Genomic DNA, 72089 nt, shown 5'->3' with positions numbered 1-72089 from the left:
TTTTGACTTTGGTACCTCTGGTACCCTTCTTTTAACTTTTGATTTATCTGATAAAAAAAATAAAAAATAAGTAGTAATTATCCGCGTGAATTTTACATTTCAATACGTTCTTTTCTTTTTTTGGCAATTTGCAATTAATGCAAAGTCATATACTTGTTTATTAGAAAAAATAATAATGCTGTATAATAACAATAAACTATAGTACTACCTAAAAGGAGTGTCCAAAGTAATCCCTTAAGGTGTTTATTTTAAGTATCAATATTGATAGATAAAAAATAATTTTATATATATATATATATATATATATATATTGATGGATTGAAATTTTTGGATATCCTAAAATTCTTGATAAGTTCTATTGTTAGACCTAATTTTATTTGATTCATATTCAAAGGTGGAATTGAAGTTGAGGATAAAAATACTTAATTTTAAGTATTTGATCAATAATGCAAAATAAACGTCTCCTAAGTGGTTCGTTTTCTAGAGATAATTAATTAGGAAATGTAATATGCTTGTGATATTTTAATATTTTACTTGTTTCAAAATACAAGGTCCTTTCCTAGAGAGTATTATACATATAGTAGATAATTTAATACATCTAAACAAATATAATATTGATAACTTATACAATACAGACTCATTTTCTTGAGAATATGAAATAAAGTTTGATTCATTTTCTTGAGAATATGAAATAAAGTTTGATATGTTTGATTGAGATGTCTTATATTATGTAAGACATCAATATTATGTATGATTACATATAAGAAATTATTTGCTTCATTAGATAAATCATGGTAAGATAATAAATTTTCGATAATTTAATATTTTAATTTATGGTAGGAGGATGTTATAAAAATTTAATCTATTAATTAATTAATAAATGATATAGTTTGAATTTTTATTATGTGTCTCACATGAGAGGTGGTATGTTGAATTCCAAATTTTTTTATAATAGTACTCCCTCCGTTCACAAAGATTGCGTGCCTTTTACTATTTTCGTTCGTTCATAAAGATTGCGTGTTTTCCTTTTTTAGAAGCTTTCATTAAAATTTAAATCTCATTCACACTTAATATTTACAAAGTACTCACCTTTTTACATTTACAATTTGGTGGGCCCAATATTACCATTTAACACTAAAATCAAATCTTTCATTTTTTTTTTTTAATTTGTGTCATCCACTCCACCACACACTCTTTATAGACGGAGGTAGTAATATATTGGAGTTTATTTTATAAAGGATCTCATATTTGTAATAAATAAAGTAAGTATAATATTAAAATGTTATAGGTTTACTATAGATAGATGTATTTATTTTCTTAAACATGGAAAGTTTCCATTTGATCCTTCTACGTGAATCTCTAATGTACTTTCTTCATTCCAGCTAGTTTTGATCATATTTTTTTTATACGAATTTTAAAAAGTTAGTGTTTAGTATGTTAAATACGACAGGTAAAAAAGATGAAAAAATGAATAAAATGAACAATTTTTGTCATATTAAAAAAATGATCAATTTAACTGAAACAATCTAAAAAAAATACTAATGAAATTAATTAGGACCGAGTGAGTACTATATTACAACTTTGTAAAGTATAAGAAATACTTCCTCCGTCTCAACGAAAGTGGTGCGTTTCTTTTCGACACGAGATTTAAGGAGAATAAGATTGTAGTGTAAAAGTGTGTAAAGATGTATAAGGCCACATTGTTTGTAATATAAAATTATTATCAAAAAAGAAAATGCACTATTTTCGTTCAAACGATTACAAAAGAAATACCATTTTCGTTGAGACGGATGAGGCAAGAATATCTCTCAAAATACAAAAAAGCAAGGTGTTGTGATAAGCGAATTATTTGGTTGTAGTTAGGTTGGGGAATGAGACAGAGAGAGTGGCGCCGCAAAATAAAGATAGTGTCCCCACACGTGCCACCCACGTGTTCCGCGCATTTTCTCACGCTATACTTCGCCGTAGTTTCCGCTCTAAACCAAACCAAACCATTGTTTCAACCAACAACTACCTTTAACCATAGTTACCTCTCTCTCTCTTTTTCTTGTATTCATGGGAATTACGAGAATTACTATCGCTATCTTCCTTGCACAACGGGTAATTTATTAAAAATTAATAATATTAAATAATTTTTTAAAAATACACATGATGATTTACTCGAACTTAAAAGCTTTAATCTTAAGCATTAATCACTCTACTGCTTGATCAAAATATATTATAATGAATAATTTTATATTGTTGTATAATAATCTACAAACCACTCTACCTCTTAATCTGTAGAAGTGTTTTGATTACTCTTAGATAATTTTAAAACTTCAATAACTTATAAGATGTGACGATGAAGCGCAGTAGGTTAGTAAGACGTTTTTCCTTCAACCAATAGGTTGGGGTTTCGAATCACCTAAAAGGCCAGAGTGTGAATGTGTTTTTTCATTTTTTGAGTGCAACAAATTTAAAATAATAATAATAACTTATAAGATGTTTCTAAAATTTATAAGATGTAATGCCTCAAAAGTTTATAAGTTATCAAAATATTTGAATAATTTAATTTATAAGCCAAAAATATAATTGTAAATTAGAAAGGAAAAATTGAAAATAAATAACATCGAAATAGCATGCATATGATGAAATTAATAAATCATATTAAGATTACTTTTGTAAAATGATAGCTTATAAGATTATGCAAAAAAATAAATTGAGGTTGAATTATAGGTGATGAGGTCTCAGCCAATTTATAAAATATTCTAAAAGAATTGTAGGCTCAACCATCTCATGCGTTCCAAGAGAGACATGGTCACATTCCTCGTAGCTGACAATGTTTTACATAATATGCCCTTCTTTCTCTTTCTTCTTGTTTAGGGGGAGATGGAGGGGTTATGGCTCAAGTTTTGGAGTATTTTTAAAAAGTGACTTCAAACTTTCTTCACTGATTGAGGTTTCCAAAAAATTCTGATTATTTTTAGAAAAAGCTCCAAAGTTTGGACCATAAATTCTAATAAATGATTTGTTTAGTTGAAAAGAGAGATTGTAATTTGCACCGTATTTTGCAACGTATTTTTATCACTACGAATATCATCTTACTATAAAGCTTATCGTCGTGCTTTTATGAATATGTGAAAAAATAATGAGAGGTTTCAGTTTATCAGAATCGATCACCTACCCACCGTGAGCGAGCATAACGTGTCCACCATTGATGTGGCAATTTTAATTAGGAAAGATAACTAATAAATCTTACTCTAATTAACATTATCTTACTATAATTACAATTGCCACATCATGGTGGGCACGTTATGCATGCCCACGGTGGGTAGGTGATCGGTTCTGTTCAGTTTATATTAGTATATTACTAGAACTTCAATATACTTCCTCCGTACCACTGTATCTGAGACTCTTTCTATTTAAGGCGTCTCTAAGTGAGACTCTTTCTTTTTTTGGTAAAGATTTTACCTTTTAAACACATTTTCACTTTGTCATCTACAAATAAAATACACTTTTCTTAATTTCCGTATAAAAAAAAATCTCACATACAATGGGACGGAGGGAGTACTACATTTCATTTGACTTCAAGAAAAGAAAGAGAGAAAGAATAGAGAACTTTAATAAATTATTTGACTTCATTTTATCATTTAATTTAATGATTAAATAACTGGGTGGGCCCAGCTGCTGGGACTCTCGATTAAGTACAAATTTATATAAATATAAATATAAATATAAATATGGAGCTGCACAAAATTGTTTTTGAACATAAGTTATCGCCGGTAAAGTTTGAATTAGTTGCTATAAATTGAAACAACCAGATAGGTTCATGTTTTTGAATTTTGATTCAAGCTTTAAATTTTACAAAATAAGGGCATGTATTCTTTAAAAGAATTCGAACAGATTTTATAGTTTATTTGTCAAAAGCTTGAAAAATATTAAGTTTTTTTTTTTTTTTTTTTGTGAGAGAGAATTACAAGAGATATCTGCAGACAAGATTGAACTCAAGATCTATCACAAAGGAGAGTCTTTGGATGTCTCAGCTTTACCACTTGAGCTAGGTCTTAAAAGCAAAAAAAATATTATGATTTTTAATGGTATTAAATAAAATTTATTTCTCAACTTTTTCTTTATTTTTCAATGCTGCTAAGGGTGTATTTGCTTTTTATTTCACTAAATAGATGGATACCATATAAAATTATCATTTAAAGTGGATATCATATTTTTATAATTTCTTTTTTTAAATAATATATTTATCTCATTCTTTATAAGTAAAAGTAATATAAAACTATAACACCCTTCTTAAGTATAAAATTATACTTACCCAAAAGAAAAGATGTTACTTTAAATTCTATACGGATTATCCCGAAATTTTTTATTACTTTAAAGCAAACCAAATATAAAGTGATAAATGGAATTTATCATTTTTTTAGAAAAAAATGGAGTTTATCTTCTTTTTGTTATCTATATATATATATATATACCTTAAAACTTAAAGAAAATCCACCCTAGAAGTTTTATCAATATAGAGGGCAGATCCAATATATAGTTACCTTAAGCATCAAATAATTTAATGCAGTTTCTGCACCAAACCTACTTTTTAATGTGCTCCAATCCAGGTACCATTTACAAATGAATTGTCCAACACCAAATTTTGTTTCCTACTGCAATAATCACAATCTTATCGCATGCACCAAACTTGTTGCAGGTGAATCCTATATAATTTTTAAAATTTTATAACTTTTATTTTAAACCTATAGCTAAAATAATTGTTAATTCAAATTTTATTTTAGTTTTAAGCTTGAATTTAACAAAACTTCCTATATTATGGTTACAAACATTTATAAAAAAATTACTCCTTTCATCCCACGAAATTAATTCTTTTTTCTTTTTTGAGATGCCTGATAACTTAGTCCAATTTCTTATTTAAAATTATATTAAAGTATTTTTAAAAATTATCTTATTTAATGTTTGTAAACAAAATAGAATAATTATACATAAATTTTTGTTTTCAAATAATATTAAATACTTATTTTTTAAAAAAATTATAAAAATGAAAGGAGACTATAGTAATTTTGTGGTAGGAAGGAAGTAATTTATTTTGGGCAGCCAAACGCATAAAGACACTATCGACATTAAATAACAGCAACCAATTACAAATTACATGATGACCCAACTAATTAGGATAGGTCACGATCGTGACATAAAATTGCAATACTTTATAATATTGCACGATAACAAAACGGCAGTTCAGAAAATGACTCTTCCCTAAACCGTAATCATCATTATCTACAAAATTAAATACATAGTTAATTACTTGAACTTAATCCCCTTAATTTTTTACTTGAACTTAATCCCTTAATTTTACTTTATAATAAATATTTCTTTTAAATATTTTTTAATTATGTCACCAACAACTGTAGATATCCTATTATATGATTTGACTTAATTGAAATATGAGCATTTTGTGGTCGTAATCTTTCCCTTGTAGTTGCAATTTCATATCTCACACATCATAGATGTGCACAGATGCCTGCAATAGATAATATATTTTTCTCCTAATCATGCTACTAATTAATTATTTTGTCAAAGCTTGAGACTGAATAATAAGAGTTAATTAATTTTGGAAGCTAACTAAATCATGATTATTGGAAGTAATAATTCAATTATTGAAAGATTTAAGTTTATGTGTTTTTTAGTGCATGATGCGATTGGTAATATTAGGTTATCTTAATCCAGCTAAATGCCTAATTAAACAACGAAATAACACAGGGATAGCATCTGACGGGTTCAAAGTTCAAACTCAAAACCGCTCTTTTAAGACTATCTAATACAGAGTCCACCCCTAATCAATTCCATAAAAAAATTGAAATGGTTATTTAAAGAAAAGAATAAAAGAATGTGTAGGAATTTAATTTCATATAACTTATAGATTTGATGATTTTGGTTACAATTTTTGAGGTTTGAAATAAATACGAAAAATATTGACATGTACTAAATGTCCCCGTGCTCACAAATACGTATATAGGAAATGGTTCACATAGATTATAGAACCCTTAATTATTGTGAAGATGAGAACCATTCTCAGTTATTCGATCATAAAGATCTACGGTGAAAATATCATCTTGTTGTTGGATGAATACAACAAACACCTGAATTCGAATATCACAACATGCACAAATTTCATTTTTCTCAAGTGAAGTAATTTTCTTTGCGAATGCAATAACTTTATATGTCTAGTATAAAGTTATCACGTTCTCACAAAACTCCTATATATATTGAGATCCAATGAGAATGACAATCTTTCATGAGAAATGAGAATAATGAATAAATCAATATAACAATCTTTTATGAAATTCACCTTTATTGATTAAAAAAAAAGATGTTTAATTATGAATTTTACCATATTTATCTACTTGTGGATTCACCACATTAAATAACGCAATTATTCATGTGTTACATTGATTTATTCATAAATTTTATTATTTTATTTGTTATTTTCAATTTTCATGAAAGATAATCATTCTCATCGGATCATTTATCTGTTCAGAAGGATCATTTATCTGTTCAGAAGTATATATGGGGTAATTGTATACAATAACACCATTTCTAGTCATTTTATGATCTACAACACAACTTTTTAAATCTTGGTTAAAAACATACGACTTTTACAATTTATATGGTTTACAATACTGATCAAAATTAGGCAAAAATAATGCGGACATACTTGCCAAAAAGTCATTCTTGGACTAGCTGACCGTTCATCTTTTAACAGATATATGGTTGCAAATTTCTCATATCTATAACTAATTTACGTTACTTTTCCGACAACTTTTATCTTTATCTTTCATTGTAGAGTTGAAAATCATGCAAACATAATGTCAATATAAATGAAAACTAGTATAAGATTATCTTACTACTCGAAATTTATCTGACGAACCACGATCTAACAAATTAACATTATAAACACTACTAGCGTCTAATCCGTCGAAATTCGATGGAAATTATTTTATGTCATCATTTATAATTATTTTATATTATTTTTATTTCTATAGCATATGAAATAGTTTATATAAATTATTTCTTTAATTAATTTGATATGATCAAATTAAATTAGTAGTACAATATTTGAAATAATATTAATCTTAATCACTTTCGCCAATTAAATGTAGGTTGTGATAATAGAAATACATTTTTATATACATATTCATTTGATGAAATTTATAAAAAGTTGATGTGGGATTGAATATTTTAGAAGAAAAAAATATGTAAATTTGAAGTATGATATGATGTACGATTAATGTGTCGCATCTGCTATTAATAGTATATCGATAATATTTATTCTCTCCGTCCCTCAAACATTTTTTTTTCTATTTTGGTTCGTCCCTAAAACATCTTCCTAACCTATTTTTGGAAACAATTTCACTAATTATTATTATTACAATTTCACTTTTTGTGGGACTCGTTCTCCACTTTTACTAACTAGCACTCTTACAATTTCACTTTTTGTGGGACCCATTCTCCACTTATCAAATACATAACTAATTTTTATTAAAACCCGTGTCATCCTCTCTTAGGAAGATGTTTGGGGGACAGAGGGAGTATTAAGTTTATTCAAATTCTTTAAATTTGACGAATAAGAAATAATTTAATTAAACATATGTCATCTGAGTATCATCTCATATGTACCTAATAAGACCAGATAGTCATATGAAGCTCTAAAGACCGCATATGACATTTGAACGTCAAAATTTTGAAAACCATGAGCATCATCTTGTATGGAGCTTGAAGATTATAACTTACTTGTGAGTATTATTTTGTCTAAAGTTTATGAAACTATAATTAAGATATGAGAATAATCTCGTTTGGAGCTTGACATGCCATCTCTGACTTTTGAGCACCCTCTCGTGTGGAACTTGAAAAATCATAACTTAGTTTTGAGCATCATCTTGTCTGAAACTTAAAATGCCATAACTGAGTTTTGAGCATTATCTTGTCTGAAGTTTGAAAGACCATAACTGACTTGTGAGCATCATCCCGTCTCAAACTTTATACAACATCGTCAGATTTGAAATCATAATTCAATCATATATATATATATATATATAGTTAATTATTTAAGTGAATACATCTATATATAAACGTATTATATATATACATATTAATTTGTGAGTATGATGTGATAAACTTAAATTAATATTATATAATAAAATAAAATAAAATACAAATATAAATCTTTTTTTTAGATATGAAAATTGATTAAAAATTTATAATAAAAAAAATAAGAATGAAAATTGAGAAAAATTAAAATAGAGTGATTATACGGCGTCACGTAGGATAGGATTTATTTTGCTATTATATATATATATATATATATATATATATATATATTAGGATTTAATAATTTCATAAATTTATATTTTAATGGACCCTCGAAGTGCTAATTTAGTTTAATTTGGCTGGAAAAATAGAAGGTCGTGAGTTATATAATGGTTATGATAATCAAATGGATATGTAGGATTTATAATTAAATGAATATGTTGGATTTATCTAATAGTTTTATACGATTATTTAATAGTATAGAATTTATCTATAAATTTATATGATTATTTCATAGTTTTTAAATGTAAAAATTGATTAGAAATGAAGTGATTGTACAACGCCACGTAGTATAGAATTTATTTTGTTGGAATATGTATATAATGATTGGCGATTGGTTGGAAAAATTGAAGGCCGTGAGTTATATAATGGTTCCGATAATCAAATGGATATGTAGGATTTATAATTAAATGAATATGTTGGATTTATCTAATAATTTTATACGATTATTTAATAGCACAAACTTTATCTAATAATTTTATACGATTATTTAATAGTATAGAATTTATCTATAAATTTATATGATTATTTCATAGTTTTTAAATGTAAAAATTGATTAGAAATGTATAAATAAATAAGAATGAATGAGAATTGAGGAAAAATTAGAATGGAGTGATTGTACGATGCCACGCACTAATGTAGTTATATAATGGTTCTGATAATCAAATGGATATGTTGGATTTATCTAATAGTTTTATACGATTATTTAATAGTACAGACTTTATCTAATAGTTTTATACGATTATTTAATAATTTTTAAATGTAAAAATTGATTAGAAATGTATAAATAAATAAAAATGAATGAGAATTGAGGAAAATTAGAATGGAGTGATTATACGATGCCACGTAGGATATGATTATTTTGCTATAATGTAAAAATTGATTAGAAATGTATAAATAAATAAGAATGAATGAGAATTGAGGAAAATTAGAATAGAGTGATTATAGAATGTCACCTAGGATATGATTTATTTTGCTATAATATATAGATTATCAGTCCTTGGCTCACATAAAAGATAAAAATAAAATAAAAAATGAATATATTATTATTAAAGAAAAGATTAACTACTCATAAATACATGAAGTATACTCGAGTTTTGGTCTTCAATCAACAATATTTTTGATTAACTAATACATAAACATTGATTTTTTTGAACTTTAGTCATAATTAAAATTTCAAACACATTTAATCCTACATAATCGCAATTTTTATTGCGTGACATTTTTTATATGAACTAGTTATGATGAAAAAAAGAAAAATGTAATGTTTTGGAATCCTACATAATCGCCAATTTTTATTGCGTGACATTTTTTAATACATTTTTTATGTATTAATTTAACAAAAAGATAACATTAATTATAAACGAAATTTAGGTATCCTTTATTTATTTATTAGCAATTAATCTTTAAAGAAATAGGTAAACAATTCCACGGGAAATCTAATTTCTGACTTTCTTTGTACGTGGAGGCTGTTGGTCATCGTCATCGGCACTCAACAGTCGAGCAAAGAGAAAAGGCACGACTATTGATAGGGCTGTAAGCCTGTAAATGAACAGAGCTACTCGCGAGCTATTCGAGATTCGGCTCGAAAAAAGCTCGTTCGGAGCTCGATTCGATAATAAACGAGTCGAGCTCGAGCCTGATTTCGAGCTCGAAATTTTTATCGAGCCGAGCTCGAGCCTGGCAGTGCTCGGCTCGTTGAGCTCGCGAACATGTTCGAATTCGATTGTTCGCGAACATGTTCACGAGCCTGTTCACGAACCTTCAATCGAGTTAGTACACGAGCCTTAAACGAGTCGAACTCGAACTCGAATAACATATTAATTAAGAAGATTTTCTTAAATTTATAACAAATTCGAGCTTGAACATCATATATACGAACATCTAACGAGCCGAGCTCGAGCTCAAGCTCGAATTCGACATTATCGAGCATCATCCGAGCCGAACTCGAACCGAGCTCGAGCTTAGTATGTGGGTGACGAGCCGAGCTCGATCATCAAGATAAAAGCTCGAATCGAGCTCGAGTCGAGCTCGAACACCCGAATATTTAAACGAGCCGAGCTCGAGCCTGCTTGTATTCGGCTCGGCTCGGCTCGTTTACAGCCCTAACTATTGATAGGTTGAACAAACCGACAGCTGGCGGTTCTGACGCAGGTGCAATGGCCAAGCGACAAACAAATGTGGAAATGCTTGCACAAGATGAGACTTGAGTAAACTGACTGCATTAATTAACGAGTGATTTATCACCAATTACGATATATTCATTTCATCAAGAGAGAGAGAGAGAGAGAGGGATTTTTCAAACAATAAATCCATGCAGTTACATCGTGGCCACCCACAAACTAGTTCAATAGAGAAAATTTTGGATTATTTAATTTATTTTTTCAAATAAAAATAGAATTTAGTTATTTTATTGTATTCTCTACATTGTACTTATTTTTTTTTTATTTTTTTTGCATTTTTTATTTTTAATATAAATAAAAAAGTTACAAAAAAAATAATTACAATGTAGATAATACAATAAAATAACTAAATTTTATTTTTATTTAAAAAAATAAGTTAAATAAATTAATTTTATTTCTATTTAAGTAACTTGTGGGTGGCCACAATGTGGCTGTTTAGCATCACTCTTTTTCAAAAATGAGAAAAAATAATAATAAATAATACTCCCTTCATCCCATTAGTAGTGCCTCGTTTCTTTTGGACACAGAGATTAAGGAATGTGTAAAAAGTAGATAAAGTGGGTTGATGGAAATTATTTAAATATTAGGTATATAGAGAGAGAATATTGTCATAAAGGGAATGAGACAACCCAAAAAGGAAAGTGGGACACTACTAATGGGACGCAGGGAGTAATAGAAAGAGAAAATCAATAATATTATCCCTTTTCTTTTTTAATATTTGACCGTAAATACTCGATTTTTTTTTTCATTTTATAGTTTAACACCCCAATTTTAAAATCTGCGTATAAATACCTGAACTTTGTATTCTCTTTGATTTTGCACCCGACAAATTTTTACCCCCAAATTCTTGCTGACATGGCAAAGTCAAATCGACATCTCAAACTCTACAATTACATGTGCTAGATCCCACATCGACAACATACTTATCTGTTCCATTATGCAAATTAAACTCACCTCTCAATTCGATTGTCATGTCAGCAACTATTTGTGGGTAAAAATTTGCCCCGTGCAAAAAAAAAAAAAAAATAAATACAAAGTTCATGTATTAATAGGTAAGTATATTTTAAAGTTATGGTGCAAAATTAGAAATTAAAAATAATTCGAGTATTTACATGTCAATACTTTTTTTTAAATTGTTTTGGTATTTATGGTGATGTATTTTCAAATTTAGTATGTATATTTGCCCCTAATTTGTAGAGAGTTTATTATTTAACTATATTTTCACAATTATTTTTATTTAATAAAGTTTGATATTTATGATCATTTATTATTTTTCTTGTTCCAATTATATAAGTTGATTGAAATTTTCACAAGCATTAAGAAAGTTGTTGAGAAAGAAATTATACAAGTAACAATTTAATATGCTTATATTTATTCTTTGACAATTTATTCATGCTAAAGTTAATCAAATAATAAATGGAGGTATGTTACTAAATGTGTTAAAAACGTACCATCTTTCATTGAAATCCATGTAACTAGGGGTGAGCATTCGGGCGGGTTGGGTTGAAACCGAACCGTTTCGACCAACCCGAACCCAAACCGCCAACTAAAATTTCAAACCGAACCAAACCGTTTTACTTGAAAAAATCGAACCAAACCGAACCATAAATTTTCGATTCGGTTTGGCCTAAAACCGTTCCAATATTTTGGCAGCCCTTAAACCTGGTAACGATGGGCCAACGTCGAGGCAGGCTTGGGCCACGGCGTGGGGCGGCGAGGCTCGGTCGGGCCTAGGCGACGGCGAGGCAGGCTTGGGCGACGGTGTGGGGCGGCGAGGCTCGGTCAGGCCTAGGCGACGGCGTCGCGGGATGGCTGGGCGACGTCGTGAGTCTCGCGACTGCTGGGACCTGGGCGGGCGTAGCGGCGGGGAACTCTACTGGACGAAGAGGCGGCGCTGGCAGGGATCTTGGGTCGGCGATTGTTGGTGGGGATGGCAGTCGGCTTCTGCCAGAATGGGGTGGGGTGGCGGTGGCGCTGCGGCGGCCCGGCGGGAAGTGGTGGGAGGGAGCCCTAGAAATTGAAACTTGAATTGCAATGGGGGGAAAGGTAAGAGGCAGCTACTGCTAGGGCTGGATTAGAATTTAGAAATGAGATTGAGAATAGGGTTTGAAAATTCTAATATTATTAATATTAATTATTTATAAAATATATAATATATTATAATAATATATTAAAAATTTCGGTTCGGTTCGGTTTATAAACCGCACCGTTTTTTCCAAACCGAACCCGAACCGAAAACTGGCGGTTTGAAAATTTTCAAACCAAACCGCACCGTTTTCACTAAAAAAACCGAACCAAACCGCCCGGTTCGGTTTGGTTCGGTTTGGCGGTTCCGATTTGGTTTTGCTCAGCCCTACATGTAACATTGGATGAGCCAAGAATTTTCATTGGAAGAGGCTGAACTTGTTCGAGGCTTTGAGGTGGTAGCCCATAAACCAAATTTTTTTGGACATTTCCTATATTTTTGACATTTTTCTTTAAAAATAAACAAAATAGTAATAATAACGAACAACATTCATAGATCATATAGTCTTAATGCATTATAAATAACTTAAGAATACAATGATAATTGATTTCGATGTGTTCGATTGAAAGCATTACAGTATCTTCTCGTTATTAATTGGTACCAAGCTATCATTCATACAATTTCGCAAATCACTCTTAACAACTTTATTGCAGAAAATGTTTCTCAACGGAAGTTACAAGAGTAAAATTATGAAATTTATGTGTAAAGTAATTTTCAAAAATAATATTTGCATAAATTTGAACGATGTACCAAAAAGAAAATGTATGCATAAATACGGGGGACAGAAAAATTATTATTTTTGTCCTAATTTTTTTTAGCCCGAAAATTCAAAATAAGATGTAAATTGATTAAAATTAAGAGGACATATATTTTGAAAAATTAATTATTATTTTTATTTAAACAAAAATAATAATGAGACAATTCAAAATGATAAGTGAAACTGATGACTTGAACAAGAAAATTAAACATTGGGAAGGTCGGAAATAGTTTTAAACAAGAATATCTATCTATTTATTACTCCCTCCGTCCCATTAAGCGTGACCCATTTCTTTTCGTCACGGGAATTAAGAAATTGGTATTTTGTGTGCTAAGTGTGGTAGGTGAAAAAGTGAAAAGGTGAATAAAAGGTAAATTTTTTGCCATTTTTAGAATCAGGTCAAGCTTCGTGGGACAACCCAAAAAGGAAAGTGGGTCACGCTTTGCGGGACGGAGGGAGTATATGAAAACACAGTTTGTGGCAAAATTGTAATTAAAGAATCAATCAAAGAGTATTTATAAAACTCAACAAATCTCATATCTCATATATTTTTTCTCTCCTCTCTCCTCTCTCGTCTCTTTTCATCATACACATTCTTCAATTTTCTATTCTCTCTTTCTCTCTCTCTGTCTCTCTTTCTTTCATATTCTCTTTTTCATATTTTGATGATTTTTTTTAAAAATCAAATTTTATTTATAAAAAATATTCTATATATCTTAAATTAAAGATGAATGCAAGATCTTTGATTTGGTATCAAATAATTATTCAACTCTTTTATTAGTATTCTAATAAATTCTAATAATATAATTTATTTTCCTACTTATCAATTGAAGCTTTTCAAATAAGATGACATAGGTAATGAGCTAACTTAGATAAAGTTAATTTTATGCATGATTAGCTTATGTTTTAAAACTATATATTGTGATGTGAAAACTCTTTTTTTATTGTTTCTTCGTTTCTTTTAATTTGAATGATGTGTTTATTCTATAATTTTAAGGAAGAAAATAAAGTTTTCCATCAAATAGATGGAAAATTAAAAATGATACTTTTCAAAATTATAATATAAAATTAAGGATCTTTACTGAGTAATTGATGTAGATTATTTTATTTTTTTAAGAAAAAATAATTTACATTTATTTATATTCTAACTATATTTAATATATATATTTTTTTGATACATCATTTAATTAATTTATTTTTGATAAATTAACATGATTAAATAAAAAAATTTAAAGGCCACGCCATAGGAGCTCGAACCCAAGACCTTCGATTTTAAACATTAACCCCTAATTGCTTAATCGATACACACGCTACATCGTTTAATTTTGGTGCAAAACTATATTCGTCATGCATCGCACGGGCGAATGTACTAGTTCTAACCTAAGAGCATCCGCAATGGGCTTACTTGATAGCCTACTTGATAGTGGGTTGTGTTATTGAATAAGCAGTGAGGTTACTTGATAGCCTACTTGATAACATTAGTTTTGATTTTTATGTTTTTTATTTAAATTTAATTGCTCAAATTTAAATAATATATTTTTCTAATAGTTAAATACGCCATTAAACTAAAACATCATTAAAAATTACATAAAATTTAAAAACACCTAAAACACCATGAAAAATTACATAAAAATTAAAAACACCTAAAACCATCATTAAAATTACATAATTAAAATCCTAGTCTAGACCACGACGCCTGAGCACGTTGGCGACCATGGACGCGTGCAATGCCCTTTGTGCGTCCGTCATGTGCGTCGTATCCGCACTCAGGAGCTGCATATCGAGCTCCCTCTCCTTGATATCGTTCCTCCGTGTGTACTGGGCGGTGAATGCCCTCATCTGTTGGTCAAACCTGTCCTACCTCTCCACTATTTCGGGTGGAGGTTCCGAGCTCGTCTGCGACGCTGACGCCTTCCCTTTCCCCTTCGCCTCCGCCTTCGCTGCCTTGTTGCCAATGGACCGGGAAGAAGAGATCTCCTCGCCCGACGCCGAGGTGGTAAAGCCGCCCTCTTCCGTAGTCTTTGTCCTCTTAGAGGCGTGCACGTCTCCGGCGAGGTACATCGACTTGAACTTGGGATTGTTCCGGAGAACTCTCCACGCATTCCAATAGTTGAATGCGGCCTTTTGTGGGCTTCGACCCTTGAAGAGGATTTGGGCCTTGTCCCGGAGCATATCGTCGGAATGGCCGGAAGGCCAATTGTTGCACGTCTCCGTCCAAATAGCTTCCCAGAGACGCACATCCGCGCTCACTTGGGCCCAGTGGCCTTGAAGTTGCCGGATCTTAAGATCGACGCCGATGATGGGGTTGACACGTTCGCGGATTCGTCCCCAATACGCCTCCCCTTTCTGATCCGTCCCACGGATGGCGTCGTTGGTCTCCTCCGCCTAAACTTGGACGATGAGATCCGTATGCTCGGGAAGGTAAGTATGACGGATCCTTACTTCCTTGTCGTGCTTGATTTTGGTGGCCATTTCCTTCCTCCGACCGCCCTTCTTTGGTTTGGAGGCACTCTGCTCTGCACTGACCGGTTCCTTCTCGGGTGGGGTCTCCTCCAAGTTGATTCCTCCCATATCGGGGTGATAATCGGCGGAGAGATCGGGGCACCAATTAGGATCATAGAAAGGGTTGTGTGGATCCATGAAGGAAGAAAATTATACAAGAGAAATGGAGGAGAAGAAAATTGGAGAAGAAGAGATGTGAATAAAAATAGAGGAGATGGGGTTTTTTAAAGAGGAGAAGAAGAAGAAGAAGAAAAAAAAAAATGGAAACAGTCAGTCAAGGCACGCATATCGAGAAAAAGCAGTCAAAATTCGAATTTCTCTATTTTTTTTATTAAATTAAGGCGCGTGCATTGCACGCGCCTTCCCTCTCCCCCCGATCGTGCATACTCGAAAACTCGAGTATCCTTCGAGTAGGTGCCCCCGCAACGCCCTACTCGAGTGCCCCGCAATGCCCTACTCGAGTGCAACTCGAGTAGGCACTCGAGTAAGGGCGTTGCGGATGCTCTAAAGTACAGTCATTCTAGAAAAAATAAAATAAAATTGGCGTGTGAACACAAAAAGAAAAATAAAAGATATAGAAAAATATTACAGATAACGAGGTGGGCAGCGGGAGCGCAATCCAATAGGCTCACCCCTATATAAGAAAGCAGCTGAAACTCTCATCGCCACAAAAAAGAGAAAAAAAAAAGAGTGAGGGTAAGAGAGAGAGAGCACTTTCTTCTTCATCTCACTTGCACACACTTCACACATTTCTAGAGAGAGAGAGAGAGCGATAGTCTTTTGTAGATTTCTTTTTCTTCAATTCCCCCCCTTCTCTGATAATCCCCGCTTCTTAGATCCCTTTCTGCAAATCATCTGTTTTTCTATGTATTTCTGATTTTTGGGTTTGTTTTGCTGTTTTGTATTTCATCACCAATTTTCAAAAATCATGAACAAAAAACAAACTTGAATTTCAAGAAAACCAGGTGTTTTTCCAGAACGAGATCCCTTTATTTTTAGGAAAATTTAACCCATTCATTTTTCTTTTCTACTTCACCTAATCTTTGCTTCTTCAAATTTTGAGGGCTTTATTTGTCGTTCCCTCAAAAAAGGCTGGTTTTTGTTCAGCCAAACGGATTCCAAGGGTTGCCTATTTTAAACCCTAATCCAAGAAGCAATTTTTTTTCTCTTAAAAAATTCAAAAATCCAAAAAAAAGTTTCTTTTCCTTTGTCAATATTTTCTTGATTTTAGCATATCCTTGTTTCTTGAATATTACTAAGAAACAGGCACTTTTGCTATATCCCTCCCCCCTCTATCTTCAATTTCAAGAAATTTGTTTTTTTTCCTTAGTAGAATTAATTAATTATCATGGCAGCTACAATGAATTTTTGGAGTAGCTCAGCTGATGTAGATCCATTTATAGGTGGAGAATTAATGGAAGCACTTGAGCCTTTTATGAAAAGTGCTAATTCGTCACCAATTTCCCCTTGTTCCAATCTCACTTCCCCCTCTTCTTTCCCACCTTCTTCCTCCTCTTCATTCCCTTCTTACTCGAATGATCAATTCTTCTCTACCCAAACAGAGCCTTCCTCCCCCTCCAGTTTCTTCCCCTCCAATTCCTACTATTCCTCCTCCCAATTCGAGCCCAGTCTCTACCAGGACCAAGCCCAGGCCCAATATTCCTTTGGGCTGGCCCAAAACCCACACTCCACAATGGGGCTGGGGCTCAACCCAATCTCCCCCGTCCAAATCCAAGACATCCAGGCCCAGATATCGTACCCGGCGGCCCAATACCCGTACCCGCCCCCGGCCCCCCACGGCCTGGGCCCGCGGGCCGTGTGTATGAAGCAGACGGGCTCTCCCCCGAAGCCCGCGAAGCTCTACCGCGGCGTGCGGCAGCGCCACTGGGGCAAGTGGGTGGCGGAGATCCGCCTCCCGAAGAACCGCACCCGCCTCTGGCTGGGCACCTTCGACACCGCGGAGGAGGCGGCACTCGCCTACGACGAGGCGGCCTACAAGCTCCGCGGCGACTACGCCCGCCTCAACTTCCCCCACCTCCGCCACAGCATCGGCGAGTACAAGCCTCTCCACGCCGCCGTCGACGCCAAGCTCAGCGCCATATGCCAGACCCTTGCGGAGGGCAAGAGCATCGACGCCAAGAAGGGCGCCAAGGCCTCCAGGCCCAAGAAGGCGGCGGCCGCAGCGGTCAAAACGGCTGAGCCCGAGAGCGACGGATCGGGCCCCGAATCAGAGCTCGTGTTTCCGGAATTCGAGGAGGAGGAGCAGTTCGGGTTGGATTTCGGGTCGTTGGAGAAGTATCCGTCTTATGAGATAGATTGGTCAGCTTTGTGATTCGGTGGAAACTTAGTCTGTAAATTTATGGTTTTGTAGGGGTCTGCGGTGGAATTTTTGTCATTTGCAGGCGGTCTTTTGTAATTTGTTGTTAATTACCTTTATTTATGTTGTTTAGTCTTTCTCTATTAACTGGTTTAGCTGGTTTTTGCATGGCTGAATCGGATTAGGGGAACTTGTTTCTTTTTTATGTTGAATTCTTATTTTAGTGGTATTTAGTTACATCATATCCTGTTCTTGAGTTGTGTATCCAATTTGCAAAAAACAACATAATAAGTTTCACTCATCCACTACTCTAAAAAAAATTGACCTCGTTTCACAAACTTCGAATTTTGTTGTGTCATCCAAATTTAAAAACAAATTAAGTACACGAACTTCTTCAGTGAATACTCCCTCTCCCTGTGTTCAAGAAATAATTTTCTGTCTTTTTTTAGGATGTTCACAAAATAAAATACTACTCGTGTTACTTCCTCTTAGAAATTTTTTTTGTAGACATGAAGTATTATGCAAACTCTTTTACACATCTAAGCAATTGAGTGGTTAATTATCTGAAATTGGGAATTAACATAGTGATCAACTGTTTGAAATTGGAGATTGATAACGGATTTTGAGGTGCACTGAAAAGAAAGCCCTTTTAGAAGTTGAATTGAACAGCTTTAAAATGGAATAAAGAGATTGAATTGTAATCTTTGATTACACGAAAGGTATATATTTTGGCTTAAATATATATTATGTCACATTTGCTCCGTTTGGAGTAAAATGATAGTGGAAAATTCATATTTAACAAAGAATAATGTAGCAAATGAGTCGAAAAAAATGTTGTAGACCAGATTAATACAAATCAACATGTCGCACTATGTATTTATTTTAGGTAATTGATTCCATTCTCAGTCGTAGAACATGTGAGAAATGTATGAAATTTTGTGCGCAAAGAATGGACTGAAAGCCAATATTGAATAATTATTGCGACGATTTGGTGGTTATGAGAATTCAATTCTTTTTGTTTGCGGTCGCTCTCTTTGGTGTGCATTGAATAAATCCACGTTCATGCGCAATAGTATACAAATCATTCAACATAGAAGTAAACCATATTTAATGGAATTTGAATATGACATTTTTGGTCTTAATAATACTACTCTACTGTTGAGGCGTCTCAAGGAGGCTATTTTGTGATTTCAACAATCATTGTTTTCACATCAATTATTGGTGAGATGTTTAAAAACTTTGTATTGTTTTATAAGTTAGAGAAGAAAAACAAGGCATAAAATTCCACATAGTCGGCCCATTCCCATTGAGAATCGCAAGTAACCAAAAAATGGCCTTTCATGCCGACGGTCCACTTCATTGTAGCATGCGCATACTCTCTCTAGATTCATATAATCATTTCGTATCTCTTCAAAGAATTCAACTGCCCACATTTTTCTTCTTCCTTTTTATCTATATTCCTTTTGTATGCTGATAAGTTGGATTTAGAACAAAACTAGTCAGCAACACATAAACAAATTTTGTGTAGTGGTTCCACCTAGAAAGTAATTATATAGATTTAAGCTCGCGATTGCATTCAAAAAGCATATTAAATCTGTGTCGAACAAGACAATGTCTGAATTCGAATCAACGTTCATGTGTGAAGGCGTATTTATAATTTACCAGACATTTGTTTATCTGTGAATTCTAATTTTGACTTGTTTGGCGGATCTCGTCGGGAAGTATTTATATCTTTCTTGTTATCTTCATTCTATAATGTTTGAATTATATATTTAATTTAATCTTGTATAGCCGAAAGGAAAGAACAAGGAATCAATTAATCGAATGGAACCTTCATCTCACTAAAAGATTCCAATTTCTTTAATTTCATTACATTAGTATTAGTATTTCCACTTTCCTTCTTGAAGGCTTTTTGACGTTTGCACACTCTTGCTAATCACTGCAAAAGTTGATTAGTAGGTTAATTATGTTTACTTGTTGGTAGATCAAATACTATCTAAATTTGGTTTTTTGAGTGGCTAACTCTAATTGGGTTTGGGGAGAATAGATGAACTTGATCCTTTTGTAATTTGTAATCAGTTGGTCTGTCATAGACTCGGTGATATTTAGTTCACCGATTTTTCTCCATCTCTCCACCTTTGTATCGTGCAAGAAAAAAGATTTTCACAAATTACGTAGATTAAATAAAGCCCGCATCTCCTTACGAAAATTTTGTGGTATAGTTTTATCTCATTTTTGCATGATTTTTTTTCCAACCTTAGTAATTTTAAATTTACATTTCACGAACTTAGCCAAAATTACACTACACTTGTATGCAGTACGTTTACATTTTCTTTGAAGGCATATTTACGTTTGGAAATGAATCTACTAATGTCCAAAATCCAACGTCACCATTCACCAGGCAATGTGATTTTTTTTTCAATGATGGTAATTGAAATGTGCAATATGATTGATGGACCTCTTAGCGTAACGGCTAAAAAGAGGAAGCGTTTCACACTCCTTTATTGAAAGATAAGGTGATTTGAATTTTCACTAATATTGATTAACGGAGGTAATTTTGGCTTTCTGGATGCTTTCGGTTTTACTGAAATACTTTGATTTATGCTTTGCTTCGACAAAGAAGTTGAAAAACAAAAATCGAAGAAGAAAATGATTGCACGAATAAACAACCCTACAAGAAACTAATCGAGTTGTATATATAGGAATTGAATTAAATTAAAAAAATTCTTAACATACAAATTACAATCGCTTACACTTCTATAAAATAAAAACCTGAAACCAAAAAATAAAAATACAATGCTTTTACCATTTTATAGTTTATCGTTTAACACTTCTTTTCTTAAATCTATTATCTTTATCTTTCCACCTAAGCTTATATGAACCATTTAAGTATGAGACATGTCATGATTCGAATATTTAAGATTTTTAGTAGTATTTGTAATTATATATCATTGGATATCAATTTATGTCTAAATATGAACTTATCTAATGGTGAGACAGTCGCACAGAAGACTCCTGAATCCACCCTATCTTTTTATACCTGAGCTTTTCATCTTCATTTTTAACGGTGAAGGAATCTCATTTCTCACAAATTTGCTACATGTAAAAGGAAAGGGTTTACCTGGATATCCAATAATACATCACTATCACACCAAAACGGAAAAAGACCGATCAAACATACACTTCAAAATTGTTACAAGTAAATATATTATAGTAATTCAAGAACATATCTCATGAGTCACGACCAACTAGCTTGGAACAATAATTGGATGAGATAAATATCAAAACCTGCGATGAAATACGAATGCAATGATGACTCATGCTGCTAGTTTTGTGTCTATACCACAGTAAAGCCAGAAACACAAAACAGGGTCAACCTATTCATTTAACGAAGATGAGGAAGTATACCATTGTTGTGACTGTTGATTAGTCCGATAACTCAAAGCAACCAGAAAGTGTGTTCCTTCCATTTTGAAGGGCCGATTCTCGCTTGAGACCCAATTTCAACTTCAAATCACCAGGTGCTGTTGCATGACCATTAGGTGAACTTGCCTAGTTCCATTTTCTTTTTGATTGCTCTATGGCCGTGATATACGAACGAGTCAACTATCCCCGAGACTGTGAATACGCCTGGATGTTAAAAGCACACGGTAAGCATTCAAGTTATTGAGAGAGAGAGAGAGAGAGAGAGAGAGAGAGAGAGAGTGACCTCCAATAATAGCACAAACATTGGTGAGGAAGTGCAAGAAGGAAACATGCGTCTCTGTAAAAGTCACCTGTTCACAGAGGAAGTGGAATAGGAAAATGAAGATCATAATAGCACAAACATTGGTGAGGAGGTGCAAGAAGGAAACATTCTAGGTATATATAGTACTAATTTACAACAGCAGCTATCTGAGTGTGTGCACAGTGCCTGTATGGGTGTGTTAGAGAGAGAGAGAGGATCATATTGCCAGAAGCAGCCTGACATTGTACTAGGAACGATATGCCAACCTTAATTGGGGAAAGGTCGTAAAAGAAAAACACTCCCGGAAGGGCTTGAAGTCTGCCCAATTCGGCTCCTCTGACATGTTCAGTTACAGAAAACTGCGACAAGTGGGAAATTCATGAATTTAGTGTCGTCTTCCAGAATAATATTATTAGACAACAAATGCATACAAATAATAAATTGAAACTATTTAGTCTTAATAGAACCTGATTTGACTGGATGGTATGACCGTCTATATCTGTGAATACAGTTGGTACCACCTGTAACATAGAGACATTGCTGAATACATTTGGACAATTTGAATTAGAAAAATCATTCAAAACGTTATAATGCAGCGATACCCAATGAAAAGAGGGTGGAAGTGAAATGCATTTTATTTCAGCTTTTCGAGGCTCAGTGCCACTGATGCTATTTCTACCTTTCTCTTAAAAGCCATTGGAACTATAATGTATACCTAATGAGTTGACTCATACTGAATTTAATGATAATTGCAAGGTAATGCATGTTAATAGTAAATCTGAACACCAAGAAACTCAATGTCAAAGGAATAGTTATAATATCAAAGCAAAAATCCTATAAGTGGAGGTATTTAAACTATTTACTGACCTTGAGAAAATACTGATACATTGCATTAGCTGTGTGCTGTGTCCATTCTGCACTGCAGGGGTAACAAATGTAGATAGATTTCATGTTAAATTCAGAGAAGCCGCAAGAGCATAACCGTTAAATTGCAGTAGGAAATGTACAGGAAAAATACCCATCAAGAGGATTCACAACACCGGGGAAGAAATCCCCATATGCTAATCTGTTGATCTTGTGAGTAAGCTGTGGCACAAAATCAACATTTCATTAACTTCAGTCCTATATGAACTTCGCCATGAAATGGAAACTGGAAATATCTCATTTAGTCAATAACAAAGAGTGTAGCAAACTCAAAGCAGACGGATCTCTTACATTAAAACTGTCCTTCTGAAATGCTAGCAGATCATGAACATGGACATTTGACTGCTGGAAACTCTTCCCAGGTGCAAAATGAAAATTGCCAGCTACCTTATTGACATCCAAGAATCCATAAATGTTGCAACCTTCCCCCTCTTCATCCTTGATCTTTTGTAGAAAACCTTCTCTTTTGCACTGATTTGTTATGAAAAATATGAAAACCATACCGAGTGTATAGGTCTGATTCACGGCATGAAGCCATGAACTATCAAGACATGCATTAAAACAAATTGGTTTTTCGCTAAGCTAGTTAGGTATGGCAAGACAAATATTTGGTCAGGAGAAGGTGTGATGGGATACTTTACCATACAAATTCTGACTAAATCTAGAAAAGTTCGAAGAAGTCAAACAATATTCCCAAGTTTGTAACACTATCATAGAAAATTGTAGTGATATGTCACTTAAAGAGGAATAAAAAATCCTATAAATCAAAACATGAACATAAATGGCTCTCACAGGAATGGCTTGTCCAACCAAACCAAGCTTCTAGAGGAACAAAATATCTTAAAAGGATAAGTGGATCAGTCGAAAGGCCAGCAAGCAAGAGATACCAACCTGATCAATCAAATCCGGATTTGATAATGCCCAGCCTTTCTTTCTATATGCTTCACGTACTTCTTCACAGTTGTTACAACAATCATCATCCGACTGAAAAATAGAACAATATATGATGACATGAAGGAAACAACAAGACCATGATAAGGATAACTACAAATTTAACGACATAATGCTAAAACTCATGAACAGAGAAAATAACATAGGATAGTAAATCCAAGAATTATTGGATTACCGCTTCTGCACCAAAGCACGAACCACAATAAGTTTCATTGTGTTCGAGTCTTCCACCATGCTTTTGTAGAGGTCGATCAATCTATGTCAGTTGAAAATGAAACAAACAGAAAAAATGTCAGAAAAGTAAGAGTAAAACCGACTTTACATCTTCCAACAGTTTCTGCAACCAAGAAAGGCTAATTTGGCAAACTGTAGAAAGATAAACTGTTAGTTATTTGTAAGACAAAGAGTTACTAGATGTCAAATGCAAATGGGTGAAAGATGAACTAGTTCTAAGGCAATAAATGATCTCTTTAGTTTATCTACAGACTAACCTTGGGGGAACCAATGGTATCAGCTCTTGTTTCTATTACATTACCCAGAGCATCAATCCTCTTCTTGATAATGTCATGCCTCTGCAGGAAAAAAACAAAACATCTCATCAAGAGCAATATGCCAGAGATGGATCCATATTTCATTTCACACTTAGGAAAAAGTATTCATTTTGTAAACACATTTTAAGCTTGGAGAACAAATACATATGATGTAGAAATAGTTCGCAGAGGATCATCATACGATGGCAAATTGCAGGAGAATTAAATGAAATGAGGTTACAACTACTAAACTACTAGACACATTTTAAATGCCCATGATGCCACAAACTTCCAAGGAATGTGTACAATCTAAGATTGCCTAAAGAATATAAAGTAACAAAAGAGACTAGGAATTGAGTGGCGATCACTTTGAGGAACTTACGACATCCAAGTGCTGCTCTCCACTTATATCCATGGCATCAAGACTGACTATAGAACATGGTAGTGCTGGGAAAGTCACATCAAACTGCAATTTTAGGTGTAATAGGGGAGGTATCAGTGATTTTTCTAAGTTGAATACATAATGTTACAAGAGTACAAATTTGGGTAAAGGTATTCAGAAACATAACCATAACGAAAGGGTATATTACATTAATCCGGAGCCTTTCTGCTCTAGACGTATCAACCACTAACTTTGTCTCAGTAACTGCATGAAGATATAATCCTGAAAATTTAATGAAAAAGAACAAAAAAAGGTCAACAACCCCAAGAATGGTAAGAAAAAGAGAGTTTATTAATATTATCTAAACATCAAGATAGCAAAGTGGCCAATATAGCTAAGGACCGTGTTTCATTGGACAATGAAGTAGCAAAGAAACAACTTTCCACAACACATTGAAGTGCATAAAAATAATGTCGACATTTAAAATCCAAAAAGATAGTTCTAGAATACAAAATCCTACAATCACAAATGAAACCAACACATGCTGGACTGGACCTTGTGAAATCCTACAATCCATATTCTAAAATATAATTAGAGGAGAAGAAAATGACACCAACTCAACCTCACATGTCCTCTCTAGGTAGATAACGATGCTATAGTAATTTTATTCATGACATTCAATCTTTCATATTTCATAAACTACACAAATATACTTAATAGTATGATAGTGAGAGCGCAATTAAATATTTAACAACCAATGAATCTAAGAGGGATCAATTGGCAGAAAAATGTTAGAATAATTCTTAAGAAACAGAAAAATAACCACCAATCGACAATGGGAGACTAAAAGTTTGAAGTTCAAAATCCAGCACCCACACACACCTCACCAATATGTGGAGCTATATTAGTAGCATATCAGAGCTAATCTTACATCCATACTTACTATAATAACGTCCAAGCAGCATGCATCTATTATTCAAAGTTCAGTAGAGATATAAGAAAGAGGTATGCTTGGAAGGATTGCATGGGATAGTAAAACCTTTCTTGTGTTGGTTTAGTCAAATATGCACACATTGTACATCTTCAGAAAAGTAAAAAAGCACTACACTAAACTAAAACCTCATCTAGATAGAGAGGGAGATTGCTATTCCCCAATTACAAATCCTGCATATACAAATAGATAACTAATAAATTCGTACTTTTTCATACTGATCCACAACTTCCAGCCCCCAAGCACAACATAAATACTACAACACAAGCATGGGAAAAGCGTGCCGGCAATTTTTTTCACCAGCATTTCATTTGCACACTCACAAAAGTAACTCGGAAAGCACAACCAACTCCCCTCAAAGCCTCTACACAACCCAATCTCGAAAACATCTTAACACCTAACACCATAAACCCAACTTTTCTCATGCCCAGCACACAATCACCATTAAAACCCTGCCAGAATCTTGCCATGAGCATAATTGCACGCATACGAAAACACAAACACTCCCTCAATCATCACAAAGCCATGAAAAAATAAATTCACCAAACCTTAACAAGCGGCAGCACGCAATTCATACGCACGCACAAAAAACAGATACAAATCTAGACGGACAGATAAAAACCACGGGATTAGGAGCACATACTGAGCTCAGAAATGAAGAGGAGGAGCATAACAATGGACGAAGCTAGGGTTATAAAGCCGCCGGAGAGCGTTCTGCTGTAGAAATCCTCATTGATCTTAGGGTAGGCATCCAAACTCCGAATTTTCCCAAATAGGCTCTCCATCATCCAACAATCACGAAATTATAAGAAAAAAACAAAACCTACACTAGAAAAATACTGAAACGGAATGGATCAAACTCCGTATTTGATCGGAAACCCGCTGCCAGTCGCCTCTGACGAGGCGTTTTCAATTTTCAACTGGATTTTATTCAGGAATTCGCCTACGTTGCTGAATCTGGAAATGAATTTCTCCAGATATTTTATTTTGTACAGAGGAATGGGGGAAACTGGGTGAGGCGAAATAGGGGAAGACGACAAGGAAGTAAAACAGTCGCCGGAGAAGAGAAGAGCGTCAGCGCTGTTTCTTAGGCTGTATCTACGCTTTCTCGCTCTACGTTTTCTCTCTCTAAATTTGGTTAATCCTTCTTTGGGTTTTCTTATTTGAATGGGCCAAAGATTGGCCCAAATTTGTTGAGTTGTTGGGCTAATATGCAATTTCAGACAAATGTTGCAGATTTTTTTTCCTCTAAAATTATAAAGTACGTATTTCCATTTTCTAAAAACATTTTTATAATAATCAGAATAGGTTGTATCTCAAAAAAATACAATCAGAATATGTTTCTATTTAATATTCTCTAACATGGTTTTAGAAAAAATATAAAAATACAAAAAGAAATCCATTATTTAGGGAGTAAAAAGTAAAATCTTTAAAATCTTTAAAATTATTGAGGTTGATGTGAGCTTGGCTTGTTGGATGAACTGTAAGCTTTCTTGTTGGCTGTTGTAATCGTTTTTTGGTACCCCTGGTACCTTTCTTTTATGCTATAATATATTTCTTTTCCTATCAAAAAAAAAAATTTAGGGAGTAAAAAGTAAAAAGAACACCACGTTTCTTCCAAAAATGGAAGGCCAGTCCAATTCCAGCTCCTTCCCAAATAGACATATTTAGATTAAGATGGGCTTTTTGGGCTAATTTAGTGGGCTACTTAATATAGAAAACATGAAACTTTGTGAAAGTATTGAACTTTGATGCATGTGGGAAAATATTTATATCAAATTATTACAAGGACATTAATTAAAGACTTAAAGTTATGGTGATGAGGAAGGTTTATTTTTATTTTTTTTTCGCATAATGTAAAATCAGCTTATTGTAGGCATATAAAAGCACCCCTAATACCGAAAATATTGTTAAAATACATCGTATTTGTTTTTTGTGCCAGCATATGAATTGTGTGCACGGATCTTATGTTTACAATAAAATATTTGTTGGGTTGTAATTACAACCCAACAAAGTAGAAGAGATAAATTTTGAAATTGTGTGTGGTAGTTGGGTTGTAATTATTGGAGTAATTGTGATGACGTGGATAAATTATTGTGCTTTATAATGATATCTACTGTAGATAATGAATTATGTTGAAGTTTTTGTTATGTATTGAATTTCTATTTTGGTTGGTGATTTATTGAAATGATATGTTCAAATAAGACAAACTGACCTCTCAATAGATGAAAGGAGTATTTTTTTTTATAAATTAACAATATTAAATAAAAAATTTAAAGGTCGCGCCACAAGAAACTTGAATCCAAAATCTTTGGCCTTAGGCTACCTCTTACCGCTTGGCCAACACACTCACACATGGAAGGACGATTAAGGGTTCTATTATGGGCAGTTTGGTTGTGGATTGAAAAACTTAATTTTTTTTGAATGAGTATTCTGAATTTTCTCCCCCATCAGGAAGTTGGGTAAAGAAAAATTGAAAAATATTTATTAGATGATATAAGGACAAAAATACATTATTTTAGATTTTTTTTATTATTTTATTCAATTTTGGGATGAGAAAAAAGAGGTTTGCATAAAATGTTTTCATGGCAAAGTTGTTTAGACAAAAAACCAGGCCCAGCCCAACTTCTCTGATGCGCGATGCCGGGTAACGTACAGAATAAAAAAAATAAATTCATGAGAATTATTAAATTATTTTTTTGAAGTAATTATTAATTTATTTTTGAAGCCTCCAATATCATAAATTTTCATTACTTTGTATTTCATAAATCGCGTACATGAATGTATAAATAAAAACCAGTAGAAGCCAGATTTCTAACCTGGTAATTATGTCTGGATCCTACACTCCAAATTAAGGTGAGAAATATTAATGTAAATTTGAAAAATAATTAGAAGAAAATACACAAACCTGCAGAGATATAGAGACACTACTACACAAAACATTCATGAAAAAAGATAGAGGGCCATTAGGCACACTTAATAAATCACATCGATATATTTTATTATGTAAAAATCAATATCGTATTTGATGTATAAACTAAAATATCTGTAATATATAATCCATTATTTGGTAGGATGCATTAGAATAATTTATAATTAATATATATTTACAGTAATTATAATTTCTATTACCATATTATCTGAGATGTGGTATATAGAATCACACAAATCTGTATAATATTTTTACATTTTTTATTTATGAAAAATTGTGTCATGATGTACTAAACAAAATATTAAAATATATATGTCATTTCATATTTTCCTATATTATACACCATAATCACTCATATGAAACAAATCCTTCAAATTTAGTGGTAGGTCTTCCCTCTTTCCTTGTTATTGTTGCTTCATAAATTGATGATCAACATTAAATTCTCCTGATAATAAGTCTTGGATAAAAAGAATTGATATAAACCAGTTGAAGATCCTCGAAACAACATATTTTTCTCAAATTTTTTTTGTTCGAATAAACTTTCTATTCAATTATTAACTCCAAAAACCCTAAACGAATCGAGCTTTGCAAAACACCTAATCCACAACCAAAAATATATTATGTTTTACAGATTGTGAAAAAAATATATGCCAAGATTCCAACATCTCAGCTCTCTGCTCCCTCCAACAACATCACTTTTTATTTCACATGGAAATCGAACTGTCCAACGTGTTTATACACAAACCACAAATCATCGATGCCAATTAATAAATTTTCTATAATGTTTAAAAAATCATTTAATTGCGAAAAAATAATTTGTGGCTCGAGCATCGAGGTGGGGACCAGATTATAAAATCGACACGTCCATTAAATGTAGTACAAAATATGTTGAGCATCGCCGCCTCGAATAAGTGTTTAATAATGAGAAATAATTAATGGAACCCTAAATCCAAGTGTTTCACATTATTGTCGCATGTTTATGCTTTTTAATGCAAGACTTCTTTTACCTTGGGTAGTTATTAATTATATATTGTTTTTCGAGATCTTTCGAGATTAGGACATAAAATATTTCCATGTAAGGATTCGAGAAAAACCCTACTTTAGTTTGTATGGTAGTTGTTATTATATAGGAGAGATCTCAATGGGATTATTTATTATGAGTGAAAGTTGCTTGACAGTGTAGTACTCATGGGGGGTTATGCTTCTTTAATTTCTACCAATAATTGATGATTATGTGGGATTAAAATTATTAATTTGTTTCGTATTAAGACATCTATGATGGATTCAATTTAGTGGCACCCATTCTTTACACGTCTTAAAGAGAGATCAATCCCTCCTTTTCTTTTTGTTAATTAGATATAATATTAAATTAGCGCAATAATCTATTTAGTCGACATGTTAACATAGACCGCATGACAAGATGAAAATGTCACTTGATCAGAGTGTGTTGTTCCTACATATGTAAATAATTAAAATTAAAATATATATAAATCACATAATCTAAAGTTTGTATGTCGACCGCGTCTTATATTACAGATGGAAATTGTAGAATAATAGAAAAAGAACGTACTAATTAACAACTAAAAAGGTGCATTTTAATTGACGGTAAATTTATCACAAGAAAATATATAAGGGATACAAAAAATGCCCCCTTTAAATCTCTGCATTCTTCCTCCTCTATAAAAGAGAATTTTACCATTTTTTTTATTTCTTTTTACACTCCAACTAAGAAAGGATAATATTATCACATTAATACCTCATGATAATATTATCTCTCCTTTGATCGAAAAAGAGGAATAAGAAATAAGGTAAAACTCTTTTTATAAATAATGAGGGAAAATAAATGAGGGATTTAAAGAGATAATTTGTTTATCCCTTATTTTCTTGTGATAAATTTTCAATTAAAGTAAATGCATCCTAATAAGGAAAATAAGTTTTTTCCCCAAAATAAAAAAAGAAGAAGAAATTTCATCACAAAAATGTACCAATTAAGTTAATTTCCATTCCATGCATCTTAGTTGTGGTACAAATATTGTACTATTTTATAGTTGTTGTACAAATATTGTGGACTACTTTATAGTTGTGGTACAATTATTAACTATATATGAAATTTCATCTGGTTATACATCCTTTTAACCCTTATAACCAGGTGAGTAGGCAATATTTTTTTGACACTATTGTTCAAGTGTTTATTTATGGATTTTTTGTTTTTCTATCAAATGCACAAGAAGGATTTTAATATATCTTTGCCACACCCCACCCCTGTTTATTTTGAAATCAACAAAAAATATTAGTTAATAATAGTAGTAAAATTATAAAGTATATCAATAGAGAAATTATTTACTATATATTAATTGTACGTAGTTCATTTGGATATTAATTGCATGAGCCAAATCTATTTATTTGCTTTGAGAAAATGTACAATAAAATACAGCATAAATATGGTAATTATTTGATCAAAAAAATTAAAATAATATTGAATATATATATATATATATATATATATATATATATATATATCCATTTCATAGTAGTTTTTCAGTTAGCGAAGACAAAAAAAAGAGCTTCGAGCCTGTAATGGGCAAAATTCGTATAGCCCATTTAAATAAATACTCATGGTCCAAATAATCAGCCCAATCCAAAAATCGAATTAATTCTAATTAATTCGGCCCATACGTCGAGTCATTAAGGCCCACCCGCACTAAACCCTACAGAGGGCAGCGACTCGGAGGAGAAAGCAGGGAAAGAAGACGATCCCGGAAATATCGGAACAACTAGGCTTTCACGAACGTCCCGAAAAAACCCTAGCCGCCAAGACACCATACTATATAAGAAAACTAACTAGGTCACTCGGCGCATCCAATCATTCACGCCTTAACACGTTCTCTCTGCCTTCTCTCCTCACACGCACTACTCCGCCTCCACGCTCTCAATCTAGGAGATCCCAGCGACCAGTTGATCCAGGACGCCACGGCGACCCCGGCTGACCGCTGAACGACTCTCTGATCCACTAACCCGATCGATCCGATCTAGTCGTTCTTTTTAATATATTTTGATTCTTTTCAATACGTTTTCTCGTACTGTTACTGACTTGAGCGTCGGAGGCCCTTCCATCGACACCCCCACCGGTGTTCCTAGAAGGGCTCTAACGTATTTGTGGTTTCAGGTTGCTAGTGCCCTGTCACACCCCAATTCTTGAAACAAATACTTTAACCGGGGTACGACTCATCATTTAAAATGAACAAGGGAAAAACCTTGTGAAATCCAAATAAAAGGGATAACAATAGGGCTTAGCCCCTTTGGATGAAGAAAGACAGGTATTCAAGTGATACAAATCCATCAACAAACATAATAACTTTAGGATCACAAGTTTAGTGTCATGTTTCAGATAACCAACATTTATAGAATGAAATACTTGCGAATTAAAAGTCTCGGCTCAACAAAAGATATTGTTTAGAGTCACAACATAATAGGTCTTAAATTAAGGAAAACAAAAGACAGATACTGGCTAATTCTACAGCGGAAGTCAAAACATGGAGTTGAACCTTAGCCTCAGCTCTGCCCCGTCATCACCTGCCGTTAACCTGAAAACATTTGAAAATATTTGGGCTAAGTACTAATGTACTTAGTGGGCTGCAACTTTAAAACATTTCATAACCTGAAGAACAGTTTATCCAATCATACTTGACATGACTTAGAAGGTTTTAAATTGAAAGAGCTTCTAAGCATGTTAAAACATTTCGTTACATATATATATATATATATATATATATATATATATATATATACTTCATTTTGCGCGCAGTTGTCACACTCATTTCTGTTACTCGCTATGATCCCGGACCTTTTAGCCACCGACGGATCCATTTCTCCCATTTACTTGAACTGAGAGCGTAACCCAGACAAGTTTACTTTTGACCTCGGGACGCTACCCAGGCAGGCCCTTTCATTACATGCTTCGGAACACATCCAGCAAGCACCCTTATAACGCCTCTTAGTTAGTGCCCGAATGGAGATCAACCCACCGAGTCAGCTAACGGTGTACACAATTCTCAAATAACGTGTTAGGCTATAAGAAAATCTCAATTGATTCGTTGTGGCGAGCATTAAACAGAGCAGAGTGCACATAAATATTTTATTGGATAAACAGTTTATATTTCACGAACATTTAAGCTCAATAGCTAAATCATACATTTGGAAAAAAATAAGCCCACCTGTATAGGCAATGCCTGTCGTTTAACGTTATCTCTGAATCGGAATAGCAGTGCTAATCCTCTTGACGTTCAAAGCCTACAAGAAATCTATTCTTAATAGGTCTCCTTGAATCTAATCTTAAGTCGTGGTGAAGTGCTTAACATTCTATGATTCACTTAGCCGGGTTTTCAAAATTTAAAGAATAAATATTTGAAAACATTTTTCTTGAGTTAAGAACACCAACAATATTCTTACTCATCTTTCTTTAATAATTGGAATTATAGATAAAACCAATTAAATCATAAATACTTTTATTGCAAAAATATAATGCAATGTCATGTCATGCTTAGCATATAATAAGTAATTACTTAAAATATGCACATAATAATAATTTAATATTATTATGAAATTTATTCTTTAAAATAATTAATCAAACTCAAATAAGTCTAATTAATTAAATAGTGCAGTCCATTTAATGAGAAGCTGCACAGCCCAATTGAATAAATTAAGGGCCCAAGGAAAATAAACCTCGGCCCAAACTGAAACAAAAATTAAACAAAACTCGGCCCAATAGACTCGGCCCAACACTCAAGCCCACACCCAAACCCTTCTTTTCTTCTCCCCCTTTCTCTTCCATCAGTCACGCACACCACTCTCAAATTCTCAACTGCTCGAAATACTCCCCCCTCTCTTTCAGCCATCAGTCAGCCAACTCCCGCCGCCGCAGCTCCCTCCGGCGAGGCAGCCGTCGACCGGCCTCCTTCCTTGGCAACGACGATAGGTACCGCCGCCGCCTCCCTCCGTTCTCACTCTCAGTCCGCTCCCGGCGACTGCAGCAGCAAGGCCGCCGCCGACCGCGACTCCCTCACTCTCCCTCCGTCCGTGGCCGAGCGACAGCGGCAGGGCCGCCGCGCTCTGGCCTCCCTCTGCTAAACCAGTTCCGACCAGCCCCAGCCCCATTCCTGTTCCCGACAACCGGCGATTACCAGGCCACCACCGTCCTCTCCTTTTCTATTCTTCACCGTGGCTAGGCAGCAACGGCAGAGCCGCAGCGCCTAGCCTCCCTCTCTGACTCCCACCGACGAGCAGCAGCAGGAGCCGCCCGCCGGAGCCCTAGGCTCAGCCTCCCCTGACTCAACTCAACACAGCAAGATCAGCCCACCTCTTCCTCTCCAACCGTGGCCGGGCAGCAGCGGCACAGCCGTCGTGCCCTGCCTCCCTCGACTCTCGACTCGACAGCAAACACACAAACAAGTTCAAGACTCAACCTTTCTTCCTTTTCTTTTAAAACAATCATGCTTCATATATATATATAAATATGTACACAGATTGAAAGCATTTATGTAAATAATTTGGCATGCTTGTGATTTGGGAATATTGCTATAAAAACTGAAGTTAAAGAAGTTGAGGAACCTTTTGTATGAATTCTGTTCAATGATTTCTGTTTTCTGCAAAAGATGTTTGATGAGCTAAGCTTGGTGATTTTTCTGTTTGAATTTCGTTGCTGGGGTGAGGAATTAGATGAATAAGGGAGATACATATATTGAAGAGGAAGAGAACAGGAAGGCGGTGGTGGCAGACGAAAATATCAAGGAAGAATGTGGGTTGGGCTTATGAAGGGTTGGGCTTTCATTTGGTTAATCAAGTACTTTTAACTTAAGGATCCAATATAAAAATAAAACCCAAACATAAAATAATTAAAGTCCATCATAGACTTTAATATAAATCTTGAAAAAAAAATATTAATTATATGTAAAATATTTCACATATACACATGCTCATATTTAAATTAATATGCAATGCACAAAAATTTAAATAGCTAAAATATTTACAAACGTTTTTGTAAATCATTTTGTTGGAATTAAATAAATTCTTTTTCTCAATCCGGCGTGAATCATCTTAAATCTAAGTTCAAAAATTATTCTAAACTTAGCTCGAGGAAACGGGGTATTACATGCCCACCGTCCAGGACGACCCCGACGTCCTTATCCGTAGTTGTTGGACGTACCCCCAACAATTTGGCGCCCACCGTGGGGCTCGAACCCACGACCACAAGGTTAAGAGCCTTGACAAAGAGTACAAAGAATTCTAATTTGAACGCGTAAAATGTACGCAGAGAGTACAAAGAATTCTAATGCGATTTTATAGTGTAAAATGCATGAGCTACTATCTTATTCATAGGCACAGTTCACCATGAGGAGATCATGTAGACTTAACTCTCTTTTAGTGCATAGGGGGCTACAGAGTTGCGTTCTGACATAACCCCCGAGAGGTTATCGTACCGGTGTAACTCTCACGCGGTGGTCAACTCCAAGTGTACATTTCTGATTGTTGTGAGAGCTTCTCAAAGTTAACACCTGGTGCGGTTACGTACGGGAGACCAATGAACGAGCTCTTCTGGCCTGTTATAGTAGACAAACTGTCATACGGGTCCCCATTTGCGCAAACAGGTCCAGCGGATCGGGCCATGTCCCATTAAGCCCCAAGCGAATCGACGGTCCAAAACTTCAAGTCCAACATAATACTCCCTCCGTCCCAGCTTTTTGTATCCACTTTTAATAGTATTTACTACTAAAAGTGGATACAAAAAGCTGAGACGGAGGGAGTATAAGGTTTGGCCCAAATATCAATTCTTCGAGATCTAAGCCCATGGTCTCAGGGGCAGAGGGTCGGGCGGGCGACAACGACGCGTGCACATGTGAGCTTTAAAGTCTATCACTTGTGCTAAGAATTATTAGATGTATCAATGCAAAACCAATATATATACATGATTAATTAGTGCTAATTAATCAATGTGGGATAAAAATAAATTGATCTTTAATACTTATCACTTTATCATACAAATCCACTTTTCAAGTAATCAACTTTAATTAATTATTTCTTATTAATCGAGAAATCAATTTTGAATAAATAAAATATACCACGATCATCTAGTCGAAACATAAAATTCTAATTCAAATATACCACTTTTTTGGTTCAATCTGGCCCTGTTGGTTTTGGTTTATCTTCAAGTTAGGGATTCTATCTGCCGCTCGTTCGTTTTTTGATTATCGTTTTTGGTCTGTTTTGTCTTTTTCAATAGATGAGTACTTCTTTTCTTTTGTCGGTGTTTTTCCCACTGAGTTTAATTTCACCGAAAAGATTTTGATGAGGCTTGACCCTTAGTTAGCGTATCTGTGCTATCAACGAATTTTTTAAAGCTTTTTCGTTCTTCTTTTGAATTAAATTCTAATTCAACATCTAATCAAAATATAAATCGATCATATACCGTTTAGTTCTATAAAATTAAAGATCTCGTTATTCCAAAAATTTGATCAAGGTATTGCTCTTCTCAAAACTTATTTCCAACAAACCTTTAATAACAACATATAACTAGAATTAGAATTAGATCTCTTCGATAGCCACTATTGAGCGTTTAACCCGCAGCCATTGCCAAAAAAATAACTAATATACTAATTAATTAAGTGGTTTTCCTTTTCTTGCTAAAAAAACTAACCATAAGGAGTCAAAAATAAAATTTTAGTTCTTGCAAGTAGTGATGGTGCGATTAGATTGCAGTACTTTATAAAGTGGGTTACACACTCACAGTACGAGAATCAAGCTAATTATTAACTATATTTTTCTTTTTCTTTTTTTTTTTTTTTTTGGAATGACATTGTTAAATCATACTACTGTGTTTGTGTAGTTATGTGCAGTGATCAAATATAGTGCCTTTTTTTTTGCACTTCACTATCCACAACTTCAATCATGATATATTTTGTTCCACATAATTTATAAAACAATATAAGTAACATAATATATCTCCCCTTCAACATTCACAAAATTGGGGTGATTGCAGTTTGTTATCAATTAATTGTATCTACTTGTAGATTTTGACATCTAGTTAGCTAAATGACATTCCAATGGGGGAATAATTTTATACTCCACTAATTTAACAATAGAAAATTACAATTTTATATCTATATACTATTATTGTTATTAACAATCCTACCCTATCATTCAATTTTCAATGGCTGGCACTGGCTCAGCAAACGGGAATATACATGCGTGAACACGTAAATAATTTGACTGCAAATTAAATATTGTAATTTATAAGTGTTGATTGAAATGTCAATCGCCAAAAATCGAATAATAATAAAGTAGAATTCTCAACAACTTGTATAGTATATGTATTAATTTATAACTTCGGATACATTGGAGCGCAATTGTAAAAGAAGTTCATAAGTTATGGCACAAAATGATAATTTTACATTTTTTTTCCTTCCCTATAATCACTCCTTTATTCTATATAGTTATTTTATAGATGCAATTAAGCTATTAGCAACATATAACTCGATGGGGTGTCTATGTCCTCTTGTAGACATAAATGAAGCACTTAAAAGTGGAATCCAACTCCTTCTTCACAATGGGGGTTATATATTTTTTTTCTTCTTCTTGGAAAGTGGGGTTTTCACTATCACCACCTAACACCCTCTATAAAATAAAGACAAAAGGTGGGCTTGAACTCCATTAACTAAAACAACTTTGAGATTGGCTTTAGTCTTTTTGAGGTGGGGTCTCACAAAATCCAAGTGCCCAATAGTATACATTTGTTGTTGTGTTCAAGAGCAATGCCCTCGTTCCACCCATTATGGCTCTAATCTAATGTCTTACAACTTCGCAAGATCTATTGACCTCATTTTTTAAAAGATTTTAGGGCCATTTGTCAACAAATTGGAGGTTTTCACATTCACCCAATGTAACGAATTTGGGTTGTTTATACTTATAGAATCCCCCCATAAGCTATTCATCATTCTTATGAAAACCGTGCTTTTTTAAAAAGAGTATAATGTAAATTTTGGATATGGACACAACATTTTCTATATATCTTCAATTTTTTTACAAAATTTCACTATTACGAGGCATGTTGCATTAGTCGGATAGAGATAAAGAGATATGTACAACGATGATTAATTGTTCAAACAAAATCTTCCTTATTTTAATGGCGAAAGATCGATCTAGACTATTAACAATTGTATGATTTATGATTGTTATAAAAACAATGTTTAATACTACTATATAATTACATTATTACAAAGAAGCATTATTCAACGGGAAAAATCAATGTAATCATCCATTTAGTTGGGACATGCAAATGTATCCATATTGTTAATTGTGTATTCAAAGTAGTAAAAACAACATCATGCAAATGTAATACTTGATAAAATACGTGTGTGTATTGACCTAGCGGTAGATGATTAATACCCACACAACACATAATTTTGTTTATTTAATTAATTATATGCGCATGTACGAACTAGACATCTATAGATATGTCTAGAAAATCATAAAAGTGGAAAAGTTGTATAATATAAGTTAGTGTATGATGGATGTACATTCCCTCCCAATAAAAGAAAGAAAACATACAATTATGAGTGCGACATTTCATACAAGCATGTGCATAAAAGATCATTACCTAATAAGAAACCAATTATAGATCATATCAATCAAATAATTACCATATTTCACGGGGATAGGGAATCACTAATTGTTGTTGTTTATTTTCTCTCAAAATTTATAACTATAATAGCTAGGATGAGTAATATGCCAAAGGACATTATTATTGGTTAAGGTCCAACATTAGAGTCTCGTGCGACAAGACAATTCGACTACCTAAAACAAAACAATAATTGATCTATCATACACCCGATATCTGAAAGACTCAACTAATTGGAGGGACAATAATTATCGTTCTTGACTTCTTCTTTTTTTCATTAATTAAAAGGAAACACAATTAGAAACAAAACTCTTTTTCTTAACCTATTTTTATCACGCTCGAAACTGCAGTCATTTCACGTGTTTTATTTACATTCACTCGTTTGAAAATATGGACGGGATCCAATGTCTCGCACTTATTTCTGTGGAATTGTGTTTCGCTATTATATATATATATATATATATATATATATATATATATATATATATATAGGGGAGGCTAAAATAAGAACGCTTCTTAAAATATAAATTAGGAACAATTTTCAGCCCTTAGATCATCAAGATCTACGGTTGATTCATCACCTTGTTGGATAAATTCATGGTCCTGAGTTCGAATCCCAAAGGTAGCAAAAAATTATTTTTCGCAATTCATATATATAAAGTTCAATTGAGATAGGCTAAAGTTCAATTGAGAAGCTCAAATGTGTTGAGAAGTGAGAAGGAATTTACAAGTTAGTACATTTTGATGAACTTTACTGTAAATTCTTATGAACTCGCGGTTGATCTGGGGATCAATTCTTGACTGTAGCATCTTTTTTAACAAATTAAATAGATTTGTGGGTTCGTCAGTTATATTGAAAAGTTCAAAGAATTTATTGAAAAGTTCATTAATCTCATTTACAGCTTCTCACTAGAATTGAACCATGTATATATATATAGGGTGTGGTTCTAGAGAGAACTACATTATTTGTGAGAACGTGAGAACCATCAAATCTAATGCATCCACTATAAAAATTAATGCATTCGCTGTTAAAATTATTGCACTCAAAAAAATAAAAAAAATTACTCCCTTCAGGATCCGAACCCAGGATCTGCATTCATCCAACAAGATGATACATCCACCGTAGATCTTGATAATCGAATGACTGAAAATGGTTCTCCGTTCTTTTTTTATTTATGGTTCTTTCTTGAACCTCTCCCTATATATATATATATATATATATATATATATATATATATAGGGAAAAGTTCTATTGAGAATTGTATATGTTTTGAGAATTGAGAATTAATCTCAAGCCTTGATTTGTAAAAATCCAACGGCCCCCATTTTTTGCTGATTTGATACGTTTTTTAATGCAAAAGGTTATTAAAGTAAATCACATTATATTCTAACGGTTGGTTCACTATAATTATGCAAAGTCAAACATGTTTATTTTTGGCAAATATACCATTCTTGAATTTTTTTTTTCAGGATATATTGATATTATTCTTGAAATTCGATTTTAATCAATTAGTCTTCGATCATTGTAATTTGTGAAATGTATTGCTTGTAAAATTCAAAACATATTTCTTATAATCTTGAAATTAAAATATTTTTTTGATATTGAAATTATTTTAAATTACATCTGTATTCATTTATTTTATTTTATTTTGTTTATTTTTCAATTTTTTAGATGTTCTTTTAAACTAATGGTTCATTAACTGTGATGAACAATTTTTACAATTTGTCGAATGTAATTTATTGGCAAATATGTCGCGAAATTTATAATTGTTGAACATATAAATAATTTTGATGAACAAATCAATAATTTTGATATGTTCATCAAAAGTAGATACGTATGTTCATCAAAATTAAATATGTATGTTCACAAAAGTTCATCAAAATTAAATATGTATGTTCAACAAAGTTCATCAAAATTAAATACGTATGTTCAGCAAAAGTTCATCAAAATTAAATACGTATGTTCAACAAAAATTCATCAAAATAAATTTTGAACATATATATAATTTTGATGATCAAATCAATAATTTTGAAAAGTTCATCAAAATTTAATACGTATGTTCATTAAAATTATGGACTCATTCATCAAAATTATTTATATGTTCAACGACTCTCAATTTTGCAAAATAGAATTTTATTTTAGACTACGATAAACCAAGAATGCTATTTGAAAAAATTAAAAAAGCTATATATTGATTCTCCAAAAAAATAAAAATAAACAATATGCCTTAAATGTAGGGATTAGGGGGTTGACCGAAAATGTGCTAATTACATTGGTGCCCATTTACATAATTTTCGGCCAGTTTATAGTTATTCATGGGTGAGAGAAATTCATCAAAATGTTTAATCATAGTCGTTGATTTATGGTATATCTAAGGTGGATATTAATTCTTAATTCTTACATAAATGACAATTCTCAATAGATACTAACCCTATATATATATATATATATAGGGGCGTGCTCCAGTGAGACCCTCTATTTTTCGTGTAACATGAGGACAATGAATAAGACATATAATACTAATGAACAAAACGTATATCTAACAAACAAGATGCATATACTGATGAAAAACAAAATTTAAAAAATTGTTATTGAATAAGACACACACACACACACACACACACATATATATATATATATATATATATATATATATTGATGAACAATGCAGTATATACAGATGAATAACAAAATTTAAAATATTCCGTTCCCTCCATGATTCGAACCCTACGAAAAAAAATCTCCCTCCAGATACAATATCAGCCATAGAATTGATAAAATAAACGCACCAAATCGTAGATCACTAAAATTAGGGGGTCTCATTGGAGCGACCCCCTATATATATATATATATATATGCGGATTTAACAATATCTCATGTATAACTTTATTTCACCTAAATTGGATAAAATAAACTCTAATTACAAAAATAAAACAAAACAAAAAAATTAAAAGTGAGCACTATATATATTCGATCGGTAAATTGGATTCATTTCAAATACTAAAAATGGATGCTTATGTGCTGGATAATTTGATATTTTCACCCTCCCAATAGTTTGAGGAAATGTTGTAGTTTCTTGAAAACTTGTTATAAAACCAATTTAAGTCATTTTTTTGAATTACAATTTAAGTCAAAATTGAGTGCAAAAAGAAATAATATAAATGTTGGTTTTCATTTTGATTATATATGAAAGCGAAATGCGAGCTACTTGTACTTGTTTTGATAAGATATGGACTTTGCCAAGCGTGCGTCTTCGTTAGGTGAACATCAAATGACACAAGACTACATAAATAGACTCTACTATGAGTTTTTACCGTTGTCTCCAAACTACTTTACACGACGGTGTGATACAGATCTAGTCTTAGTATTGGAATTTAATTAGTGATTTTTTACTATAACACATCAAATGTAAGTACTGCATCTACATATGCATACGTTGGACTAGGAGTGGAGCAAAATACCGAAAAATCGGTATACCGCAGTTACCGTACCCGAAAAATACCGAACATATCGAAATTTCGGTATACCGAAAATTTCGGTACAGTATTGTACCGTACCGAAAATTTTCGGTATGGCAACGGTATCATTTTCCCCATACCGCGGTATACCGATATATATCGATACCGCGGTATATGCCGAAAAATCGATATATACCGTTGTTTCGGTATATACCATCCTACGATACATACCGCGGTATTGGTATATACCGAAAAAACCCGTATACCGTCAGAATAAATTATATATATATATATAATTAGTGGTAAATTATTAAAAAGTTTTTTTTCATAATTACTAAAAAATCAATGACAACTTATAAAATATATATTTATTAATAATTAAAAACATGTAAATAAATTGCGTCTATGTTATTTAACTAAAGGACTTTGAAAAATATACAAGTATATTATATAACTATACAAGTATGAGCTACATATATATCTATATTTATATGTCTACATACTATAATTCTAATTCTAGAATAACTATATCTCTAGAATAAGTTACATTCATGTTATATATTAAATTAACTAATAGATAATAATAAGTCATAAGTAAATTTTGAAAAGTAAATAAATTGAGTAAATATAAAACTCAAGCAATAATTACAAGATCTACTAGGTTATTGATGAAACTAAAATATCAATATACAGTCAATTATAATATATAACTATATAAGTGTGAGCTATATAGTTATATTATATATGTAGACTATAACTATAATTTTAGAATAAGTTAATTCTACGGATGTAAAGTAAACAAATCGAATTGAAGCGAATATTATTGAATTTGAAATCAATGTTTTTAATGCTTTGATTAATATTAATTTTTATTTAAGTAAATATTATTTTTTTCTTTATTTTACTTTATATCTATTTTATTCTTTATTTTTAAATACTTAATCGAGCATTATGATTTTTGAATCATATTTGATAACTAATCAAATCAAACAAAATATTCATATTTGTATTTGAGTTGATGACAAAATTTCGTACTTGAATATCAAAAATTTGAATTGAATACCAAACTGAACCAAAAATATTTGATTCATTTAATTAAGGGAAAAAAAATATAATTATGTCATTTTTCTAATATAAATAAAAGCAATTAATATCAAACATGAAATACTTACTATATTTTCATTAAATTATTATTCAATACTCATTAAATCCTTGAATATAAATAAAAACAATATAATGCATTATTTAACAATATATCTCATAAAAAGATAAATAATAATATAACTATTTATTAAGTATTAGATACATAATATATATATATATATATATATATATTTCATTGTTATCTAAGTTGATAATTTAACTTAATTATAATGTACTAAAATAATTTAAAAAGTTATAGGGTTACGTATATATTATGTTATATATAATAAAAAACTATATACGTATTATATATTACATATATTGATATTAATACACCAATAATTTCGATATACCGTAAGATATGGTATACCGACTTTCGGTATGGTATACCGCACTATCGGTACGACAACGGTATGGAAATTCTCATACCGAAATTTTCGGTATGCCGATCTTCGGTATACCGAAAAGTACGGTACGGCAACGGTATGAAAATTCTCATACCGCAATTTACGGTATGGTATACGGTATGACGGAAAATTTTCGGCATACCGTACCGATCCACCCCTACGTTGGACCAATTGATTTTTATGTAAATTACTAAATTTTGACCAAATTTTGATTTTAATTTGCATACCAACTTGAAAGTCTATTCGACAATTGTCCAAATATTAATTTGATCTGATTTTGCTCAAGCGTAAGAATATGTCTGTGATTTATTTTCCAAAACACAAATTAGATGTTAGTAATCTACGAACGACGCTTTAATAAAGTAAAAACGATATCGTTTTATTCACCAGTCGATTTGCCATATTAATATTAAATTAGGTTAAAATCCAACTCGTTAGCAAAATCACGTGAATTTTTAAAATTTTAATAATCTACAAACTATTGCATGTCACTCAATTTTATTTGTAAGAAGAGCATTCATTATATGATTGAACTCTTAACCACCAACACTATATGCTAACCTACTGGTTCAAATGGCCATTCCAGTCAAACTAATCAATATATATACAACCTCAATAAACATTTTTCTCTTCTAATAAAGACACAAGTCATGCATCTTCTTACATTCAAAATTGTTTTTGTTAGAATCTTGCTGTTTTTTCTGGTCCCAAGTGTCTTTACAACTGTTAAGATGCCTTCCAATATATTTATATATATGTCACATAAACTTGAAAGAAAAGAAAAAAAATGGATCAAGAATCAAGAAACACACACTTTTCTTGACGCCTAAAGTTATACACCTTTAATGTTTTAAGTGAATCAATGCATGTGCATGCCATTATCCCTCATTTGAGGAACTACCGACGTGTCTAACCATCATCATTGGTTCGTACTCATTTAAATATATTTTGGAGGTACTATTCACTCATATAATTCAATAATAAGTAAATAGTCATAAATAATTAAGTTGCTTGATCACAAGAAATCTAAGATAATGTGAAGCTTATCCGAATTGTTCTATCATGTGTTAAATTTATCGTTGAATGTCTGATGATTAAGTAATTGAGTCAGAAGTTGGTGTGACGTACGTAATTAAGACTCACAACAATATGAGTTATAAATTTAAGGATTAATTACATATAATATCACGAACTTTGTCCGAAATCTATTTTCCCCACGATCTTTAAAAATTTCATTTTTTATTAAATACTTTGATATTTGTTCAATTTCCCCACGATTTTTTTGTTACCCTCAAATCGAAATCGACGTGGCGCAGATGTGGCTTGCCGGCACACGCCATTTCGATAAATTAAACAATGTGTTTCAGTTTAAACATTAAAATCCTCGTTTCAGCAGTTAGCGCCACCAATGAGCGAAGCACCGGTGCCAAGAATCGGTGCCAGCAATCGGTGCACTGGTTTGGAAGACTGAAAACACGAAGCAATCGACGCCACTGGTTTGTAAGAGCTTGACACGAAGACTTCCACACTGATCTGGAGAGGGACCCTTCGACAGAGGTGGTGGAAAGGAAAACAATCGTTATTTTTCTAACGCCAAAAGCAATCTTTGATTTTCCTTTGCCCGATAAAAATGAGAAATTCAAAGAAATTAGGACTTTTTATTATGATTTAATATTATATGTGTAATTTGAAATTCATATGAATTCCACGTCAGTGTTACGTGTAAAATTAAATCCACGTAACTGCTATGTCATTTTTCCGATCATAAAAAAAATCGTGGGGAAATTGAATAAATGTCAAAGTATTTGATAAAAATGAAATTTTTAAAGATCGTGAAAAAAATAAATTTCGGACAAAGTTCATGATATTATATGCAATTAACCTTAAATTTAATCACAGTATATATGGGAGGAAATCCAGATAATAGGTTTTATAAACATTTAATCAATAGTTTTGATGTCACATGTACGTCTAAGTTAATTTTCATTCCAAATGATCATGCTAAAGATAATTAGATGAGAAGGGTTTACTATTAATTAAAAAAATGAGACATATTGATATGTTTGCAATAAGTTCAAAAAAGTTGGTATTTGTTTTTTATAAATTAGATAAGTAAATAAAGAAATTTTGAAGATCGCGGGATGAAAAACTCGAACCTAGCATCTCAAGATCTCGGACATTAATCTCTTATCACTAGGCCAACACACGCAAACAAAAAAGTTGATATTTGTGTGTTGGATTAGTGGTAGAATGATTAATATCTAAAGTTAAAGGTATTGGATTTCAGTATATTGTGGTGTGATCTCTAAATTAATTTTATCATTATTTAATTGTTAATTGATAAAAAAAAAAAGTTAATAGTCTCTTTTTTTAGGCAAAAAAGAAAAAGTTGATATCTACTTAGCAATAAATTAAGTCTACATATTTTTGGGATGATCACACACATTTCTGAGTCATTTTCCTTCTCTTTATCACCGAAAAATTTCTGGTTCGTGTCAAATCAAAGTCTATACTAGAATGGAGAGTGTGCGAGGCCAATTAACTATTGTATGTAAAGTATGAAATCCCGTTTTCAATAAATATGATATTTAACAGGGATCTTATTCAATTGGATTTTTGAATTAATTCAAATCGAATAGCGATGACTTGATCAAGGCATTTAATGAAATTTAGTTTGACAAAAAAGGAAATATTATGACATGGCCTTCGTAATAAAGATTGTAAGTATATTGATTATGCAGACTAAATTTATCGTATAAATTTAATTCTTTGTGAAAAATGTTGATTACAAAAGAAAAATGAAATTTTCAGCGCTTATGAGACTAGAATCCTAAACCAAAGATTCATTCAACATACTTAAGCATCAATAATATATATATTCATAATATAAAGGCGGAAAATGATTCCTATATTATTATATTCTTTATGTCCCATCTCACTTATCTAAAAGCAGAAGGGAGGCCAGGAGGGATTTTAACTGTGTGGAATCCTTCGCGGTTTGCATGCTCTAGCCATTGGGACATCCCGGGTGCACTGATTGTGAATGGAAGATGGAATCCAGGTAACTTCGATTGCTGCTTTATTAATACCTATGCGCCCCAATCTCTGGCAGATAGAGAGGAATTGTGGAATTCTATTGGTTTGGTGGTTGATCAGAATAGAGAGTCTTGTGTTTGTATTGGTGGGGATTTTAACTCTGTTAGATCTAGATCAGAAAGAATGGGAAGAGGCAGTCATTTCTCGGCTAGAGATATTCAGTCTTTTGACTGTTTCATTAGAGGTAATGGTTTGGTGGATGTTCGATTACAAGGAAGAAACTTCACTTGGTATCAGCCGCAGGGTCTGTGCAAATCTAAACTTGATCGTTTCCTGGTTAATGAGAAGTGGGTTTCGGTTGAGCCACAAACAAAAGTAAGAGGATTGCATAGAACGGTGTCGGATCATTGCCCTATCCTCTTGGAAACGAACTATGTGGATTGGGGGCCGAAACCCTTTAGGTTCATCAATGCTTGGGTTAATCACCCGGATTTTGAAAGGGTGGTTCGAGAATCGTGGAACAGGAATGACTTTTCGGGCTGGAAATGCTATGTGTTCAAAGAAAAGTTGAAAAGGTTGAAGGAAGATCTCAAGAAATGGAATAAGGAGAGTTTTGGTTCGATTGATCAGAATCTCGAAAAACTTAAAACGGAGATCAATGAATGAGATGTCATTGACGACACCCTGGGGTTGGAAGAAGATGAGATTGTCAAGAGAAACGAAGCTGCTACAAACTTGCTCCTCCAAATGAGAAATAGAGACAATCTCTTATCTCAAAAAGCGAGGGACCGGTGGTTGAAAGACGGAGATGTGAATAGCAGCTATTTTCATAAAGTCATTAACGGAAGGCGTCTTAAAAACAAGATCTCAAGGCTCAATGTCAGAGACAGCTAGATTGATAAACCAGATGAGGTCAAACAGGAGATCAGAACCCATTTCGAAGATCAGTTCAGGAAAAGAAGAGGAGATAGGCCAACGATTCCAACTGATTTTGTGCAAAAGAAGATCTCGGATGAACTTAGGGATTGGCTGGATTCGCCCTTTTCAGAGGAGGAAACGAAAGAAGCAATTTGGAATTGTGATGGAGGTAAAAGTCCTGGTCCCGATGGCTTTAATTTTCTCTTTATGAAGAAATACTGGGATATTATCAAAAATGACTTGATGGGAGTTTTGAAGGAGTTTCATTCTAATGGTAAACTGGCCAGAGGATGCAACACTTCTTTCATCGTTTTAATTCCAAAGAAGGAAACTGCCTCGGATTTAAAGGATTTTCGTCCTATTTCTCTGATCAACAGTCTTTATAAGGTTATTGCTAAGGTGCTGGCCTCAAGATTGAAAAAGGTGATGCATTTGATTATCTCGGATTGTCAAAGTGCGTTCGTTGCAGGGAGGTATATTCTTGATGGGGTCATCGTGGTGAATGAAATTATTGAGGAAGCCAAGAGAAGAAAGCAGGGATTAATTCTGTTTAAAGCGGACTTTGCCAAGGCTTACGACACTGTTGATTGGGAGTTCTTGGATGAGATGCTCGATAGGATGAACTTTAGTCTTCGATGGAGGAGATGGATCTCGGGCTGCTTAAGTTCTGCCACGACCAATGTCTTAGTTAATGGTAGCCCATCAGGTGAGTTTCATTTGGAAAGGGGCCTCAGACAAGGCGATCCCCTATCTCCTTTCCTATTCCTGATTGTAGCGGAAGGACTCAATTTGATCACCAATAGAGCCATTCATCAAAGGCTGCTGGAACCGTTTGTTTTCAGGAGCAACGGTCTTTCTGTCTCCCACTTGCAGTATGCAGACGATACGGTTTTTGTGGCCTCCGGGAAAAGTGAAAATGCTTGGGTTCTCAAGAGTATTCTGAAAATTTTTGAAGCTCTGTCGGGTCTTAAAGTTAACTTTGATAAAAGCAATATCTTTGGGATTGGTGTTCCGAGCCCCTTGAGAGTTCAGATGGCAAATACTCTTAATTGTCAAGTTGGCGAGTTTCCTACTAAATTTTTGGGTATCTTGATTGGTGCTCGTTTGTCTCGAGTAGCAGAGTGGAGCTATTTGGTTGAGAAAATTAAGAGGAAAATCAAATTTTGGCAGAATCGGAAGTTGTCCTTTGCCGGGAGAATTACGTTGTTGCGCTCTGTTCTTTTCTCAATTCCTATTTTTCAAGCTTTCTTTCTCTCTTGTGCCTAAGAGTGTCTTGGTTGAGTGCCGTAGAGTGATGAGTGGGTTTCTGTGGGGGAGGGGGGGGGAGAAGAAACAGAGTGTAGAAAGATCCATTGGGTTAAATGGGAGGTTTTAGGTGAGGATGTTCAAGAGGGAGGGCTGGGTATTAAAGACTTGGAGAGTTTTAATAAGGCTCTCATGGCTAAATGGATTTGGCGGTTGTTGACAGAGAGGGAGTCTTTTTGGGTTCGTGTGGTTCAAGCTAGTAAGGGGGAGATCGGGTGGGATGGTGATGGTCTTTGTTTCGAAAGAAAGAGAGAGGTTAAATCGTGGTGGTGGAAGAGGGTGGTTAGTTTAAGCAGAGGGGACGGGGGGAAATGGTTGAGGGATAATCTGGAGTTGAAGGTGAGGGAGGGAGATTCTATACAGTTTTGGAATCATTGTTGGGTGGGGGGTAAAAGCTTCAAAGAAAGGTTCCCAAGTCTTTTCCGATTGAGTGGTAATCAAGAAGGGTACATCAAGAATATGGGCTCTTGGGTCGAAGGTGTTTGGGAGTGGAAGCTTGAGTGGACTAGATATCTGAGGGGTAGAGATTTAAGTCATGCTTCTAACCTTCTTGCTGTTATCAATCTTTTCAAGGTGAATGCAGGTGTTAAAGATGGCTGGAGGTGGAAAATTTCTCCATCTGGTACCTACACAGTGAATTCAGCATACAAAGCTATTAGGAGGGAAGCAGCCACAGCCGATTCACAGAGGAATTCTCCAAGATCTGGAAAGCTCCGGTTCCACACAAAGCAAAAACGACTGCTTGGAGGATTATGAAAGGAAGAATGGCTACTTGCGATAACCTCGTTCGAAGACATGTACTCAACACTTCTCCGGAAACGGACTGCATCTTTTGTCATTCTCAGATGGAGGATCTGGAGCATATTCTCTTTCTTTGTGAAAAAACAGGGGAGATTTGGAATGCTTTTCTTCGGTGGATTGGTAAGAGCTCGGCTTTACATCACAATGCAAAAGAACACTTCCTTGCTTTCATTGGTCTTGGGAATAAAGCTGAAACTCGATTCCTTACTGGTTTGTGGATTAGCATTGTTTGGAGCATTTGGAAAGAGAGGAATAACTGTATCTTTAAACAAGGAGTGTGGAACAAAGATAAATTGGTTTTGGAGATCAAGATGAAGCTTTGGTGTTGGAAAATGATTTTTAAGTTGGAGGCGCCTGTTTTGGATCTCCAAGCCTGGCTCTCGCTTGAAGGGATCTTGAGTTGATGGTTCGTGTCATGTTGGTGGCTCTTGCCTTTGTGTTTTCCTGGTTGTTTGGCTAGTTCTCTCTGTCTGGTTGTTGTCTGTATTGAACTCTTGGTACTTCTTGTACCTTTCCAGTTAATTTAATTTTGCTTTTTCTGATAAAAAAAAAAAAACTTATCTAAAGGGTAATATAGTGTAAAATATGTGAACTCTTATTTAATACTATTATAAACTTTGCGATTCACATAAAAATTTAACGATGGAAACCATTATGTCGATAATTCTTCGGCCTTAATGACGTACTACTATTTATATTAATATTTTTAAAAACTCTATCGTTGAATGTCGTTAATAAATATTGCTTGTAATTATGCAATTTATGGAATTATCGGTCAATTGTGTTGGCATAATAATATGTAATACTATTATAATTTGAATGTTTAGGAAAAATAATAAATTTTCAACGACGAAAAATTAAATAAATATGACGGACCAAAAATTAATGATTTCTTTAAAAGTAAAGAAGGGAATATTTAAAATATAAATATTAAACAATAGTCAATGAGGACATTAATTGGTCTTTATCTGGTCGTGTCTTTTAACAACACCTATTTTCTGTTGCGAGTCTGTCGTGAGTTTCAATGACGAAAAGCTTCTTCAGTCGTCCAATAAGAATACGATGAAGGATGTTGCAGTGACAATGTGTTGTTAATTCTGTAGTTAAGTTCAATTATCACGGAAAATCTTTCTCTAAAGATGAAAATTTACCATTGTTAATAGCACACTTTTTTTATACTCCTTACGTCCCTCAAACATCTTCCTCTTTTTTCATTTTGGTCCGTTCCCAAAACATCTTCTTAATTTAATTTTGGAATTCCCATTTATTATTATTCTTACAATTTTCATGTTTTATGGGACTCATTCTTCACTAATTAAATATACAATTTATTAAAATTTGTGCAATATTTTTTTTAGAAATATGTTTGAGAGACGAAGAAAATAGTAAATAATAGCGTAAAATTATTATTCACAAAAGAAACAAATTAAGTCAAATATAATGGAGCAATTAGTTTTTTGGTTATATCGTCGCATGACTAGATTTTTTTTCTCGGTAATACTATTCAAATTTCCAAATAAAATAATAATGCACTACATATCACCAGTCTCTAAAATCGGATAAACACAATGCATCAACAATGTTCGAGAAATTGTTTGATTTTTTTAAGGTTTTATTAATGTATCCCAACTTTCAGATGAAATTTGTGGCTGGTACCAAGATCATATTAAAAAATAGAAGAACTAATGTGCAGATAAATTGTAGAAAAAGCGGTATAATTATTTTAAATCATGGATAATGAATTTTATTTTCGATTGTGCTCCAATCATTTTATTAAGAAGATATTAAATTCAAACTTCTACTTTCTCAATTCTTTACGTTGCCGATTTCACTGATGTCAATATTTAAGTGCCAAATCGGATTAAAATATTGACACGAAAACAAATAATAATAATAATAATAATAATAATAATAATAATAATAATAATAATAATAATCATAATAATAATAATCATAATAATAATAATAATAATAATAATAATAATAATAATAATAATAATAATTTCTTCTTATGAGAGATTGATTGTGGTGTATATATACAAATAGGCGTCTACTACTTATCGGATGTTTCGAGTAAGAATGATAGTAGATTCCTTTTGAGTTTAGCCTGTTAAAATTAATTTCAAAATATTTATAAAAGGTCTAAACAGTTTTGACTTTTGCCTTTCAAACTTGACCTACCAGGCCTTTATTTTTTTCTTATTCTAGTTTTCTTTATTGCGATGTTCGATGTTGCATTGAGCGAAGCCAATAAAGAAAGGAAAAAGCGAAACTGTTTTTAAAGACACATAATATACCATCAATAATTAAAGATTATATAGATCTTGTTGAACCTATAAGGTTTAGAAACATAAGCAGTTGGTCTTAAATTTCTTGAAATATTTTAAAGACAGTTTTCCAGTTTTGTCAGAATTTGCCACTTGAGAATCTGAGATCCAGTATCCTTCCTAAATTTGATATTTCAGTTTCAATTTCTTTTTTATTTTTAATTTCATATGCTCTAATTTAATTTTATATTTATTAATTAAAGTTTATTTCACCTAATATTAATATTACTATAATTTAATTTCATTTTTATGAGTTATGAATTCATTATTAGAATTGCTATACATTTTTTTGTGAACTCCAGTTCTTTGCCATAATGATTCATAATATTACAATAAATTTTATTTAATAATAGTGAGACACATGAGAATCTGCCATGTTGTCATCCCTTGTGCCAGTTACTCGAATATTTGAAAAATGCATAAAAATTAACCCCTTTGGGGTCAAATTACAATTAAAAAAAATTAAAAAAGAAGAACAATTACAGAAATTCAACCCCATCCCTCATAAAACATCTAGGACAGGTAATTATATCTCTACAACTCTCTCTCTCTCTCTCTCTCTCTCTCTCTACATCAACAAGTCTCACTAATGTCTTAGCAAGGACACCTTCTTCCACTCCACCAAGCGTCTTAGGAAGTGCATAACCTGTCAAAAATATGGTATGATGTTAACATGCACTCTAATCCCAACAAAAAAATAATACTCCATCTTAAAACCAAAGAAAAAAAAGAAAGATAATTTGTTGCTTGCCTCGGTTGGTTCTTGCAAAGAGTAGGACGCATTTGTTTGTTTGGGCGTTTTGGATACTAGGATTCCTAGTCCTTGACCCCTCTTTCGCAAAACCTGAAAACAAGAGTGAGTGAATGGGTGAAAGTAATTAATAAAAATTAAGGTAGCGAGGTGATGGTGATTACTTTGAAGGCATCTTCATCGGTTGTGTCATCGCCTATATAGATGGGCAACACATGATGATGAGTGGAGTCATGGTAGCCTAATGATTCCAACAAGAACTCCACCGCATTGCCCTTGTCCCATTTTATAGTTGGACGAATCTCGAATACTTTTCTACCATGGCTCACCCTTAGCTGCGGGTACTCCTTCATCACCACCTTCACTTGATCCGCCAACTCCACCCATCTCTTCTCCTCTACGCACCGGTAGTGAACCGACAGACAGAATCTGTTGTGCTCCACATTTGCTCCAGGAATCTGCTTCACTTGCTCTATCAATCCTCTGTATACCTCCTCGATTATAGGCAGAAATTCCCTTGCAGGCTGGCACAGCACACTTTCATTTCCCTGCACATATATATTACACACATTCAATATAACAGCATAACTCCTAAATATATATATCTTCATTTTTCGGCACTCACTTTTCTTTGTGACCTGTGCCCTTTTGATGGCGCCTTGATGTCCATTCCATGGCTGCCGGCGTACGAGAGCTCCGACAATTGCACGAAATCGTACACCTTCAAAGTAGAAAAAATAATTAAATTAAACAAAGTTTTTCAAGAATGTAGAATTTGATCTATCATGAATAGAATTAAAATGTACCTTAGCTCTGCACCTCCCGCTAACAATGGCGGTCGGGAACAATTTCGCCACGTCTCTCACAGCTTCTCTCATCTGAAAAAAGGGACAGTATATTAATTTAATTGAGTTGAATTTGATGACATAATTGTAGAGCGTGACGAACCTCGGTGGTGATGAAGGCGCGGTCGGGGTCGGGGACGATGGGGGAGAGGGTGCCGTCGTAGTCCAAGAACACTACGATCTGCTTTCCCTTGGCGGCGCTCGCGATCTCGTCGAACATGCTGAGGGCCGACGGGTGCTCAAGCTGCGCGCACGTGCGTCAGCCACGCCCATTTATATATACATATAAAAAAAGAAGAAGCAAGAATTGAATTACTTACGTTCCAAGAGGCATGGTCGTCGGCATCGGAGGGCCTCCTGGTGGGCGAGGAGGCCCTCATGGAGTCGAGCAAGGCATTGATCCTTGCCGCCTTGGCATTCTTGAAGAGCTTCTTCAATGGAAACCGGTTTCCCTTGGCTGGGAAAACGGGCATTGCCACGCCGAACCCCATCGGAATGCCCGATTTCGCGTCGGGGATCACCATTTTCTGGTTCGTCATTCACAAGCCTGCTTCTGTTCCACAAAAACCTGCATTCCTTATTTATAGTTAAAAACTTGTGACACATAAATAAACAAAGACTTTTAGCCCGGCAATCAAGTTAATTAATTATATACAGCTCAAGCGGTAAATTACCAGGAAAATATGTGGAAGTTTTGGTTGAAAATGGGGTGCAAAAACTTGGGAACAAGAGGAGGAATGCTGCCTTCTAGATTTGGATTTTTCTCTTCTGCAGAGCAAGAAAAATTGTGGGAGAAGTGAGACAACAAATCACAAGTGACAAAGGGAAGATGGGGTGTGATCAATTTATAAGTAACTTGGAACCACTATGAGACCAAGTATCCCAACTTTTCTTTACCACCTTTTTTTATTATTTATTTATTTATTATAGTATTTGTGTGCGCGGCCCCACAATATTACAAATAATGTTACATTTTTTATTCTCCTATTATTCTGTACCGATGATATTACGATTCGATACGTGTCGTATAAGGACATGTGCATGTAAAGTCAGGCATCGTTCAGGGCTGAAGGTTGAAATAGGCCTAATAAAATTACTCACTTGTAATATTGAAAAAAAAATTGACATGCTTTATATATATAAGGGAGGCCTACGGTATGAACACTTCTTAACATATAAAATAAAAACTACCTAAAATGTATGAATTCTATGTAGAACACATATGAATTCGTTGTGTGAATGTATGAATTGCGAAAAATAATTTTTTTGTTACCTATAGAATTCGAACTCAAGACCATGAATTCATCCAACAAGGTGATGAATCAACTGTAGATCTTGATGATCTAAGGATTAAAAATGATTCATATTTTATACTCTAAAAGATGTTTTTATTTTAACCCACCCCTATATATATAAGGGTGTTGATTTGCTGAAAATTTCAAGCAATGGCTTCTTCGAGCACATCGTACGCTTGATTTTCTTTTTCTTTTTTTTGATTTTTTTTTCTCTGCTTGTGCCACTGATATCAAGTTGAATATATGAAATTTGAGAGACATAAGAGAGAAAATGTAAAGTATCTGGGGTTCTTTGTGTTGCTTTTTCTCTTTTTATGTATTTAGCAATTTTAGTTTAGGGTGAATGTATATACACAGTAAAGATTGGACCTAATTAATGAAGTCAAATCAAAAATTCAATATCGATCAGTTGATTCAGTTCCAAAGAATGTAAAGATGATAAATAAAGTGGGATCCAATGTAAATGTAATTTTGGGGTGGGGAATTTATTCTCATGTCACATATATCATTTTTTTTTTTTTGACTTGATGTCACATATATCATTAAATCCGTAATATACGCAATCTAAATTAATACCCACTAAATGCAAGAAGGTTGGATCCCATTTTAAATTGCTACTTTCCTCCTTAATTTTTTTTTTCTACAGATTTTCTGAATATACATTTTGGTTTAAAAGGTTCTTATAATAGTTTGGGTAAAAAAGAAACCAAAAGTAAGTATTGTACTATTAATTAATCTTTAAATTATTGTTGTAATTCAATGGTGTAAGTTGTAACTATTAAGTGCCTGCACAGTTCCCAGATTCCATAATCTTTTGAAAGATACATTAAATGAAAAAAAAAAACAAAGAGACTTTGATGTAAAGGGGACTGTGCGAGATAACAATAATTAATTAGTTGAATAAAATGAAATTGGCGATAGTACAAAAAATCATTGGGTTATTGCACTTCAAGAGAGGAATTATTGGATTATATTTTTAACTAATTAAGTATTTTGGTGGACTGCCCACTTCATTTCCCAGATTAATTATGAGTGTCTTCGACATTAGCAAAGATATTGAATCACATCAAACATAAATAATTAAATAAAACAGGGACATTGATTTTTATTTTATTAATTATTCTGTAGTATAGTTTTCCTTTTCTCATTTTTTATATAATTATATTTTGCATGAACTATTGATGTACTCGGCATATAAAAGGATATAAAACATCATCACGGTTCCTTCAAAAAAGAAAAAAAGAAAAAAAAAAAAAAACATCATCACGGTTGACTGAGTTTAATTGATTTGATTAATAATGTTATTAAACTATTGAAGATTTTAATTCTTTTGATTAATAATATAATTCAACCTAAAAAATAGAACCATTGGTTTTGTTGGATCTACTACATATATTTTAATTTACTGAGTTTTGAAAGGTAGGAAAAGTGTCAAATCTTTTTATTCTTGAAAAAAATAAGAAGAAGAAGATGGGGTTAGATCCATTGTTTTGCATTAGTGAGAATTATCCAAGTCAATTTGGGAATCATTGATGAAAGAAAGTTAATTATAATTCTAAAAAAGTAGAGGAAATAATTATAATTTCTAAGTGAAAGTGCAATATGACCGTACGTGTGTTTCTATTTTTTTTTCTTTCTTTCTGATGTGTGGTGTCTAATATTTTCAAACTCATAATTATTGTTACCGGGTATCTAAAATACACAAAAATCTTCATTAATTTATACTATTATCATGGTTTTATACTTTACTCATTTCGAATAAATTATATAGTCAATTATATTTTTCATATGTCCCAAGTATTGAAGCTACTTTACGCAATCTTTTACAAACATATTCCCTATTTAACGTTTTTTTTTTTTGTCAATAAAAGAGAAGATATATTAAAGGCAAACGAAAAAAGAAGGTGGTACCAGAGGTACACAATTACAGCAGATCCAGTTTGAAGTCCTTAGAGCACCACAAAGGGAATGAAATAATTGTATCCACCATGTGAAAAATGGAATTCCGACTCCACATCCTACCTTTAATTTCATGTGAAACTTTTTGAATCTCTCAGACCTTTCCTTGGAACCTGCTCTCATTCCTACATCTCCACAGAATCCAGATCGTATCAATCCACAAAGCTTTCAAGAATTTCTGACATCTCTTTCCTTTGCCACTATAGATGAAAGATGAGAAGTGTTGAGATAAACCTTTTGGTTTTGCTGTCTTGATGTTGTTCCATTGCTGCAGATTGTTCCACACTTATTTCCTATTTAATGTTGAAAGTTAAATTAAATTATGAGGCACTTTCCCGTGCAATCGGTTGCACCGTGCAACTGATTTTTGAATGACACTACTTCAACATAGTTTGTTGAAGTAGTGTCATTCAAAAAAGTTCAAATGTCATTTCCTGAATGAAGTAGTGTCATTTTGAAAATCAGTTGTACGGTACAACCGGTTGCATAGGAGTATTTGTGTTAAGTTATAGTAGTAAGAATTTACATTAGTTGAGAAAAACTAATGTAGGAAGTCACTTGCATAATTTTTTTATTTTCAATACAAATTTTAATACTTGAAAAAATAAAATAAAATATATAATTGAGACAAGTATGGTGTAGATCCAATTCAATATAACCTAAAAACACTACAAACAAATCACAATCTTGGATCTTTGACAGAATACCGTCGATGTAGAATTGGAAGTCACAAAATTCACTTACGACGGAAATATGCCTCTGTTGCAAGTGTTATAATAGATTTAACGACATTATCTCTGTCACAAAAAATACACAACAAAGGTGATCGTCCGACCATATTTACGACAAACTTTACAACAACATTTTTCCTCTCAATTTATGATATCATTATATATCTATTGTAAAAATGGTCTGGCGGACGGTGGTCCGTGGCGACGTGTGCGTCGGAAATTCTGTAGTAAGTTCATTTTCAATTTATTTATTAGGGACGAAATTTGAGATGGAATTTATGTAGCAAGTTTATTTTCGATTTTACATTTTTTTGTAAGTTTCTACACATACAATTCTATATTGCGCCAAAAAAAAACATTTCATACATGTACAATAGTTTAATATTAAGTGTAAGAAATAAAAGTGGATTGCATAATAATGGAATAGAGTATGTAGCAATAATGTAAGTGAAATATTAAAATCCCACAAGTCATGATATACAAATGTTGTGTATAGGATGTTCGGGTGTGCAGTCATTTGTTGGAATTCTTGCATCGATCGTTGCTTAAACGCACCTGAGTCTCCACTCTAGAGTAAACCATATATAGCTTATAAGTAAAACAATCTTAATATCAGGACCTCACCTAACATTACATCCCATATATCTCTCATCCATCACTATTTCATTCATGTTTGTCAGAACATTGCTTTGTTCAGATAGCCCTGCACCTTAGACGCCAGATCAACGTTTTTGGTACATAATAATTATACTGCTATTGCATAATAAACTTACTTAAATATACTGCTATTTTTATTTATTTATTTTGAACACAAATATATTCAATCTTATATTCCAATAGTCCACTTATATATTCCTTAATTGTGCTACTCATTTTTGGTGGACAAGTGTTTTTAAGGGGTTTATTGGACAATTTTGAAATACACATTGCTACGCTCTAATGGTTACAACAGAATCTAAATTATGATTTTAATATACAGAATCTCATTTTAAACTTTTAATACTTCAACAAAATCTATGGGTAAGAGAAATTAAACCGTGTTCTTCAAGAATCTGTAATTCCGAAACGTGTTAGATGAATATTGGAAGTAAGAATATTCTATAAAATTGGAATTAACATGCTATAATTCAAATTATTTTTTACAATTTTCTCAATTAGATGATACTAATTTAAAAGTATTTTGTAGAATTTTATTTCAATTAACATGCTACATAGATGTCTCACAATATAGTGGAAGAGCAATAATCCAATTAAAAGAATAGGGGTCACAGTATTGACGTATCACGGACGAATTACCATTCCCTTCATCCACGAAAATAAGGTATAATTTTTCATATTCGTCCGTTCACGAAAATATTTATAAAATCTGTGTCACCCTGCCTTAGATCTTATTTTGGTGAACAGATGGAGTATTTAAGTCATATTATAAACAACACATGTAACCGAAGTTGCACGATATGAATAATTCACATTCAACAAAGACCATTTAATCAAAGCATGGCCTATTGGCCTTATATTGCTAAAATTCTAGCCCGTGCACTATCAATTAAATGGACAGAAATGAATTCTATTTGCATGAGAATCATAGTATTTAGTAGTACTAAATTTTACAGCTACTTCACATGCATGTTTGCAGCCACGCTTTAATAAAACTAACAACTTCAACCAAACCTGTTGTCTGAAAAACCAGCAGCGCTCTCTACATTTGACACTTCTAAATCATTCTTTATTTGATCCTTTTTGTCAATTTCTTGCCTGTCTGATTTTCATTTGAGTCAGCAAAACACATAAGAATTTGAGTCTTTTTAAATTAACCAATTAGTTGAGAATCAAATTCTCTTATTAGGCCTTAACCACTTCTTTGTTATTGTTTGTTTCGAAAGCTGAAACCTTTTGACAAATGGAAAGTGTGATTGGAATGTTTTGAACCTTTTATATATTAATATATTTTTTGGGATCCCATTTTCTGGTTCACGCATTTATATAATACTATGTAAATTTGAGAATTGTGGATGTCCATGTTATGCTTTACGATGATTAATTGTATAGTATTTATATTATATATTAGGGTTGATCAGGTGAAGTGAAATGGGTGATACTAATTACAATTAACATTATATTTGCATTTTGCATATTTCCAAAAGTTGAAATTAAAACATAGCTGGGATAATTGGGATTTTTTTTAATGTGTAAAATTAGTGGTGAATTGGTGAACATTGTTAACTTCAAGGTGACCATTCTATATATAGCACTGACAGTATTTATTATTGAATTAATTTACCTGAAAAGTTTATAGCAGTAATTCAGTTCTGAAGATGATATTTTGATATGAAATTTTTTTACTTGTGGTTATGGTTTTTATTAAGCTACTCGTAGTGTTTGTTTACAAATGCCTTTTGGATAGTTCAACTTAAAAAACACTAACAAGATTTAAGTTTACGAAATTATAACTAATACTAGTATATAAGAACACCATTTGGTTTTATGAGCCCTTGGTGATTTAATGATGAAATGAAATTTTATGAAAAAGAAAAAAGTCAACCTAAGAAATCCAATAGAGCACAAGCGTAAATAAAAGGTAGGGCCTCATTAAAACCCTCAAGAGGAGGGAAAAAGAGTACCCATCTAGCAAAAGCAACCAAAAGAACGAGCGGAATTGGGATTCCTTCGAGAACTCCAGCCTAATCATCGCCCCTAAAAAATCCCGGCTCAAAGCGAACAAAAAAGAACAAGAAAAATCAGCGCACAAAAAACACAAAGCCAAACAAAAAGCAAAACCATCGCAGCCTGAAGACAAACAAAATATCTCAACGCCAAGAGCAGGAGACCGAGAGGCCCTCGCTCTCGCGGAGCTCTTGGTGATTTAGAGGGTGTTTGGCTGAGCTTATAATTAAGCTCTTCAAAACAGCTTATAAGCTGTTTATGAGCTTATAAGTTCTTTCAAAGTGTTGCTCCTAAACAGCTTATAAGTACCCAAAAAATAAGTTTATCTACCCCAACTTATTTTTTTATAATCTTATATGCACTAATCATTTTTTAAAATATTTTTCAACTATAATTTATTATTTTTATCATAAATCATTCAAGTTTATTTCTCTTCGATTTTCTATTTCTAACAAAAAAATTCTCTCTCTAGCTTATAAGCTCAATTATCCAAACACTTTGACAACTTATAAGTTCTTAAGAAACTACAACTTATAAGCTCTTGAAACATCTTATAAATTATTGGAGCTTATAAGCTCTTTAAAATAAACTTAGTCAAACACCCTCTTAATGAAATGCACAAAAGTATGATGAACAGATTATGAATTTGAATTTTACCAATATAATATAATGATAGGTAGAATTTGTCGATCGCATCCACATTTGGGGTTTTCTCCTTCTCGCCATAATAAATAAATGAAAAAAAGTAAAGTAAATAATTTAATTTGTGATTTAAAAAAAAGTTAGTAGAATTATAATGTGAGAATAATACTAATTCATTGTATTGGAGTGGAATCACAAAACACCAAAGTCATTCCACTATTCCATGCACGTGAATGACGAAATATAGCATGGAAATGTATTATATTTTCAAGTTTTGATTATTCGATATTCCAACTATCGTACGTGTTAATGTCAGCAAATATAGTAAAAATGTAAATATGATCATTTGTTTATAAAATGCCAATAATATATATATATATATATATATATATATTTGATAATTCAGAAAAATCCTTTTGATAATTAATTAAGTCACTTTCCTAAAAAAATAAATTAAAGGAAAATATTGCTTCTACGTATTTAAAAATAAAAGGTTGTAATACGTGGCAATGAGCTGTCTAATAGGACGAGGGTTATTGGTATTTTTCCATTGCCAATAATGTCAATTTCAGAATCCATGCATGAATTAGAAGAAAAGAGAATTCGAAGTTGCTACACAAACACATGTCAGAAGGCAGTGTGATTTTCATTTTACTTTTCTATTATATAATCTCATTTTACTTTTCTAGTATATCATGCTTCGTTTTATTCTTTATTCATCGTATTATAAGATATATATATATATATATATATATATATATATAGGGGGCGGTTATTCAATAAACCACCCTTATTTTAAGAATTACGAACCAGCAAAAATGCATGAATTTTATGTATAACACGCATGAATAAACTGTATAAAGGCATGAATTGCGAAAAATAATTTTTTGCTACCTTTGAGATTCGAACTCAAGACCATGAATTTATCCAACAAGGTGATGAATCAACCGTAGATCTTGATGATCTAAGGGCTGAAAATGGTTCCTAATTTATATTTTAAGAAGCGTTCTTATTTTAGTCTTCCCCTATATATATATATATATATATATAATTAATCGTATGATAATGCTAATTTATTTAGGGTTAATTGCTGGAAATAACATAATATTTATTTGAATTCACAATTTTTACACGATTTTTGCAATAACAATATATACTATACACCAGGTTTTTATTATTTTGGAATTAGCATTCCTAATTTTTTAAATTAAAATTATGTCGTTTAATCAGTAAAACAACATCATTTTAAGGTACACGTTAGACAAACTTTATTAAAAAATGACGATGTGAAAATTATAAATTATTATATATTAATTTAAGATAATTACGAGACTCGATTCACTCTAAATAATTCGATATACTTTCAATGAAGAGATATTTATCATAGCACAAAATATTACTCCTAGTATCTTACAATATACTATAGTTATATAATTGTAGAACTAGAAAACGCCAAATGATTCTTAAAACATATTTTTAAATACAAAATGACAGAAGTATCGAACTTGTTTTTGGGGGAAAAAAATGATTAGTTTTTAATTATTAAAGTATTATAACCGACATTAGAATTATTATTAAAAATAATACTCCATAGTTAACTTGGAATTCTCCCACGACATTCAGATTCGTTACCATAAAATAAGCAAATAATCTGATAAAGCTAGAGTCAAAAAGAAAGTTAGGCAAATTAAAAGATGCGAGGTTGATGAAGGTGTGAATCTTTGAATAGAAGATTGGCAAAAGGATGAAATGATTTGAATACTGCCAGCTGAAACCTAACTTAGCTATAAATAGGACATATATTAGTAAATATGCTTTCACTTAAAAATTATTAAGCTCGTTTAGTCTTGACCAGACTCAATAAAGTGTTGACGGGAGAAAAGATTAAAAAATTAAGCTCGAGTAACACTTTTAAATTACAATGAAATTCACACTTAATTTCTACTTAGACATGAAAGTATTTGAAACTGTCTTCAAGATCTAATATTTTTATTTAAATGACGTTCTTTTGACTTGTGATTCTAATATTGTTTGCACTAGTTAAAATAGTTATTTTGGGAGGTGGTCTTGGGTACACCCGGATATTGTACCGTACAACCGGGTTATATATATCTTCACTTAAATTTTAACCCGCATCTTGAATTGAACCCATATCCTGATCCAACCCATATAAATAATTACGGATCAACCCGGTTGTACGGTACACCCAAGTGTACCCAAGATTTTGTGCTATTTTGGAAGGGGGGAATTCTAATGTCTTCATGTTTGATAAAGAAATATTATACTCATGAAAGTAAAACTTTATATTTAGTTATACATTGGGTAAAAATGTCAAACAAATACATTACAAGGTTACAATATTATGCAACGTTCATCGTATGGCACGATCATAATAGTTCTTATTAATTAGTCTATTTTAAAATTTTAAACTCTGGCTCAACTAGGGCTGTATACGAATCGAGCCGAGCCGAATTACTCCAGGCTCGGGCTCTGTTCGTGAAGATTTGGTTCGGCTTGAGCTCGAATTCGAGCCTAAAAATGAGCTCGAGCTCGGCTCGCTTATATAATACCAAGCTCGAATTTGGTTTGAATTCGGCTCGTTAATTATTCGTTTATCTCGAGCTCGGCTCGAATTATCTATATATTAAGGTTTCATTAAAATAAAAAAAATTATATTTGTTCATATATTACAAGACTATTTATGAATCATAATTTATAAGTTATTTTTAACAAATAGATAATTTATCAAATTATCTATATATTAAGGTTTCATTAAAATAAAAAAATTATATTTGTTCATATATTACAAGACTATTTATGAATCATAATTTATAAGTTATTTTTAACAAATAGATAATTTATCAAGTTAGTAGTAATTTTTTTTTAATTGAGTATTATTTTTATTATTTAAAAAATATTTAACAAATAAAATATATAAAATTATTATTTAATGAACCTATTCGTGAGCCTATCCGTGAACATATTCGTGAACCTATTCGTAAGCCTATTCGCAAACATATTCGCGAATAGGCTCGCGAATAGGTTCGAGCCGAACATGTTCGCGAGCTCACGAGCCGAACATGCACAGGCTCGAGTTCGGCTTGATAATTTTATCGAGCTCGGATTCGGCTCGTTTAGAATACGAACGAATTTCGAATGAGTTTTTTTCGAGTCGAGCCCCGAATAGTTCGCGAGCGGCTTGATTCGTTTACACCCCTATGCTCAACCTCAAATAAATATCAAGGTAAATTAATTTTATATATATATATATATATATATATATATATATATATATAGGGTTGAGTTCAACAGAGAATTATCTTTTTCGAGAGAACGAACAAATCTATATATTTTACGAACAGATCAACATAAGTAATGAACAGACGTATTTAGTAAAAATATAGAAAAACTCGCCACCAGCAGGATTCGAACTCGGGGCAAATTGTTGTTCATGCGGTACATTGATCTGTTCATTAAAATTATAAATCTGTTCGTTTTTATTTTACGAATTCTCTATTCTCCACAATATTTAGTTTCTATGTTGAACCCTTCTATATATATATATATATACACACACCACCAATACAACAGAAAAAACTACCGAAAAGAAAAAGGGCCCATTGAGATGGAGAGAAACGCAGACGAAATGTGGGCCCACCCACTTAGTATTATGACATTGATATGATTCATCTGGGCCCACTAAGTATGGTTAAGGCCCATATTTGCTCGACCCACTTTTGCCACCACGCCCCACCAAACAAATTAACATACCTTTTTTGCCAACCCCTCTCCACCATCTCAATAATCTTTTATATTTTAATCTAAATCCTCTTTTTATGGGAGAAAAAACCCACTTCCGCTATTTAAGATCTCGCTCTTGCAAATATTACAAGAATAGTAAATTACATTTCAAATAGTAGTTATAATAAAGTAATAAACTCGACCTAAAAATCATTAGGGAAATTCAAACTTAGAAACTTTTAGCTTTACAAATTTCACTCCGCCATTATGCAAATGATTGCAAATCCTTCTTTGATTTAGTTAAAATTTCAATATAGGTATATTATAGCTCTAAGAGTAGCACAAGGGAATTTTTAGTGGCATAATTGAGAATAACTTTGCTTGTAGTAGCATATTAAATAATGTAATAAGAACCAGTATTTTTGTTTTATTTATTTGAATAAAGAAGATCTGATTGGATATTTGTGGTATTTTATGATTACATTTAGGTTTCATTTAGCATGCGGTATGAGATAACCTGTTATATGTTTGACTTTAATGTCTTTTACTATATATCATATTAATATCATATTTGGTAGAATGCATTAAAATATTTGTAAAATATAATATATTGTTTGGTATGATGTGTTAAGATTATACAAAGTTAATAATAGTTATAATTAAGATTTGTATTATGTATGGTATACAAAATCCCTTAAATCAGTATAATATTTGAGGACACTTTTAATTTATAAAGGATCGTGTGTTTCGTATTATTTCTTACCAAACAAGATATTAGGGTGTCATATGTATATTATACACCCTAATCACTCGTACCAAATGAGTCCTTAGTTGATTTACAAACACCTTTTTAAATACAAGTTAAGAACTCATAAATTTTTGTGAAACATTCCCCTCCGTCCACAATAAAATTGTCTAAATTTTCTTTTCAGGATGTTCACAAATTTTTTTTCTATTTTTGAACAATACTGCACCATTAATAATACCTCATTTACCCTTGATTTTTCACATTTTTATCATTCTCAATACAAATTAAAACAACACATTTTCACAGCTCTTAATACACTCAATAACATCGTCTTAAAATTCGTGTCACTTCCTTCTAAAAAGTAGTATATATAAAATTAAAAAATTTAAATTTGCGCTCCTTATGAGATTTGAATTCAACATCAAGAATTCATTTAATGAAGTGATGAATTCACAATAATTTTTCATGATAAGAATTAAAAATGATTCCCAATTTATATTTTAAACGGATACATTAGCTTGTACCATGGATAATTATAATATTCCCACCACGTTGTAAAGTTTGTACTTCGTCTAGTAGAATTCTTATATTATCTTCTTGCTCAATACGAGTTGAATTTGTAAGTCCGTCTTTTCACATATCTTGGAGACTAATAGACGTGATTGAAACTTTTAAATACAATAACAGAAAAATTATAAAACCGGCCTAAGCTGGCCTACACATTTAGTGCATCCATTGATTTAATTTGTTATGTAGTGAGAATATGATACTTAGTGCTTCGACTTTTATTACCTCTTTCTATTTTCGGCTAAGAGACACGTAACAATTTGAAAATCAAATGAAGAGTTTAGCATCAATCGAATAGTAATTATTGAGATGCTTTTGAAGGTGTACTTTTAGATGTTAGGAATATTTGGGCTATCAATTATTTGGCCACAATATTATTACCCAAATTGTAAAGTAGGTAGATTACTATGGTCATTATTACTTGAAGCCAAGTTGCAAAGATACTAGAGAATTCCAAAAGCAAAATAATTTAACTCCTTGTTAGAATGTGTATCATTATGTAATCATGACTGCATTTTCATCTTATACTTGCACTTTCTATATAAACTTTACAATTACATATTAATTTCAAGAATAGAGATGATAAGATTCCAATGTGATGTGATGCATGTGAATTGTATATGTTGTGGATTTAGATTTGACTCTTTAATAGATTTGCTCCATGTATAAGAATAGATCAAACTCAATCAAATGAAATGGAATCTAACAAGACTAATGAAAATCATCTTGTAGTCATCATGTATATTTAATATATAACATAATTGATGTTGTTTATGATTTCATAAGTTCATAATCCAGTTTGTATACTTTGGTGGAATTGTCAGAGCAGAGCTAACTCGCTAGAGCAGAGCGTAAAGTTTACTCTTGTGGAGTTGACAGAGTAGAGATAATTCCAGAGCCAGAGTGTGAAGTCTGCTCTGGTGGAGTCTTCAGAGTCAGAGCTAACTCCGGAAGCCAGAGTCAGAGTTAACCTTTCAGAGTCAGAGTTCAGGTTCAGAGCTGCATGGTCTGGGCAGAGTCAGAGTAGCCAAGGCATATCAGAGTCAGAGTAGCCAAGGCAGAGTCAACACTCCAGAGTCAGAGTCAAAATTCATTTTGCAGAGCTAGAAGTCAGATCTGTTTTGCATAACGGTTTTTTTATGTCTGTTTTGTTCGTTATTTTCAAAGCTAGCTATATAATGAGCAATTGAGTGTTTGATTCTCCAACACTTGTATCATATCAATAACAAAGAGCTCCGTTCTTGGTCCCGTGGATGTAGGATTTCAGCCCGAACCACGTAAATCTATGTGTTCATCGCAATTTCTTCGTCGATTTACTTTACAAGTGGCGCCGTCTGTGGAAATCTTGATCCACAACCGACGCAGAAATGTCGATGCCACGAATTGAAACCGAGAAGTTTACAAGGAAGAATGATTTTGGATTATGGCGCATCAAGATGCGCGCATTGTTGACCCAACAAGGTTTGGCGGCAACCCTGATGGGGGATGTTGAATCTTCATCATCGGCTGCAAGGGATACTGCGGCAGCTGCGGAGGCAGAGCTCAAGAAAGCAGAAATGCCTGAGAGAGCCCATAGTCTCATCATCCTATGCCTTGGTGATAATGTCTTGAGGGAGGTGGCCAGGGAGAAATCTGCAGCGGCGGTATGGGCAAAGTTGGAGGCGATTTACATGACAAAATCGCTTGCAAATCGGTTGTTCTTGAAGCAAAGGCTGTATTCCTATAGGATCTTGGATGGAAAACCGATTGATGATCAACTGGAGGCATTCAATAAGATCATTGATGATCTTGAGAATGTTGATGTTCGAATAGGAGATGAGGATCAAGCAATTATCCTACTCAATGCTCTCCCGAGTTCATATGATCAACTCAAGGATGCTATGTTGTATGGGAGAGAAAGTGACATCACTGTGGAGGAGGTTCAGTCTGCTCTGAAATCCAAAGAATTGCAGAAGGCGTCATCAACACCATCTCACAAGAAAGAGGCTGTTGGTGAGGGTTTGACTGTAAAGCAGAAAGGGGATAAGTTCAAGAAATCCAAGAACGAATTTAAGAAGGGTAAACAGGAGAAGGGAAACAAGAACTCTGATGATGATGATGATGTTCAAACTTGCTATCACTGGAAGAAACCTGGCCATTGGAAAAAGGGACTGCCACATTTGGAAAAAGAGCCAAAAGTAGTCCAACAGTACCAAGAAGCAGGAGCCCAAGGAGCAAGAGCAGTGTGACACTGCAGAGGCCTTGAATGTGATGCAAGGTGACTTGGATGATCAATGGATACTGGATTCAGGTGTTCTTTCCACATGTGTCCAGTTAGAAGTTGGTTTACTGATTTACAATTTCAATCGGAAGGGACAGTGGTTCTTGGGAACAACCAGACCTGTGAAATCAAAGGGAAATGGAGTATAAAGTTCAGACTGCATGATGGCACCATCAGGACTTTGATGGAAATTAGGTACATCCCTAGTTTGAAAAGGAATCTGATATCCCTTGGGTCTCTTAAAACGAAGGGGTATGAATGGAGATCTGTAAAGGGTGGAGTTGTTGTCACCAAAGACAACAAGGTTATCTTCAAGGGGATGAGGAGAAATGGTTTGTATTACCTTGAAGCCACAGCCATCACAAGGCAGTCTGACTCCATGAAGAAGGATGAATCAATCTTATGGCATAAAAGATTGGCTCATGTTGAAGAGAAGGGGCTCAACCAGTTGCTGAAGCAGAACAAGATCAGAAATTCTATTCCATTCAAGGTGGACATGTGTGAGTAGTGCATCTTAAGCAAAAGCAAGAGACTCCCATTTGATACAGGTAAACATACATCCAAAGCTCCTCTGGATTATGTTTACTCTGATTTGTGGGGACCAACACAAACTGAAAGTCTTGGAAAAGGGAGATATTACATGTCTATAATGGATGATTACTCGAGGAAGTTGTGGATTTTCATCTTGAAGGATAAAACTGAAGCACTAGAGAAATTCAAAGTGTGGTGTAATGAGGTGGAGACTGAAAAGGCAACCAAGGTGAAGTACTTGAGGACTGATAATGGTTTGGAATTTGTGTCCAAGGAGTTCAATGATTTCTGTTCTGAAAAGGGAATCCAGAGACACAAGACAGTCCCAGGAACTCCACAATAGAATGGGGTTGTTGAGAGGATTAATAGGACTATTCTGGAAAGGATAAGGTGTATGTTGTTTGACTCAGGACTGTCAAAGAGATTATGGGCAGAGGCTGTTGTCACTGCAACTTATTTGATCAACAAATCTCCTTCATCCGCAGTTGATTTCAGAATCCCAGATGAGCTCTGGTATGGCTCCACATCCAACTACTCACATTTGAAAACTTTTGGGTGCAGAGCATATATACATGTCAGACAAGAGAAGTTTGAACCAATGGCCTTGAAATGTGTGATGTTAGGGTACCCCAAGGGTGTGAAGGGGTATAAGTTGTGGTGCAATGAACCTGGAATTGGGAGAGTGTACATCAGCAGAGATGTGGTCTTTGATGAAGATCTCATGTCTTACAAAGTAGGATTTGATTCATAGAAAGAAAAAGAAGATGGTCTGATTCTGTTGGATGAATTACTTCATAGGAACTCTGCAGATTATGAATCAGGTGGAGCAACTGAAGTCTCTCAACAAGTTGCAGATGGTGGAGAGGTTGGGAGCAGCTCTGATAATCTGAGTTCATATCAACTAGCAAGGGACCGAGCAAGGAGGCAAGTCAAGCCACCTCAGAGATACAACCAAGCTGAGATGGTATACTTTGCTCTGAGCATTGCAGAGGAGCTAGAATACCAGGAGCCTAAATCCTATGCAGAGGCCATGAAGGGACCAGAGAGAGAGCAATGGCTTTTAGTTATGAAAGAGGAGATGAATTCTCTTGAAAGGAATGGTACCTGGATACTAGTGCCAAAGCCACTGAACAAGAAATTAGTAAGCTGCAAATGGATCTTCAAGAAGAAGATTGAGGTCATTGGGAAGGAGCAAACCAAGTACAAAGCAAGATTGGTGGCAAGAGGTTTCACTCAAAAGGAGAGAATTGATTACAATGAAGTTTTCTCACATGTGGTTAAGCATAATTCCATCAAAGTTATGATGTCGGTTGTTGCACAATTTGACATGGAGCTTGAGCAGATGGATGTTAAAACTGCCTTTCTACATGGAGAATTGGAGGAGAAGATTCATATGGTCCAGCCAGAAGGTTTTGTACATCCAGAGACAAGCAACAAGGTGTGTTTACTTCAGAAAAGTTTATATGGTCTCAAACAAAGTTCAAGGCAATGGTACAAAAGGTTTGATGAGCATATGGAGTTGATGGGATTCACAAAATCTGCATATGATAGTTGTGTTTACTTGAAGAAAATGAATGAAATTACTGTTGCATACTTGCTGTTGTATGTAGATGACATGTTAATAGCTAGCAAGGATAAGGCTGAAATCAAGGTAATCAAAGATGGTTTGAACCAAGAGTTTGAAATGAAAGACATTGGTGCAGCTAAGAGGATTCTTGGGATGGATATCATGAGAGATAGGAAGGCTGGAAAGTTATGGTTATGTCAAAAGGATTACATATTGAAGATGTTAAGGAAATTCAATATGCATGAATCAAATGCTGTTACAGTGCCCCTAACTGTTCATCTTCAACTCTCAGATACACAGAAGCCAAAGAATGATGCAGAGAGACATCAAATGGAGAAAATACCTTACTCAAATCTAGTGGGAAGCTTGATGTATACAATGGTCTGCACTAGGCCAGACATTGCACAAGCAGTAAGTGTTATGAGCAGGTATATGGTGGATCCTGGAAGAGAGCATTGGGAAACTCTCAAGAAGGTGCTGAGGTATCTAAAAGGCAGTGCAGATAGAGCTATATTGTTCCAGAGGAAGGGAGACATCAGCAAACTCTTTCTGATGGGATATACTGACTCTGACTATGCTGCTAATTTAGACAACATGAAATCTCAGTCAGGTTATATCTTTACACTCTTTGGATGATCAGCTGTTAGTTGGAAGTCCTCACTACAATCTGTAGTTGCACTATCAACCACTGAAGCAGAGTACATGGCTGCAACAGAAGCTGTTAAGGAAGCTGTGTGGCTCAAAGGCTTGGTGCATGATTTTGGCATTAAGGAAAGTTCTGTAGTTTTGAAGTGTGACAGTCAGAGTGCTTTGTATCTTATGAAGCATCAAACTTTTCATGAGAGATCTAAGCACATAGATGTCAGAATGCATTTCATAAGAGACATAGTTTATCAAGGATTGGTGAAGATGGAGAAAGTTGGAACAGAGGAGAATGCAGCTGATGCACTGACTAAGGCTTTGCCTACTGCTAAGTTTGAGCATTGTCTTGAGTTGGTAAATCTGCTGGTTGAAGTCTGATATAGACGGCGCATGGTCTGGGCAGAGTCTTCAGGTGGAGTCTTCAGAGTCAGAGTTAACCTTTCAGAGTTAGAGTTAAGGTTCAGAGCTGCATGGTCTGGGCAGAGTCAGAGTAGCCAAGGCATATCAGAGTCAGAGTAGCCAAGGCAGAGTCAACACTCCAGAGTCAGAGTCAAAATTCCTTTTGTAGAGCTAGAAGTCAAATCTGTTTTGCATAACGGTTTTTTGATGTCTGTTTTGTTCGTTATTTTCAAAGCTTGCTATATAATGAGCAATTGAGTATTTGATGCTCCAACACTTGTATCATTTGTAAATTCTCAGTTTGTGAATCAATAACAAAGAGCTCCGTTCTTGATCCCGTCGATGTAGGGTTTCAGCCCGAACCACATAAATCTCTGTGTTCATCGCAATTTCTTCGTCGATTTACTTTACAATTGACGTGGATGGTATTTGGGATCTATGGAGAGAAAGTTCATAATAAATTATAAAAGCTCATAAGGGCTTTTAACTGAACTCGGATAAAAAAAGATTACTTAAGATATGTTGTCAGATCACATCATTCCAACAAAATACAAGTGAAGATCTGAATTAGCGAAATTACCTCGAACATAAAGTACGATAGATCTAAAAAGTTGATTTTTCCCCTTAGCTTAGGTTGACCTATAAAAGGCGTGATTTTCGCTGTATTCGCATAAAATCAAAAAATATATAAATACTCTGAAAATAATAAATACAAGAGCAAGTTTAGTGTTTTAATATAGAGTAATGCTAAACAGCCACATTGTGGCTGCCCACAATTTACTTAAGTAGAAAATAATTTAATTTATTTAACTTATTTTTTAAAATAAAAATAAGATTTAGTCATTTTATCATATTCTCTATATTATAGTAATTTTTTTGCAATTTTTTGGTAACTTTTTTATTTTTATTAAAAAATAAATTAAAAATAAAAAATGCAAAAAAAAATTAAAAAAAATAAGTACAATATAGAGAATATAATAAAATAACTAAATTCTATTTTTATTAAAAAAAATAAATTAAATATATCAAAATTATCCTTATTATATTAGTGTGTGGGTGGCCACAATGTGGCTGCATAGATTTATTGTTTAATATAAGTCC

General features: G+C 33.2%; 5 protein-coding genes across 7 annotated transcripts; 3 read left to right on the top strand and 2 right to left on the bottom strand.

The window, feature by feature from the left end:
- Nucleotides 1-16433: 16433 nt before the first annotated feature.
- LOC131010898 (ethylene-responsive transcription factor RAP2-13-like) lies at nucleotides 16434-18385 on the top strand. The gene has a single exon (XM_057938601.1). It carries the CDS (start codon nucleotides 17175-17177, stop codon nucleotides 18156-18158), a length of 984 nt encoding a protein of 327 aa, XP_057794584.1. The 5' UTR covers nucleotides 16434-17174; the 3' UTR covers nucleotides 18159-18385.
- A 2936-nt stretch (nucleotides 18386-21321) lies between these two features.
- Nucleotides 21322-26808, bottom strand: LOC131010889 (uncharacterized). 2 transcript variants are annotated; one of them, XR_009096691.1, is made up of 14 exons: nucleotides 26292-26808; nucleotides 24866-24939; nucleotides 24658-24741; nucleotides 24237-24317; nucleotides 23921-24001; nucleotides 23686-23778; nucleotides 23086-23265; nucleotides 22889-22956; nucleotides 22738-22789; nucleotides 22338-22391; nucleotides 22137-22229; nucleotides 21853-21919; nucleotides 21552-21773; nucleotides 21322-21431 (listed from the first exon to the last, which is right to left on the bottom strand). XR_009096691.1 is itself a non-coding variant. In XM_057938591.1 (13 exons), the coding sequence occupies exons 1-13, from the start codon at nucleotides 26434-26436 to the stop codon at nucleotides 21682-21684; spliced, it is 1164 nt and encodes a 387-aa protein (XP_057794574.1). In that variant the 5' UTR covers nucleotides 26437-26808; the 3' UTR covers nucleotides 21322-21681. The 2 variants fall into 2 exon arrangements, 1 of the variants encoding a protein (XP_057794574.1); XM_057938591.1 differs by having other exon boundaries at nucleotides 21322-21773.
- Nucleotides 26809-46184: 19376 nt separating this feature from the next.
- LOC131009849 (uncharacterized) lies at nucleotides 46185-46961 on the top strand. The gene is made up of 2 exons (XM_057937254.1): nucleotides 46185-46320; nucleotides 46372-46961. The coding sequence occupies exons 1-2, from the start codon at nucleotides 46185-46187 to the stop codon at nucleotides 46959-46961; spliced, it is 726 nt and encodes a 241-aa protein (XP_057793237.1).
- A 2321-nt stretch (nucleotides 46962-49282) lies between these two features.
- Nucleotides 49283-49723, top strand: LOC131009848 (uncharacterized). Its single transcript, XM_057937253.1, has one exon. The coding sequence runs from the start codon at nucleotides 49283-49285 to the stop codon at nucleotides 49721-49723; it is 441 nt and encodes a 146-aa protein (XP_057793236.1).
- Nucleotides 49724-52042: 2319 nt separating this feature from the next.
- On the bottom strand, nucleotides 52043-54076 carry LOC131010895 (probable trehalose-phosphate phosphatase 6). 2 transcript variants are annotated; one of them, XM_057938598.1, is made up of 8 exons: nucleotides 53917-54076; nucleotides 53563-53810; nucleotides 53346-53486; nucleotides 53204-53275; nucleotides 53023-53118; nucleotides 52562-52945; nucleotides 52398-52490; nucleotides 52043-52292 (listed from the first exon to the last, which is right to left on the bottom strand). In XM_057938598.1, exons 2-8 carry the CDS (start codon nucleotides 53779-53781, stop codon nucleotides 52233-52235), a joined length of 1065 nt encoding a protein of 354 aa, XP_057794581.1. In that variant the 5' UTR covers nucleotides 53782-53810; nucleotides 53917-54076; the 3' UTR covers nucleotides 52043-52232. The 2 variants fall into 2 exon arrangements, with proteins under 2 accessions (XP_057794581.1, XP_057794580.1); XM_057938597.1 differs by having other exon boundaries at nucleotides 52043-52490; nucleotides 53917-54070.
- Between the last annotated feature and the right edge of the window lie 18013 nt (nucleotides 54077-72089).

Source organism: Salvia miltiorrhiza, chromosome 2 (genome assembly GCF_028751815.1).
Source record: "Salvia miltiorrhiza cultivar Shanhuang (shh) chromosome 2, IMPLAD_Smil_shh, whole genome shotgun sequence".
In the NCBI taxonomy this organism is placed as follows: Eukaryota; Viridiplantae; Streptophyta; class Magnoliopsida; order Lamiales; family Lamiaceae; genus Salvia; species Salvia miltiorrhiza.
This window is presented reverse-complemented; position numbering and strand designations above follow the sequence as displayed.

Excerpts from the sequence above, each read along its gene's own strand:
- LOC131010898 (XM_057938601.1), top strand. The coding sequence starts at position 17,175 with ATGGCAGCTACAATGAATTTTTGGAGTAGCTCAGCTGATGTAGATCCA.
- LOC131010889 (XM_057938591.1), bottom strand. The coding sequence starts at position 26,436 with ATGATGGAGAGCCTATTTGGGAAAATTCGGAGTTTGGATGCCTACCCT. Across the intron at positions 24,742-24,865 it reads CAGAAAGGCTCCGGATTAAT|TTTGATGTGACTTTCCCAGC; the intron begins GTAATATACCCT and ends CTAAAATTGCAG. Across the intron at positions 22,957-23,085 it reads TTCAGAAGGACAGTTTTAAT|CTTACTCACAAGATCAACAG; the intron begins GTAAGAGATCCG and ends TTTGTGCCACAG.
- LOC131009849 (XM_057937254.1), top strand. The coding sequence starts at position 46,185 with ATGTCCCATCTCACTTATCTAAAAGCAGAAGGGAGGCCAGGAGGGATT. Across the intron at positions 46,321-46,371 it reads GAATGGAAGATGGAATCCAG|ATAGAGAGGAATTGTGGAAT; the intron begins GTAACTTCGATT and ends AATCTCTGGCAG.
- LOC131009848 (XM_057937253.1), top strand. The coding sequence starts at position 49,283 with ATGGCTACTTGCGATAACCTCGTTCGAAGACATGTACTCAACACTTCT.
- LOC131010895 (XM_057938597.1), bottom strand. The coding sequence starts at position 53,781 with ATGACGAACCAGAAAATGGTGATCCCCGACGCGAAATCGGGCATTCCG. Across the intron at positions 53,487-53,562 it reads ACGACCATGCCTCTTGGAAC|CTTGAGCACCCGTCGGCCCT; the intron begins GTAAGTAATTCA and ends ACGTGCGCGCAG. Across the intron at positions 53,119-53,203 it reads GCGGGAGGTGCAGAGCTAAG|GTGTACGATTTCGTGCAATT; the intron begins GTACATTTTAAT and ends TCTACTTTGAAG.